At 39.0% G+C, this 70,377-nt stretch overlaps 6 protein-coding genes across 11 annotated transcripts in view; 4 read left to right on the top strand and 2 right to left on the bottom strand.

The window, feature by feature from the left end:
• Positions 1 to 18,889, top strand: part of cmtm8b (CKLF-like MARVEL transmembrane domain containing 8b) — a 19,962-nt gene extending 1,073 nt beyond the window's left edge. The window contains exons 2-6 of one of the 4 annotated variants that reach the window (XM_042424524.1): positions 6,942 to 7,006; positions 15,295 to 15,496; positions 16,961 to 17,134; positions 17,226 to 17,345; positions 18,051 to 18,889. In XM_042424524.1, coding sequence (XP_042280458.1) covers positions 15,365 to 15,496; positions 16,961 to 17,134; positions 17,226 to 17,345; positions 18,051 to 18,137 — 513 coding nt within the window. In that variant the 5' untranslated portion in view covers positions 6,942 to 7,006; positions 15,295 to 15,364 and the 3' untranslated portion in view covers positions 18,138 to 18,889. Of the gene's footprint in view, positions 1 to 6,941; positions 7,007 to 15,258; positions 15,497 to 16,960; positions 17,135 to 17,225; positions 17,346 to 18,050 lie in introns of all 4 variants that reach the window. The other 3 variants (XM_042424522.1, XM_042424525.1, XM_042424523.1) reach the window with 3 other exon arrangements.
• Positions 18,890 to 18,990: 101 nt separating this feature from the next.
• On the bottom strand, positions 18,991 to 20,640 carry LOC121906259 (zymogen granule membrane protein 16-like). The gene is made up of 6 exons (XM_042425016.1): positions 20,572 to 20,640; positions 20,258 to 20,329; positions 19,994 to 20,120; positions 19,720 to 19,819; positions 19,284 to 19,373; positions 18,991 to 19,198 (listed from the first exon to the last, which is right to left on the bottom strand). Exons 2-6 carry the CDS (start codon positions 20,307 to 20,309, stop codon positions 19,052 to 19,054), a joined length of 516 nt encoding a protein of 171 aa, XP_042280950.1. The 5' UTR covers positions 20,310 to 20,329; positions 20,572 to 20,640; the 3' UTR covers positions 18,991 to 19,051.
• A 19,660-nt stretch (positions 20,641 to 40,300) lies between these two features.
• LOC121905971 (nuclear receptor coactivator 7) lies at positions 40,301 to 43,150 on the top strand. Its single transcript, XM_042424587.1, has 6 exons — positions 40,301 to 40,421; positions 40,710 to 40,862; positions 41,002 to 41,154; positions 41,280 to 41,375; positions 41,527 to 41,600; positions 41,859 to 43,150. The coding sequence occupies exons 1-6, from the start codon at positions 40,308 to 40,310 to the stop codon at positions 41,995 to 41,997; spliced, it is 729 nt and encodes a 242-aa protein (XP_042280521.1). The 5' UTR covers positions 40,301 to 40,307; the 3' UTR covers positions 41,998 to 43,150.
• Positions 43,151 to 46,723: 3,573 nt separating this feature from the next.
• Positions 46,724 to 49,248, top strand: hint3 (histidine triad nucleotide binding protein 3). The gene is made up of 5 exons (XM_042424274.1): positions 46,724 to 46,910; positions 47,418 to 47,535; positions 47,833 to 47,902; positions 48,352 to 48,478; positions 48,994 to 49,248. Exons 1-5 carry the CDS (start codon positions 46,773 to 46,775, stop codon positions 49,039 to 49,041), a joined length of 501 nt encoding a protein of 166 aa, XP_042280208.1. The 5' UTR covers positions 46,724 to 46,772; the 3' UTR covers positions 49,042 to 49,248.
• Positions 49,249 to 50,133: 885 nt separating this feature from the next.
• si:dkey-29b11.3 (actin-binding Rho-activating protein-like) lies at positions 50,134 to 52,969 on the bottom strand. 3 transcript variants are annotated; one of them, XM_042424983.1, is made up of 3 exons: positions 52,900 to 52,969; positions 52,377 to 52,447; positions 50,134 to 51,912 (listed from the first exon to the last, which is right to left on the bottom strand). In XM_042424983.1, the coding sequence occupies exon 3, from the start codon at positions 51,872 to 51,874 to the stop codon at positions 51,347 to 51,349; it is 528 nt and encodes a 175-aa protein (XP_042280917.1). In that variant the 5' UTR covers positions 51,875 to 51,912; positions 52,377 to 52,447; positions 52,900 to 52,969; the 3' UTR covers positions 50,134 to 51,346. The 3 variants fall into 3 exon arrangements, with proteins under 3 accessions (XP_042280917.1, XP_042280915.1, XP_042280916.1); XM_042424981.1 differs by having other exon boundaries at positions 52,377 to 52,622; positions 52,900 to 52,941; XM_042424982.1 differs by lacking the exon at positions 52,900 to 52,969 and having other exon boundaries at positions 52,377 to 52,890.
• trmt11 (tRNA methyltransferase 11 homolog) lies at positions 52,966 to 63,406 on the top strand. Its single transcript, XM_042424980.1, has 13 exons — positions 52,966 to 53,079; positions 55,131 to 55,196; positions 55,301 to 55,374; positions 55,635 to 55,716; positions 55,843 to 55,935; positions 56,032 to 56,166; positions 56,350 to 56,506; positions 56,633 to 56,713; positions 56,877 to 57,041; positions 57,233 to 57,305; positions 57,498 to 57,632; positions 60,588 to 60,708; positions 62,989 to 63,406. The coding sequence occupies exons 1-13, from the start codon at positions 53,002 to 53,004 to the stop codon at positions 63,124 to 63,126; spliced, it is 1,398 nt and encodes a 465-aa protein (XP_042280914.1). The 5' UTR covers positions 52,966 to 53,001; the 3' UTR covers positions 63,127 to 63,406.
• The last annotated feature ends 6,971 nt before the right edge of the window (positions 63,407 to 70,377 follow it).

Below are 70,377 nucleotides of genomic sequence, written 5' to 3'. Positions count from 1 at the left end.
AAAGGCAATTTGCTCATTTTTCCCTAAGTAATATTATTAATATTAGTAACTTACACTCTATGTCTCATTAACTTTTCTTTTAGACACACAAGATTCACAAATGACACAGTAAAATGTTTAAGATGTGCTTAACATGCAACTTCGTTCCTAACTCAACTAGCAAAAACAGACCTGAGAAGCTAGTTTACTGCACTCCTGGTGTTCTTCTGTGTTGCTTCAATGCAGATTTTTTTCACTTGTATCTATTTATTTCTTGACTTCAGGACTGTTTTATTTCATTCTTCCAGTTTCTCTACTCTCAGCACTGTTACACAGAGCTGCTGTTTAGCTAAATGTGTTTTTTCCTCTTCGGCGATGCGCACACTTTCCCTATTAATCCAAGTTCGCCTCGGAGGCTGCACTGCAAGACTTCCTGTCAGATTTAGTAAGAGGTGAGACTCTTTGACTGGTTTATAACTGTGTAGTTTATGTTGTTGACCAATCAATAACCAGGTTTCTGTCTAAATGTAATGTAATTTTAACAAAATTTCTAGAAGATCAGCAAAAGAAAATGCAGTTTAATGCACATTTCCATCCTCTACAGTAAATATTAGGATTTAGTATTAGGTTTGATGAACCAAACAGCTAGTGGCGCTAATTTTCCAGTTGGGTGCCATTAAACCATTTCAGAGAAAGAGGGCGCAACAAGACGACATAATAGACCTTTTTCACAGCAGACATTTTGACTTGTCATTAGCAGGAAAAGCATAGGTGGAACTGATGACACTGATGATGGCCCAGATCCATTCAAGCGTCCAAGGAAGTCATACTGGTGAACCATGATCACGCACTATACCAGGGTCATGAATTGGAAACAACTAAATTGGATTCAGCCCTCGTGAATGTGATTAATTGCACCTGTGCTTTTCCTGCTTTGACATGTCAAAATGTCGGCTGTGGAAAAGGTCTGTTAAAAGAGCCCCAGTCAAACCTCAACCTGTGAAAAACAATGCAGAGAACACGATGGAAATATGATATTTATGTTAGTTACATGTATTAATGTTTGGAACATTACAGTCATTGATCGACGCAGTCATTGGTGAAGCATCATGATTTATTCCCTATGTATATTTCCATTGCACTTTGTCAAATTTTGCTTTTATTGATACACTAATTTTTCCACGTCAAAATCAATATTTCGAGATGTCGGTTCCTTTCAGGTTTTTTATTTGGAAGTTGAAAATTTGCATACAGACAGGTGGATGGAAACCTACCTAATGACTGCTGTCCTGCTTAAATTAAATCATTTGCGCCTGTACACACACACCTACCCAACACACACAAATGTACATTAAAGATGACTAACATCTGTTTATGTATCTGGTAAAGAAGTGAGTGTCTTGGCCTTGCTCAGCCTGGATGACTGAAAAAACAAGAGTTAATTTGATGGTGGTGTTTTGCCAACATGCTGTTAGTGCATGTTAGTATGTACTGTATATTATAATATGACTGAATTTATGTTCAATCATGTAGCAAATATCTGTATTTGCTTGATGTTCACTGATGTCTCCATGTTTGCATCCTTCCACTACCTGCATGTCTACATGTACTATAACACACAATGACATTATATTTCAGCTTCATCACAGTTCTGAATGTCAAAAACATAAATATTCCTTAAGATCTTACTGCTAACAAAATTTTTAAAACAAGACTAGGATAACTTTTTATTACTAGTGTTTGTATTATAGGCAGTAGGAGAGACGAGGGGGTGGGCGAGAGGGATTTGATCCTCAGGGCAGAACAAGAACACATGTGGTTGGAGAAGCAGGGGTCATAACCACTCATCTATCTTTTAGCACCCATGTCAGTAACTTTTACAATCACTTATTGAACATGTGCCAGCAAAAAGTAACATCTCAGTGGAAAATAAAATAAAACAAAATCTGTTCAGATCTCTTTCACCCATGAGTCTTTGCCCTGTAAAATAGAGGATGTAGATTTAGTCCTGTTTGATGTTTGGGATGTTTTTGGATCATATGTGGATATTTCATGGAGAAAAAGACTGTGTGCACCTTGGCCAAAGTCAAATAGAGCACCTTTAATTCAGAGACAATACAAATCAACCAGAAGGCCAGTGTTTGTACAGTCAGATAGTGCCTGCACCTTGCAGAAGGTTCATTGTTTGCTCACAACTACACTAAATTTGCAGCATATGTAAAATTAGTCTGTAAATTCTCAGGAAATCATCAAATGGTCTGAAAATATAGGTATGGTGCAACAGAGGCACACAAGAATACAAACCAACAGCACAAAGAAAATAGGAAAACAGAATGAAGGACAGCGGACCAGCGTATAGAAGAGAGAAAGCTTAGCAGGCATAGAGACAGAAAGACAGACAGATTTTCAGACAGGCGGGCAGACAGATAATCTGTGGACTCAAAGGAAGGGAATGTCATTGATCTCCCTGAGGACAATACAATACTGGGCCCTCTGTGCACTGTTACCATCAGCCCTACACACATACACACACACACACACACACTCACACACTCATACAGGGGTCAGACCTTTTGGGTGTGGTGGTGAATAGAGTCTAATTCCTATTCAGTCAGTTGGAAGCTAAGTCTATAGAGATTCATTGTCAGGAAGCATTACCCAGCATGCCACACACCACATCAGGCTACATAACCACTATACGTTCCTTTCATTCATCACATTCAGTACTTAAACTTCATGTACACATACTTCATCATCTATTCTCATGCAGTTTTTTAACAATTAATGATAGTAATTAATATATAAAGTGACATCAGAAAACAGACAAATCATCACCCTCATCCATCCATCAGCAGTTTAAATGGGAACCATTGAATATAAGTAAATTGGTAATATTTGGTGATTATACATGTATTTGTTTGATATGTGATTTCACCTTCGTACAATACCATATTACTAGCAGAAGTGACAAGGGAGGTCAGAATGAACATGAGCTATATCTTGATAGAGCACTACAGCTGACTCCATTGACACAAAGGAAATGCCAACCTGACTGCATATACCAAATGTATTGTAACCAATAAACTGACATACTATAATACAAACAACATTATAGACTTGATTAGCTGGTTAGTTTTCAAGTTTTCACTGTCATGTATACACACTGCTCTAAGTCTGTGCTTGACTCTTAACATCAAATTAATTCCCTGACACTCTGTAGGAATGGTATCTACATCTATCAACAGAATACAGATTACGTGAGAACATGGTGTATAAGACACTTGCTGTTGGTCTTTACAAACTTGTCATTTGTTTGATTAAAAGCTTTGTGAGTGGTGAAGGTCCGAGTATACATCTTGACACTTATGTGGGGGTGTGTTGCTGAATACAAATTGAAATATATTGTGGTTCTGCCAAGCGAGAAAGCCTCAAAGATGTCTTCTTTTAAGGAGACCCGAAGACCTTGTACCACACAATCAAAGCAAGACTCATACACACACAGTTTTAAATGTTTTATTTGTATGTTCAAGGATAATGACACATGTCAAGGCTTTATGATAAATGATTGAACAAAATCAAGTGGGCTCAAGTGAACAAAACCTCCAGACTGAAGTCTATGTGAATACATTTATTGTCTGGTACCAGACAAGTGAACATGCTTTATAGAATAGCCAAAATATATACAACTAGTAGGAAAAAAACATCTAAAACAGCTCAATATCGTAGAAATGTCTGCAGAAATCACTGGTTTTCAAATATACCCTAAAACAACAATGTTTTTCCTGAGAGGAAAAACTGAATTCTCTCTTGACAAGCATGTTCCCATGCATTATCAACGCTTTAGCTCGGCCCCATGGTGATTAAACATTTTCTGCACATAAGGGACAATGTTGGCTGTCAGTTACTTAAAAGAAATGTTAAAATTGGAGCTATGGTTCTTGGAGACGCAGATTATATAAATAATGAACAACGGCTGGAAAAAAAGAGCCAATTACAGAGAGAGCAGGGAATGTAACTGAGCCCTGTCAATGTGAGACAGAAATGGACAGAGATCGATTGATGGGGTTTCAGCACATGTAAATATTTACAGCCTGACTAGTCGATACAGAGGGAGGGAGACAGTGAATGTTGAAGAGAGAGTGGAAGACGAAAAGACAGACAGACACGCAGAGACAAAAAACAAGGACCGACCCGAGCAGAAAACAGGAAAGTAATTCAGTGTGCACTCACTGCTGCACACACACACACACACACACACACACACACACACACATGCTCATGCACAAATGCACTGTGATAATGGTGACATTTGCAGTGCGGCGGTGGTTGTGTGCGGCTGGCTGATGGCCTACAGCGATGGCCTTTAGAAGAGTGACGGGCCAAAATTACCATTAAGAAGCAGCAGTATTAACCCTCCTATTATATATACACCGCACACTCTCTCTCTCTCTCACACACACACACACACACGGTTCATTGCCATCTATTACTGCTCTATGTGAGTTCAATAGCTTAATAACCTCAGTGTTGGAAAGATGTGATTGCTCTCTTTTTCTCTTCTCACCCATCCATCCCTCTCTCATCTGCTCCTGCCTCCATTTTCTACTTCCAACAGCCGAGTACTCTCCACCTCCATCTCCACCTCCTCTTATCAATCAATTTTTCTTTCTTTCTTTCTTTCTTTCTTTCTTTCTTTCTTTCTTTCTTTCTTTCTTTCTTTCTATTTTTTCTGTCCGAGATAGATAAGAATGTGTGTAATGGTTGTTCTTTCTGTGATTTACCTGAGACTGTTGCACATGTGTTCACTGAATGTAACCATGTGTCACCAGTTCTTGCTCTGTTGAACGAGCTATGCGGGGTTCTTTTTTCTGTGGTGCTGTACATTCTGGGACTATTGTATTCAGTGAAAAACAAAACAAATAGTGTGCTGATTAATTTTCTGTTTGGGCAGGCTGAACTGGCTACTTAGCTCAAAATGAGGAATAAAGTGAAGGATTGTGGGCCAGTAGACCTGGTCTTACTGTTGAAGGGGCTGGTCTTTGCACACCTTAGGGCTGAATATGCTTATTACAGTCTGGTAAATGATATTGTTGGGTTTAAGAAGGTCTGGTTTGGTCTGGGCTGTTTGTACTGTTGGGGAGGAGGGTCTCTGTATATGTATCTGAATGTGTCGGCTTGATGTCATGTTTTTGTATTTTTGTTTATAATGGGGTATACTGGTACAGGGCTGTGTGTGAGTGTGTGTGTGTGTGTGTGTGTGTGTTTGAGGCATGATTGGTAGATGGTGTAAGAGGTGTCTTGCCCTGATCTTCCCTTATCTATCCACTACTACCTCTTCCTACATCTTTCTCTTTTTCTCTGCCCCAGCTATCTCCATGTTGTCCATGTTGTCTAACTAGATGGAGTTAATAAATTACAGTAAGATCTCTGCTATGACCATATGGACCATGCACACATTAGCCTGTACAACCAAGTTTCCTTTCCCTCCTTCTTAAGCAAGTACTTGAATTAAAACACCAAAATACAAACCAAATCATGGATAGACGGTTGTTGTTTCTCATTCACACCAATGGATACTTAATCATCCCTTTATCTTAGTGCAGTTGCTGGTTCCAGAAGTTATTGTACATGGCTTCCTCATGACTGGTCTTTCAACAGGTGTAAAGCGTACAACAGGCTCCAACTAGTACAAAATGTAACCGCTCAACCAGGAAAAGAGATCATATCACTCCAATTTGTTTTAGGATTGATTTCAAGATTATATTGATTACTTTTAAGGTTCTTTGTGGCCAGGCTCCACAGGCAGTTATAGTTCAGTTGACCTCTCCTTACCTGTCCATTATTATACCTGTCCAAATAACTTCTTAAAACTTATTTCTATCAATTAACCTTTCAATAATAATGTTATTTTGTATATCATATCTTTTTATCTTATGTCTGTCTTGCTGGATTCAGCCTTCTTTATTTTATTCCTGTATTTTTTGTTTTGTGTAAAGCACTTTGTAATTGTTTTGATAAGTGCTATAGAAGCTAATATATTTTCATTATCATTTGGATCAATAACTTACTTTTGTAAAAGAAATACTAATATGCCATGTCATATGTATGTATGTATTTGTCAGGTGAAGAATATAACAGCCTAACAGCTGGATTAAAGCTGGTTTGCCATGTTTTAGCCTTTACGTTATCCGTGCATAACCCAAACACCACTGCAGCACGGGGCTTCACTTGATAACAGAAGCGTTTCCTAACAATGCTGACCTTGGCAGCAGGAGAGAGACAGGCAGGCAGTAACCAGATAGACAGACAGACTGGTTGACTGGCTGATTACAGTATTTACTGGTCAAGCGACTGCACGTAGCCTTGATGCATGTGTGTGTGTGCGTGCATTCAAGAGTGTCTAAGCGAGTGTGAGAGAAAGCTTGTGCTCGTATGTGAGACTTTGTGTATGTGGTGTGTGTGTAGATGTGTGTGTTATCAGGGTAGTGCAGACTCTGCTGTCCAGCGGTGTGTGAGATGAGACAGAACGAACGATTTACCACCACGAAACACTAAGCAGACCATTAAACACACACGTACACACACACACACACACACGTATGCACATAGGCACAGAAACACACAACCATCCTTTCCAGCTACACAGTGTGTGTACATATACAGACACACACTTTCACTCTTATCTGTTATACCACACACATAACACACACACACATACCGTAGGCGTACACATACTCATATTTAGCTGTAGTGTTATCACAGTTCACTATTGGTCCATATCTTGGCCAGGGGCAAGTACTTGGGCCTGTATGATGACAGGCATATCTGCAGATGGAAAACTAACCAGCCACCACTCAACCTCACAGTACACACTCAAACACAACACTTTGCTAATACTGAGCTGGGACTCAATAATGGATCCCTGTGAAGAAGCTGTCTTTTAACTCATACTCTTTCAACAGGCAGGTCAGGAGCAGGGTCAACTGCAGACAGCACTCTGGAGCTGGAGTCAATGTCCAGCTGAAAAGTAAGGAATAAACCAATGAAAGAACAGAGATTTTTTCCCCCACTTTAAACAAACTCCACCCTTTGCTATTGTTCCTTCTTAATTTTGGAGCAGTTTCTATCAAAACCTAATTAATGCCTTTGCACTAATCAACTGAACCGAGCACGAATTCTGCAGCACATCTGCAGATTCCTTGAGTGTTTTTGTTCAGTATTAATGCAAGACGCAATGTGGGCCTTTTCATTTTGCATGATGCAAACTCAACATGTTATTAACTATGAATCAGAGAACTGCATTGGGAACGCGAGCAAGAACAGCCTGAACAATATTCATTAAAACTGGCATATGATTCAAACGAAAACAAGGCCAGCACAGCACAGCCACAAAAAGACTACCATGCTGTTGTAATCTGAAGTCATTTTGCCTCCATGCTGGTATATGTGCAAAATAGGCAGATAGAAAGCAAGGTGGGGTGTGTTTTTTGTAAATGCATGTTCGTAAAAATTTGAGGAAATGTGGTTTATCATTTCACTTTTATTGGAAAAGCTACATAAACTATTCTGTAGCTTCCAAGCACATCTCAATAAAAAATCACAACTTTCTCACCAAATTCCAATAAGTGAATATCAAACTGTCATAATTTAAAACTTTTAAAGTAAAATTCAACTCACTCTTGTAGCTCACTGGCCCATTTGCTCAGGACTAAAACTTCTCCTGCCTCAGAGTATATGAGAGGGTTTTCACTGAGCTTCCTACAATCACCTTCAGCAAGAAATTCTCCTTTGAGACCATAGATGACATCACTATATTATCACCACTTTTTCCTCAGTGTCTGACTTCAGCACATTCAGAGCTGTATATTTGTAAGAGGAACCGGTCTTGTGAAGAAACTTCAATCATTTTATGGGTATAATCTCTTTATTGGCCTATTTTCTTTTAAATGTTAATCTGTCACTTCTCATACCAGATTTGATCTATTGATATATTCAAGTAAAATACTTATATTATTGTAAATAGCAATCCAAATAGGCCTCAGCACAGACATTGATGGAGAAAAATAAACAAGCACAAATAATGAGGCTGTATGTGTACGTTTTGTCCAGGTTGGAGGCTGTTCAGCTGTTTATTTTGGCACTATCAGCAATGCTGCTCTTATAATCCCAATGGAACCAGACTGAATAAACCCATCTATTAGGCTGATATAACATCATTTATCAAATGCTGCTATGGCCTAAAGTAACATACATTTTCCCATTTACAGGTTCAAGGCACATAGGTATCATATCTCACCCAACTTCTCTTGTATGCGGCTCAAAGATGCGATAGATACATCATAAATTAAAACAGTTCCTCTTCGCATGTCAACCACACTGTAGACTCACAGAGGTCCCAAATGGGGATTTATTTTTTACCCTCCTAACAGGTTATCAGAAAGTAAATTGTTCACATTGCTTTTTTTGGGTGATGGCAAATCTCGTAAAAACTGAGAGAACAATGGCAGGAGCTGCTTAAATGGGATGCATGACACATATTAAATTCCCTATTCCCTCCAAGCTTCTGATGAGAAAATCCCAGCAACCCGAGGGTTTTGTTTATTTTGGGTATGATGCTAAAAATGTGAGCTACAGAGGTAAAATCTGAATATTATTCATATAAATTTCCCCGTATCTCGAGTGACTTGTTTTACTCAAGCTTAAAACATACGCTTTCTAGACAAAAGTACAACAGCACTTTATTTTTATTTTTTGCAAGAAAAAAAAAACAACAAAACAAAACAAGTTCAAATCACGCAGCTCCTCCAGGCACCTTTATTGCGTGCTCTACGTTCAGATTTTGTATCTTATCTGTATGCAATTATCAAAAACACAAGTTATTGCCAAACAAGGGAATTCTATTGATCAATCATTAGTCTTCATCATCGCCCCAATACACAGACCAGCACTGCAGACTCACATACATACTCTAAATTGAAAAGATAACACAATTGCTAAAAATAAACAGCAGATAAGGAAAGGAGTTGTTAAATTATTGAAAAAAAATAGCAGACTGTTAAAAATCTATTTAGGTCTCCTGAGAACCCCCCTGCCTGCCGATATTTGTTTTGTTCCATTCGTTCTGTTTTTATTGTCTAACTACCGCGGGCCAAACCATCACAAGTGTCTTAGCAAGGGGTGGGGGTGGCGGGGCGAAGGGGAGGGGGTGGGAGGGTGGGGGGTGTTGGGGAAGCAGCCAAGTTGAGGCAACACTCTGCTGCCGCTTTCCCAGATTTACATTCAGGAGCCATTTTCTGATACGGCTACCCAGAATTCAGTCTGTCTGTCTCTCGCTCTCTCACTCTTTCTCTCTCTCTCTCTGTCTGTCTGTCTTGCTGTCTCACTCTCTCCATCTCTATCACTCCGTTCATTATCACTGTCCACTCCACAAGAGAGTAAAGGGAGAGAAGCAAGGGGTAGGGGTGGGGGGTGGGTGGGGGTTTAAGAGGGAGGGAAGTGGAAAGAAGGAAAAGGTGAGAAACAGAGAGAGAGAGAGAGAGAGAGTGACAGATTGAGATAGCTAGAGAGAGAGGGAGAGAGAGAGAGAGAGAGAGAGAGAGAGGTACGGAGAGCTCGAGCTATCTGCTGAAATATTCATGTTGGTGCCAGCAGCTTTTCCATTCCCCGCTCAGCAGGGGGCTGCTGTTTGATACATCCATTGCTCCCTCTCTCTCTCTTTGCTCGGCCCCTCTCCCCTCCCTCTCTCGCTCCCTCCCTCCCCCTGTCTCTCTTAACTAGTAAGGTTAGCAGATAGTAAATGCTCATGGAGAGATGGAGGACCGGACAAAGCAGCCCTGCCTCTCAGGCTGAAAACATTCCACACTGGAAAAATAACTTCTAGCATTAAACACAGTTTTTTCTCTCTTTTGAACTGTGTTACAAAAACACATCTTCTATGTTTGCCATGTTCTATAATATTACCAAAACATAGGAGAAAATGAAAACCAAATAATAGCACAGTAAATGATTTTTATCAGGGAAAAGTATCAGCACATGACTAACATTTAGACTTTAATATAAAGGATTTAAACACTATTGTCAGATGCTACAGATATAACAATATATGTTAGGAGGTGATATACATGTATTTATACTGTGGTAACTATCACTTTAATATTCCTGGGTGTGTCCTGTCATTGTGGGCAATGCTGCCAATCAATAAGCAGGACTACTGTGAGGTAATATTGGCTTTTTATAAGATTTCTACATCAATGTGAGGACATTACTTGATTTGTCTGATACTTAATTCACTTAAATAAACACAAACACTGACATTTCTATCAGTTTATTTCATCTTTAATAAATTTTCCATTGATTTTCCAGTAAAGTAATGTAATATGTGTCATTATCATGACATAAAATTAAATATATTTCAAGAATATAAGGCATTACCCACATTAGAAGGTTAATATTGCTGAAATGTGGCATTTTAGACAATATCACCAAGAAATAGCTGCCAATCAATGATGTTTTGAACAATATATCCTCACCCTGTTACACTCTCTGCAGTAATTAACTCAGAGTTGACAAGGTGAACAGCAGCCACGGCTTCTCCTCAATGCTTCCCTAATTAGGGGCATGCATTTATTATTTTGCACTGAGCTCCAACCTCAAATAGCTACTGGCAAGTTTACCGTCATGTCACATTTTATTTAATGAAGAATTACTGTTACAGCATGTTGTGAACAGAAAATGAAAACTGAATGGCCCCTAATGTCTTACAGTCAGGGGTGTGACCTTTATTGATACTGTTATCAAGGTTGACAGTGAAGAGTGAATGAAAAGAGAAGAGGCAGGTGAGAAATTTAAAGATGTCATTTCATGTATTACAGAATATGACTGACTTAAGACTAAAAATATTGTTTAAATGACAATATTTGGTGTCCCAAAGTCTCATAGTTGTTGATTTCACATGACAAACAGACTTTTCTGAACAATTTCAATATGCTCAGGACAAGTTGAAATGGAAATGTCACATTATCCAAACACTGATCCAGAGGCCTTTCCACACAGCCAAGAAACTCTTCCAAGGGAAACACTGCGGAAGACAAAAAAACAGAAGTTGTAGTCTCAGAGGGCGAGGTTGTGCCTTTCAGTGAACAACCGCATCATTTTATTTAGAACTGATGTCAAAGCATTTAAACAGGGAGGGGCTGCCTGTACGGTTATTGTGGGTGCATGCATGATGTGTATGCGTGTGTGTGTGTTGTATGTGTGTGTGTGTGTGTGTGTGTGTGTGTGTGTATGTGTATGTGGTTGCATTTAACCAACACATGTGTTGGGGGATGCGGCAGATGTTGCAGAGGCAAGGATTAGTGTGTGTGTGTCTTTAAATGTGTGCATTAAAAATATCTTCACCACAGCAGGAAGCCACAGTGGCCAATTACAGTGCCGCATCTGGGCTAGCACACATTTATTAGTGTGTGTGTGTGTGTGAGTGTGTGTGTGTGTGTGTGTGTGTGTGTGTGTGTGTATAGAGGCGATGGGGAGGTTCAGGCAGAGTTCAGGTTATTTACATCTTAGCATGTAGAGTTTCAGTAAATGGTGCAGCGTGAGTGTGTGTGTGTGTGACAATGGTGAGGCTTTGTGTCACAGCAGCAGAATCTAAACACACACCACGAAGAAGAAGACAGAACAGGGGAGAGATAATTAGAGGGAGAGGAGAGTAAATACAGGGAAGCAACAGAGACAATGGTGAGAATGGAAAAGACACCTTAAGGAAGGGAGGTAGGAGAGAAAAAAACTAAATAAAAGCTCTGTCATTTCCAAGAGAGATATGATACCTCTCTCTCCTTCTCTAAACACTCAGAAAAAAAGGTACAGAGTGAAAGTACAACCCCAGCAACAAAAGGTACAACTCTGCACATTTTTAGTCTATTGCATAATTCCCTCTGGAGTCTGTGGAAAACTAATTCTGTTCATTTTATTTTCAATTAAATCTCTCTATGGTGATTACTTGGCTGACTGACTAACTGTTCTGGATACTTGTGAGCCACTGGAAGGCCTGGGTTCACTTTAAATTCATTCAAATGAGGAAGTGGAAGACAGCGCTGCACTTTTTTTCCTTTAAAAAGTCAAACAAATATCATGTTTTGTTTACTTTCTGTTATATCTTTCTCCGTCTTCATTATTGTTATCATCATCCGTTAAATGATCAAAAATCTCATGTAAGGCCAAGGGGATGAGCGTGTGTGTGTGTGTGTGTGTGTGGTGACTTACACTGGAAAACATAACAAAAGCAGAAAATAGAAATATATGCCCCCAGTTAAACCATTAATCACCTGTGTGCTTCCAAGCCTTTGTGGTATTTCAGGAAATTAAAGGAGAAGCCACTGAGACAATAGAGCAGAGCTCCATCAGTAATTACTTTGGAGAATCTAAGGAAGTGGCCATTAGGTTATTGATGAGTAGAAAAGCCGGCTGTATTGATATTAATTTTGATGAGGGCTATGCGAGATCATGCTGGCTGCATCTATCAGATATTCACTGATATAAAAGGAAAACCTTTCAATCTTCAGCATATCCTACATGGGATTACTTTTGGCTACAATTATGGGATTTCCTGGTATTACAGGTTTTCCTGTGTGCATGAATACATTTTGTTTATCTACTGTACACGTTCCAAAATATCCCATTCATGCAGCCTCTGCATATTAGTGAGTAGTTAAGAACATGCCACAAGTAATGAACAGGAAACTGTACTCTTAACATGTTGTTATGAAGGCTAGTGTGGACAAACAATAGCAAGCAACATGTTAAAATACTAATATAAACCATGATTTTGTGATAAAATATAATTAATTTACCAATTCAGAAAAACGATTGATTCTACGCGAGAATATTCCACATTGAAATGTGTAACAAAGCAGAATTTTCTCTAAAACCCCAAACTTTTTTAAAGTTGGTTACGTTCAGTCTGTCAAGAAACAATTAAGAATGTGCTCTGACATTAGTAAATGACATTGAGATTGTGTTTCCAGTTTTTAATTAATAAAATGAAAAGTGAAATGACCCCAGTCCTGCTGCGATAATTAGCTGTTAGACAGCTCGTATGGAAAATCTATTGGCCTCAAAGACAGACTAATGTGTCTGAGTTCAGGCTGCAAATCCCGTATACAGAAATGTATTGGTTGGCCATTTATTTTTTTTACCATATTGGCTACATGTAGCCGCTGACTAGCACAAGGAGGATGAGAAAAGCTGGCCCATTGCTTCAATAAATGTTGAGAGAGAGTAATGCAGAGTATAGATTGCTGCAGTGGATATATTGCTGTACAGAGCAGAATGTGCTCAGCGGGGCAGAATTAGTCCATCAAGTAGCATAAGATAAAGCATGTAAAATATCCGCTCAGATAATGTGTGGCTCGGGATATTGACTGCAGCAGAACACCACAAAGCATCAGTTGTTGGTCTTTTTGTTTGCATGTGCTGATGGGAAGGGAGAAAGTCAGGTTCACCCAGACATCATTTCTGTGTGCTTCACTGCCATTAGATTTTTTGTAATCAACAAGAGTGATTTTATAGTCATCTGGTTATTTCAATCACTCGGTCCACTCAGGGCTATGATTATATAGCCTCCTGGAGAACTGCTGCTAGAGCCCAGAACATCTAACTTCACTGATTAAATGCAAATACAAATGAAGTGAAAATCAGTTTTTCGTCATCTTTCAAAAAAAAAGCTTAAATTTGTATATTAATGTAAACATTTGATGATCTTTGTTCTCTCTGCTCTAAACTTTCTATTCTGTTCTGAGGGAGAAAAAACACCATCAGCAAAGACAGGAGCAGTTAAAAATGTTCATGTAGTTTGCAGTCAAACTGTCACGTCAGCATGAAACATTCAACTATCCAAGTTTTTGTTTTGTAAATCCAGGCAGGCCCCCTGCACGTCTGTAGGGAGGAAACATTCAGGTAATTAACTGAATCAACCATTATCATAGTGCTGCCACCTCCTTATTAACAACAAACAATACAGAATAAATGAGTGAAAACAACAATTTAGACGCCCTCAGTGCGAACAGTCTTATTGGCTTCTTTTGTCCCTGAACTGTGCTGTTTCCTGTAAAGTGTGATTTACTTTCTGTCCATGTGTAACTACTGCCCCCCAGTGATCAAAGTCACTCACTGCCACTCGTAGCTGCACTGCAGCACGGGCCAATCTTTTTTTTCTCTGGTAGTGGTCAGAATTCACTTAAGGTTCACAAGGTTTCAGTATGATTTTGGCCTTAGATTAATTTTTTTCACTGAAACCAATCAACTTGCACATTTGCAAAACTTGAGATATTTAATGCACCACAGTGTATATTTGTTACATTTATGTTGTTGTCAGAGTCACGTTACTGTTCATTCTAAAGCAGGAGTGGGTGGGATTTTTCTCTTGCTGGTGTGTTCAAGGATGACATCTGACTTCTTAGAGCAGGTTTCCTCTGATGTAATAAAAAGAACATATTCACATTGGCCATTGCTCATATCCATTTCCTTGTTTGTCTTCTGTTTTCTTTTTCCAATGATGCCAGTCTTTTTAGCAGCCCTAAATCAGTTCTTGGATATTGACAGATGCTGAAATGCACCACGAAAATAAACCACCTGACTCTCACCTGACTCAAAAGAGAGTGAATATTTGCAAATTGATTTTCATATTATTGCTGAAAACAATGACAGCCTGGGATGTAGCATAACAACCTAAATAATCAATAAATGTAGTCAAGGGGCTAAAACCTACACAAGTATCAGCAGCAGAACTGTCATCATCAGTGTGTCCTGACATAGACCCCCCCCCCCCCCCCCCCCCCTACACACACACACACACACACACACACACACACACACACACACACACACTCACACAAAGCTCCTCTTCTTGCCTCAAGCTGTGAATACCTCTCAGGGGACAGTCATCTCTATTTCTTTCACGACTCTGAAATCCACCTAATGGCATCCAGAGTATCCCTGATAATAAGAGACCTTCTCCAACTCCATATTATAGTAATTTAGATTCTGTTGTAAACATTTATTCCATATTTTTCCTGATTTTAAGCATCAAATTGATGCTACAACATAAATTGGTTAAATTGTGAAATGCCCAACAGAGAAAAATACGGTAAATTTACTTTTATACATCGTCACTGTCATTTATTTACTTGAGTCAGTTATTTTTAAATCAGGGCAAAGGAGGGCGGGCACTCCCAAATGTTTGTTTATGTAATGTTTATATGTGAGTTGAAATACTGTATTTATCAGATCACAGAGGGGTGTCCTTGTTGGATTCCGGGACAGGAACACAACTTCCTCTGCTGCAGCAACAACCTAACTGAAAGCACATACGGAAAGTCTGCGTCAGTGCACCATGGAGAGAGACGCTGTGGTGTTGGCCCGCAGAAGCCCCCCTATACCAGAGTACAACACCTCAACCTCCACCTTGGCCTTCGACCAGCATTTCACCATGACTGCCAAAGGAATACTTCTCATGGCTGAGATAGTAAGTGTGAATCGACTTGAAGTTTTAAGGTTTTTGAAATTGCAATTTGACTTAAAGACAACCAGAAGAGACTGTATGATTAAAAAATGCTCAGCAGTAATGAAATCACAATAGAAATGTTGACTGGAAATTACTGGAAAACTGATTCAACGTTTAATAATCATGTAAGGAAGCGGCAATAAGTTTGATATTTATAAGAAGCATTAATAGACAAGAAGAGTATGTTACTGTTATGTTAAAAGTTCACATTTTCTTACCATGCACTTATGAAGGCAGGCTTCGGGTTTGTAAAACTATGTATAAAACGTTTTTTTTCTATAACATCAACTGAAATTCATGGGAGTGACAAAAATGTATTTTTGTGGCATTCCTCAAGCCAAAGAAAAGCTAAATGGAGAGCATTTTTTTCTATGAAAATAGGAAGTTAATCAAAAACATCAAGTGAATCAACTCTTCCTCCCTTCGCTCCCTCATTGTCTCTCTTCCTCTCCAAATCAGATGAGGGAAGAAGTCAGGGCAGCCTTTCTCAAAATACAGTCTGGCTGGCTGCCATGCAGAGGCTGGGCAGGCCACAGTTGGTGTAATCTGATGGCAACAAGTAAAAAAAAGAAAAAAAAGTACAATGTAATGCAGACACACTGTAAAGCTGTTTATTTTGGAAATTACATAACATGGACAGATGTGTTCTCTTGAAATCAGAGATACATTATATGCTGTCAAAACTATGGAAATTACATCCTGAAAATACAGCATTTAACTGAAAATTCTAGGTTTTGGGTTAAATTAATGTGACAGATCGAAACGTTTCACTAATTCATCAGTTTACGTGATGTTCATTTGTAATCTGAGATCACATTTGGAGAAAAAAACCTGCTGCGCATGTGATATGAAACACGCAGCAAGAATCTTCTGTTGTGAGACAGGAAGGGTGGGTTTGGAATCGTGTTGGAAGCGGAAAGAGATTTAGTTGCTCACTACCACATCCCTTTGAATCAGAGGAGCTCCATTGAAATTTCTCTTGGCAAAGTCGCCTATCAAGTGCCTCAAAATGCTAATCTCAAGATATGCACTTTTCACCTGCACTTTGTGTCCCGTGTCTATCTCCTTTTCATGACCTCAAAACATTTAACTGGTGAAATCAGCGAAGGATCTTTTTGCTCAGTATTTCATAGAAAGAACAATATTTTCTCTACCCAGTCTAGTCTGTGAAAAAGTACACCAAAAAACAGTGTCATACCTCATTTGTCTCTAGTTTCACTTTTTATTACTTTCTTTTACTTTCATCTCTCAGTTAGTTTCATTCACAGTGTGATAATGTAACCCTGCACTTCCAAACACATGCGTGAACTCTGAGGTAAATCAAGAAGTGTTCAAATTGATCTCCTCTCCTCTCCTCTCCTTTCCTCTCCTCTCCTCTCCTCTCCTCTTCTCTCCTCTCCTCTCCTCTCCTCTCCTCTCCTACAGGTCTTTGGTATGTTGGTGTGGATTCTGGTAGGGGGCACAGAGTATTCGTCTCTGCCTGCTCTCTGCTGGGTGATGTTTGTTTCCATCTTGTGCTGGGTTCTGACCATTTGCCTGTTTATAATTTACCTCACTGGAGTCCACAACAGGATACCACAGGTCCCCTGGACTACAGTGGTAATAGACACACACATACTTGTCCTTGTATATTAACAGAGCGGTCTGACTCTTTATCTGTATTCACTATTTGTGTCTTTGTGTCCTCTAGTCACTGTGTGTGCACGGTGGTGCTACAGTTTTGTACCTGGTGACAGCAGTTATTGACGCTCTCTCAGTCACGCAGGCCATAAGGGGGCGACACAACTACAACTGCTGGGCAGCATCTGCAGTAAGAGCACCCCCGTCAACACAATCTGATGAGGGAGATGTTTTTGTCATGTGAAACAAAAAAAGTTTGAATATGAACATAACACACAACAAGAGTAGCTCGGTGTCAACAAAGTGCAGGCTGCTTCATGTTTTTTTTTTTTAAAAAAAGAGGAATATTACAGCAACCATGTGTACAGAATGACCTACAATTTCTGCAAAAAAGTGACTGCACTCACTGTGCAGTAGCAGGCAAGGAGGACACCATGGTCATGTCCTCTGTTTTGTTTGAGGAAGACTGTGTTTTGGCTTTTAAGGCTCATTCTTATATTTTTTCAGATTCAAAAAAGTTAAACTTAACTGTCATGGGGAATAAAATAAGTGAATGAATTAAAAAGAGATTCAGTATTTCTCCTCCAGAACTACAATATATTACTGGTGGTATGTAGAAGGCTTTGAAACAGCTTTGAAACCACCATGTAGGGATTTAAATATAAGATATAGTATAATTGCACTTTTAAATGAATAAAGAATTTTGTTATTTTTGACTAAAAGGTGTTGGCTATGTGACAGTTCATAGCCACATTTTGGACACACAAATTTGTATAAGAGATTTTCTTTTTAGTATTGAGTGAATTATGCTTCTAGGGTGTTCAAAAGCTATTCTTATTGTTTTGTTGTTTTCTCCCTCTCTTTTTCCTCAACTTTTCCTTTTCATTCTTCTCAGTTCTTTGCTTTTCTGACCACACTGTGCTATGCAGGAAGTAGCTGCCTGAGCTACCGTGACTGGAAAACCACAGAGGAGGAGCAGTAATCTCATTACTTCTCGTTTGAAGGCAACATTGCTCACACTTTCTCTGAGGAGCATGTCCGTCAGAGAGATCCATCCTGATTCTCTTGAAGTCAAATTAAAACTTGTACAGCATTATAATCAGTTTGTCGTGGTCATAATGAAAAACCTTTGTTGTATGTCACATGGAAGCAGAGGGGGACACTTGCTCTCAAATTGTGCAATGATGAAAAATGATCATGAGCATGGTTGTTGTTGTATGTTTCAGGCCGTATGTACTATAGTAGTGTCTTGCATGAGACTCAGAAACATGGATAAGTTTTGTGATACAAACCTTTTCATATTCTTTGTCTTAAATCTTTGTTAAATTATTTTCTTCATGATTATTAAAGCTGAAGATGCTTTTGTTCAGGTGTTTTATGGATTTTATTTGATTTCCACAACATTGTTATCACAAAGGGAAAAGAAATACAGAAGTATGTTACATGCAAGAAAATTATATATTGCTGTATGTATAACATAGCACAGACTGAGCATTTGACACATTTCTCCAACATTAGAAATAAAATCATGTGTATATAATCTCATCCCTATAATAGGCATTCCTAAAAATACATGTTAATTTTATTTAATTTTAAAAGTGCAAAATGTGCAAAATGCTTTTCACTTAATGGCCCTTCATGTGATATATGATAAAGTTTTGGCTGTCATACATGACCTGCAATTTTATTTTTTATAAACCATTGTCATAGACACAATTTTCCAGTGATTTTGATTCAAAAACTGGCACAATATTACCCAGCGTACATATGTTAACACACACTTCTGCATTAATCTAGTTAAGTAAATAATTCCTTCATGTAATCATATACGGTGTATTCACGGTTTTTAATTATTAATCAGTATTGGAATATTAATCCTTTCTTCAGTTTTTCCCATTAATGGCTGGTGCCAGTGCTGTTGCCTTGATCCATGAAGACCACTCCCCAATGAGCCCCCAGTGAAGTAATCCCATTGCTATTGAAGCGGCCGCTCAGCAGTCTGAGCTCTGCGTCCGGGTGGATCGGGTAGAAGTTAAAGGAGGTCTGTAACACAACATCAAATTTTAATACACAGTATGACCATGACTACTAGTATTGATAGATGTAATAGAAAGGGCAGAAGATTGACCTGCGTTGGCTGTCCAACAATCAGAGAGCGTCCTCTGGAGGTCACAAATATTAGCTGATAGATGTAGTTGGAGTGGTATTTACCAGAGATCTGAAACATGTGAGATTATGTGAGCACATCAACACAGTTGGTAGATGTAGTAAGGCCTTGATAAGAATGAATAAATGAATAAAATAATACATTTTACACATAATGATAGATGGATGCTGTGTAGTATAACAGTTCATTTATCAGTTAAAAGAAAAATGTTGCTACAACTAATATTTCTGGACTGATATAATAAAATGGACAATAAGTTATAAAGATATCTAATTGATATCTTAGATGTTGATTAGAGAAAATTATATTGTATTAAAAGAAAACAAAACTGAAGCACTATAGAGCAGACTCCACCTGGGATTATACCAAATATTTCAGCATCAATGAAATCTCTCACCTGAACGATGACCTCATCGTCAAATAGGGCCAGTTCATTTGCAGTGCCAACACTGTGACCAACCCTGGAAGACCAAATGTAATCATAGCGCAGCTGGATCCTGCAAGGGCAGAGACAGTAGAGAGAAAACACACTGTTAAACACTCATAATGTAGATATTGTAATGAATCCAGCAAGAACACGTAAACAATAGAGAAAATGCATAAAGAGCAGAGTTAAACACTGACTGTTGAGAAAAGAGGTGGAGGTGTACAAGATTAGAGGAAAGACTGACCCAGCAATGTAAGCGCTTGTTCTCTCCCAGACCCTGACCCCTGTGATCCGTCCCTGCCCCTCTGTGGAGAAGGAAGTGCCACTACCACCTCCAATAGCTCGGGAGTAGGAGAAGTGCACCAAAGCAGCTGGAGCGTTAAAAAAAAACAAAAACATTCAATCAACATCATAGGTTAACATCATTTTTATACAAATATCTCAGTAGAAGCTAGATGCTTGTGCAAAAAGTACAGAAATGGTGTAGAAAGATGGTTTCAATTCTTACGTTTTGCCAGGCAGCTGGCACAGAGCACAGCAAAGAAAAGGAGGGAAAACATTCTGGTGTGAGAAGGCGACACTGAAACAGACACCAAATCATTAAACATCATCATTATCATCATCATCTATAGAAAATGTTTCACATCTTAAACCAATTTGGCATTTTAGAAGCAGTGACTCAACAATCTCTACATGAGTTTAAGTCAGTGTAAATAATAATAAAATAATTACAATTTAAATAATCAGTTTCCTGAGCCACACGATAAAGTTAGTCCACTGTAAAAAGAGTTACAACTTCCAGATACAAATGTTGAAACTCACCTGCAGTCGTGATCACCTGAGACGAGCTTGAGTCGAGAACAATTGGTGAACTTCCCTATGACACTGGCACTTATATCTCCCTCCCTCCCTCCCTCCCTCCCTCACACAAACAAACGAACAAGGCATTCTTTATGGAAAACCTTTGACGAATGAATAATTGCACAGCTATTGTTTCATTTTGTTAACAATCAGTTCTGGGAATTTGAAATTGAACCAGGAAGAAAAGATGTTAATGAAGTTGAGTTCATTAATGTGTTCAGCAACATATTTTTCATCAGACTTACGGGAAAGGCATCATGTTTATTGCATTTGCACGTTATTTTTGCCACCTCTTATGAATTTGTACCCCATTAAGTTAAAATGAGGGTAATAAATTAATAGTTTGCTTCTAATATTAGTGTAACTTTGTCTTTATTCAGTTTAGGGTCAATAAAATAGAAATTTTAACTGAGTTTCAAAGTTCATTCTTGACCTTGGAAACAGCAGTTGACAAAACAACATGGATGATGAAGATCATGCAATGTGATCAAAAGCTCCAGAATAGCTGGTAAATTGATCTTGATGTGATTTTTATTTTCATGTTCTCTTGGTGCTTATTTGTGTGGTGGAAAACCACACCACACCCTACTGAAATTCAATTTTACAAAAAAAACAAAAAAAGAACAAAGAAGCTAATTTACAAACTGCAAATGTGCCGGTGTGTGTCAGAAAGATGACATATTTGTTTTTTATATTGTTTTTGCACAAATTGATTTTCAGTTCTGTGGGAGATGATATTTCTTGCTTTCATAAATGGCATTTAAAATAGGTTAAAACTTGTAATGTGAAATTTTGTCTTTTCCTGTTTAAAATCATTTGAAATTTGCTGTCAAATATGTATGACTTTATGACTTATGTATGACTTTTGTTCAAGACAGTTCTGGATTCACTTTAATGTCATTTAGATTTATTCAAAACAGAAATTCATCAATAGTTTAACAACCTTTGTCAACCTTTGACAAAAGTGATTATCATCCTCCTGAATCAATGGAACGAGACTTGACCTGAACACGCGACATGCTTCAGTGTCACTTAAAACCAGAAATTACGTAAGAGGAAAGTTCTGCAGCATTGTTTTAACTGGTTTTACTGGAATAACTATTCTTATAGCACATCCTGATACTCATCTATTCTTTTAAACGTCCTGTTTGTGAACTCGGCTATGAATGGTGTGTATGTAAAGAAAAAGATAATAGAACACATTCAAAATAGAAAAAAGTATATATTTACCTTCAGAAAGATTTACTTTCTTTTTTGCTTCCATCTTGACAATTTTGTTTTTGTTTTTATTGTAAGTTTGTATTGTTTGTATTTTCATATGTATGAGTTATTTCACTTATTTTTCTGATCTTTATATTTGGCTTGCTTTGCTTTTTCTTGTTTTATTGATCAATGTAATTTTAAATTGTTGTTTGTTTTATTGTCAATGTTTTTGTGTGGACTCCAGGAAGACTAGTGATCACTTTGTGGAAGCTAATGAAGCTAATGAAGCTAATGAAGCTAATGAGGATCCAAATAAAGAATGAAGAATAAACATACGTATAGCTACAGCATGAGCTGATATATTGAAGCCAGCCATCATCACTATGCACAGTAATTTTTCAAGATGGAAATTTCTTTGCCCAAGATGTTTGATCCATATTGAGATAACAGTGAACATATTAAAGTAAAATATATAAACCAAAAATGAATGGGGAAAAAAGAAGTAAAAGCTGAGAAAAAAGAGAGGTGCCGTCATGGACTCGTGGTTTTGGACTCTTTGTGTTACACTTCTGTCCAGTCCTTTTGGTCATATGGTTTTGCTCATTTGATATGATTTGGATTGTGGGTTTAAAGGACTGTCTTCCATTATTAGTTAGCTCATAATGTTGTGTACCTAAGTTTATATCCATGTTTATTCTTTGACGGGTTAATGTATGCTGGTTTGTGTATTTTTGTATTTTCTGGGTTTTGGTTTTCAGTTTCCCTGCATCAAGCTTGTTAGCCCTGCCCTGCTCTCAGTGTTTTTCCCAGCCTGCTGTTACCTTCACAACTGTATCAGTTTCGTCAGCCCTGCCCTGCTCCCTGTGTTTCCCTCAGCCTATCAGCTCCCAACCTGCCCTTGTGTCTTGCCACCTGTTCCTTGTTATTTGATTAGTTCAGTTTGTATTTTAGTCCTGGTTTTCAGTTCAGTTTTGTTGGATCCTCTGGTCTGTTCTCTTCAGTCTTGTCCGGTGTTCAGTTTTGCCGAGCTCAGCCAGCTTTTTGTTTTGCCTGCACAGTTCTGAAATAAAGAACTTTTTCATCAGCCTCGATCAGCCTGCAGCCTCCGCATTTGAGTCCACCTGCTCCGCTACTCATAACAGGTGCAAGGCATTAATGAGTGTGAGGGACAATGTTCTTAATTACAAGCAATGAAAAAACTGTACAGAATGGTGCATCTATGTTACTTTATTATTATTATTATTAAAACAGATATTGATTTTGTAAATATGGATGATGCACAAAGACTGAATTGGCTGTTCACATATGAAAAAAAAGAAGTGCTGAAATAAGCTGTGGATATGTAATAGTTCTTTGCTATGAACAGTTCATTTGGGATTTTGCGTTTGTTTGTGTTTTTTTTCTTTTCTTTTTCCACATGCTTCTGTATGGTGTGTATTACCAGAAGATGTATGTTTTATAAATATTGGTGTCTTGTAATCCCATGTTGGATGGGCCAGATGTTTGACATGACACAGAAAATAAACTTTTTTCATTGTATTGATAACTTGTTGGCTTTGTGTTTTCTGTAGCTTCTCTGTCGCATAAAAAATGACACCCTTGAATATTCCAGTGTTATTCTCTTATGTTGTTGTTCCATTGTTATTCTCACATACATGACTGTGCAACTGAACAAGACAAGGAAGAGATCCCTGATTGAAAAGATACCACAGCTAGCAGCTCACTGCCAGACACTCCAAAGTTGACCTAAATACTGGCCTGCCATCATGACACAGTCTCTGTTAGTCATAAAGAAAGAGAAGTTCAAGGGTTATTTTAGAAATGGTCCAAAGGGAAGGCTGTAGATCATTGTGACAGAACAGTTGTGTTGACATGTGCATCGTCTATTCACACATGGACCATGACAGTGATGTATAACAGAATTTAGCATTGGCATCTTCCTACGTCTGAAATATTTTAAACTCACATGTCTTGGAGAGACACCTCACATTATCAGCATCTCAGTCAAAAGCCAAAGTTGTGAAGGCATTTGCCCCACTGGAGGGTACTGCCTGTACAAATAAAGCTCAGGCAGGAAGCCAGGAATACCCTTTAAATCACTGTTTTCTAAAACCTACCAGAACTTATCAATAATAGTCATTGGGAAAAAAAACACACCCTGTCTTCACTTGTCTTTGTTTCAGTGGCCAGACTTTGGTCAATGAGTCTGTACATTGGGATGGTAAGATACAGGGCTATTTTATAGGTGTGTTTTAGGCCCAAATCACAATTGGGTTTGCATTGTCTGTGTGTAATTTAACTCCAATTCTCCAAGTAGTTTTATTTATCATTGTGTATAATGTGGATGGGTTGGATTTTTGTGCTAATTCCATGTTGTCCTGATGCTCCTTAGTGTTTGTAATTATACTGAGGTGACTGCTTTCTGTTTGTGTCCCTGCTGGCTTAGGTAGTGAAGTGAGGGTCACTTTTTAAAGCAGCATAGTTTTGCAGTATTCTCTCTCTCTCTCTCTGCCTCGTTGACCTTGCTCTACTCACTTTACACCCATGCAGGAACGAGCAGCACACTCACACGCATGTAAAATCATGGCAATACCAAGTGGAAATGCTCTTTGATAAATAATAAAAGACACTGACACATTACCATGTCAAAAAAATTCTCACTCAACTCAAATATGCAACAGTCAAACAGTGAAGAAGTGAGTACTTAAGTGTTGAGTAAACAAAGAGGAGATTTCCCAAAAACGTTGGCCCTCACTGTGAGTTGATTCCCGTAAGTAAGTGAATTAGAACTGAACTTTCTTGTTTGTCTGCATATAGCTGAAGACTGAGCCAAACACACACACACACACACACACACACACACACACACACACACACACACACACACACACATGCCGATGCCTCCACATCAGTTAATGACACTGTGATAGACATGTGACAGATTCATTTCTCCTGATTTATGAATGGGAACATTTTGAGAGGTACTGCATTCAAGTCAAGATGTCACTGAGTGCAAAAAATTGTAGAAAAAAAGATGTCAAAGCATCTGCACACACATTTATATTCCAACCACTCAGTTTGTAAATGAAAAGTGAAGTATCATAAACTGGGTGTTTGCGGTGGAGATGAATATGTGGACGTGTTGACTTTTTTTCTGACTTATGACTGAAGCAGCTCTTACCCGAGGTGACAATTACATGTAGCAATGAGTTAGGTCCGACTGCCCCAGAAGTTTAAAGAGAAGTTAACTTAAATCATGTGATAACAGATAATAACAAAAGAACAGGACAAAAAGCATTCCCAATACTCCCAAATACAATATAAAACCCAGATATGCAATGTACATTTAAAATATATGTCTCATTATATGGGAGCACTGCCCAGTTTAAGGTTGAACTGGTAAGCAAATGAGATGCATTTCTTGAGTTTAAGACATTTGACTGAAGATCCAGGCCCCAACTTCATTTATTTACAGTATGTAACATCTGTATCCATCTCCTCTATGAGGTCTAGGAAGCGCCAATGACAGTATTTCTGGGAGAAGGATAAGGAGCAGTGTTGAATTCTGAATGGCATTATAGGCTGCAGATGGTGATGGTGCTGTATTTTGAAAATTATCAATTTTTATATGTACTAAGTAACTATAATTTGGTTGCACAAGTGGTAGAAAAATAAACATACGATTATTTTAAAGTCATCAGGAAGGAAATGTAAAAAAAAAAAAAAAGGAGAATCCCTCTTCCTCTTCCTCTCTATGGGCCTCTTCTGGACATGTTGGTGCCCTCTGCCAGACATCCACTACGACCCCAAAGGGCTTTTATATTTTCACAGCAATAACTTCATAATATTTTAATTACATTGAACTTCATTTGTTTCCACACATTTTTGCTCTGTATCATGCCATCAATGACATTCTTCTGATTGACTGTGCAGACATGATGACTATTCAGCATCCTAGACACACACTTTTTCAGGTTTTACACTTTCACCTAAGGATGCCCAGATCACGTTTATCCCCAATGTGTTATTTATTTAAAATTTCCCCCAATAATACAAATACTTCACATTTACTGCTAAAAGAAGGCAAAGATGGATTTAGAGAGCTAAAAAATAAAACTTGCAGCATTGTTTTCTACAAAATCTTGTAGATGGTGTACCACAGTATTTTGTTTAATATCTGTAAATGAACCCCACATACATTGTTCGTTTACTGAATTATCTGTCAGTAAAGTAAGAAAAAATATAAGGCGGCAACATAATCAGTGACGACGTACATATCAAACATTACACAGGCAACAAACCATGCAGGCCGCAGGAACGACACCATTTGACACCATTTCAAACCAACCACATTTATTTGGCATTTGAAGAAGTATTCTAGTGTGTTTGTGTTTGTACGATGAGACAGAGACCACAAGCGCTCAGTCCTGTAGTCTGCAGATGATTGAACAAATGGTACAGTACACCAAAGTGAATCAAAAATGACTTGCAGTATAAGGGAATTAATCCCCCCCCCATAACAGTAGAAAGGTCACAGTGGACATGAGAAAATACTGTACATTAAAAAAACAAGAGAAGTGTTGAAAACTGCCTACTTGTTTGATGAGTCTTGGTTTAATGAAAAAGTTGAAAAAGTCAGTCTGAAATAAACTAAAATGGTTGTAATAAGAAACCAATTAAACTCAGAATGTGGAAGCTGTCCAGACAGTGAAATACGCAGCAGTGACAGTTTCCACTGTGAGAAGAGGCATGTATGAACTGAGAGACCCCATCAGGAAACGGCTTGTCTTCTCAGAAGTGATGAGAAAATGTGAAAAACCAAACTGTTATCTGGGACAGTTTGAAACCTCAGACTTGAAACAATGTCTGACGTGGGCAAATGAAGCCACATCAGGTGGCAGCAGAGAGAAAGAATCATGTTAATTGGTTTGTATTTCACTTCAGGCTCTGTGTTTTTGTCGTGTCATGCACCATCTGCCCAATGGATGCCCTCATTGAGCTTCTGAAGTCCACTCAACCATGCTGTACACTGTATATATGACAGCAGAGACCTTGTGTTTTGTCAAATCCAAATTAACTCAATTTTTTAACATTGCTTGCTGATGTCTTGTTGCATTGGATTTTTTTTACATGATAGCAGCTTTAAGACTAAATGACAAAAATAAACTGTCTTTCCAGATACTTCACAGTGACATTAGCACCCTCTGTGTTCAATTGAATTCTCAAATCTGAAAAAAATAAATGATTTCCTCCATATGTATTTCTTAATGACCGCTCAACACCAGTTTTAACAGTTTTACAAAAAGAGATCTGTAACTGTAATGTAAACACTAACAGAAAGAGCAAAGACTAAGTTTTGATTTTATATTACAAAAAAATTACAAAAACATTCTACTCAATCATTGTTAGTACTATTTAAGAAAAAATCATTATAAAAAAAACAAACAAACAAAAAATAGAGCACAATGCAACAGAGACCACAGTGTCTATTTATGCTGTGAATGTTCAAAACTTGAGCAAATCATCATAATAAACAATATCATTCATATAGAATTAAAAATAGCTTGCAATTACATGTGATCTCTGAAAGACTAATACTACTTTCAATATTTTAAAGAAAAATCAAGTCAAATCACCCAACTAGTTGTTTTGAATATAATTAAAGAAACGCTCATCCAATGTTGCTTTATCTTCATTCTCAGTTAATTTTTCCCCATTAGGTACTTCTCTCAGTTGTGTCCTTCCTAAAAACTTATTTCCCTGCTGTCACTCAGTGCTCTCCAGGTGTTGCTGTCTGATCAGTTTAATCAAACAGGCAAATACAGGCAAACTAATGCAGATGCTGGAACTTCAGCGGAAGCTGGGAGTGAATTCTGCCATTCATAGCTGTGGCTCAACATCATTGTACAATATATTTTCAGAAACTTTTTTTTTTTTTTGCATAGAAATTCCATTCAATCGCCTTGCTGAGCTGCTGAGGAATGATGGTAACACAAAAAAGGGAATTTAAATAACTTTTTTTGCACAGGATAAGGACAGCGACTAATATCTCTTTCATTGTACACAAGGCCATATGAATATTTATTCAAGACTGACTTGAAAATGTGAACCTGTCCTTTTTTGACCCACGTAGACACAGGAACTGCTAGGTTGCACTATATCTTCCTTGAGAGATGAAGCAGAGGCACCAGAACATTTTCGTGTAGCAGTTTCAGCTCTCTACAGGAGCTGGAGCTCATTTCCTCTTGAAGGTCTTATACCTCCACAGCAGATGAAGCAAAATGGAGATGGGAGGGACTGGGATAAAACCATAGTGGCCTTCAAATGTTAAAGAGAAGCAATATGTCACTTGGTGTGTGCATATGGTATGTTAGGTGTCCAGTAGTGAAATTATAGATACAAACAAAATACCTTTGGTCACTTACAACATCACATTTTTTAATGTAATATTTTCAAATTATAGATGCCATGTTTTGAATGGCTGCTTCAACCAACAGATGGATTATTCTTGTGTTATGTATTGTTGTACACATTTCCTTATAAGTCAAGATGACAATTAGTGACTTTGAAAACGTATCTTTTCTTTTTTGATGATTTTCATTCATGCATTTCATCAACCATTGGCTTATTTTATTGCATTGGTGTGTAGCTTACATAAAAAAAGTTCATGTGAATAATTGGCTGGTACTTTGTTTGGCTGTTTAACATTCTGCTGATATGTCAAAAATCATTTCAACATGAGAATATTTACTCCTAACACTGAAATAGCTGTTTCAAACCACTTTGTATCTATTTTTTTCATCTAGATTGAAACTCTTGGGCAATATCATCAATTCAGAAACACCATAAATACACAGTACTGATACATATCTGCTCTGTAATTCACTTGTGCTCTCGTGTGAGAAAAAATCAAAAACCAAAGGTGAAAAAATTACATTTTTATGTTTTCGATTAAATGCCATTCTGCCATCTGCTTATATAGCTGGAGTCCTTATTTTAATATAGTGATAATGTAAAGGCGAAGCAGATGGTCACACTGAGCCTGATAGCATCCTGTTACGCAACACAAGAGCCACAGACTCTGAACAACAAGCCACATTAGCTTTCCTGCTAAAGTCTCCTTCTTATCTAACGTACAAACATGAACACACATCTTGTCCTGCACCTTAGCTCGTTGAACTAGCCACCAAATAAAGATTCAACAGGGAAAAGTGCACCGCTAATGTCAGTTAGTAAGCTAGATAGCCAATCAGCTGCATTAAACAGCACTCAAACATACTTGAAAATGTCACTTCAGATCTGTTAGATGCTGGTTTGGTAATTGCTCTTCAAAATCCATGTTAGCGACACACTGTCTGTCTATGACATGTAGCTACAGGAGTTTGTTTATAGTGAAAAGTAGCGGTGCGCACAGCTCCAAATCTTAAGCAAAGTATTGGGTGCACGATTGTGGCAAGGATCAATACAAACAAAACAAAAGCAAGAAACCATCATCAGCCATCATCAGCTATCATCAGCGTAAAGATGTGTGATTGCACCGATGATGATGACTCCTGACTGAAACATGTTCGTTTTTGTCCACAATAAATAAGAAGACTATAGATCTTGAATGCTGGTGTTTTGTTTGTTTTCAGGAGTTTGTTTACTTTGTTTCCATCCTGTATAGTGTAACACCATTAGCCTGTCAGCTAATATCAATCAAACAAACAGTTCTGATTTTTCCTCAAAGACCTTTTTTCTTCATTGTAATAATACAAAACTATTAACAGTGCATTTAAAAACACTTGTTTGCAAACACATGACATTATTTTTGACTGCAAAGAGGGTTAATTAAATGTGATTCCAGTTGGTCTTTAAGTGACTATGGTATGGAAAAACTATGATTTTCACAACTTTACACTGTACCTTAAATGTTTATTTGTGGTACTACTGAGAAAATCAAGCATTAAATATATATATATATATATATATATATATATATATATATATATATATATATATATATATATATATAGACAATTTGAGTTATTCACATTTAAATTCATTTTTTTGTTGTTGTTGTTTGTTCACACATTGCAATGCAGGACTTTAATTGCAAAGCACCACAGTAATAACATTACCAAACTTGCTGATACACCCTCAGTGTGCAGCTCAGTTATGAAACAGCACTACTCCTCTGCAAAGTTGCCTTAATCTCAGTGAGTCTGTGAGTACGATTCATAACACAGAGAAAGTGTTCTTGCTTTGTATAGATGTTTGCTTAACTCTTACTGATTGTATATCTGTTTCTATTCTATATCTGTTAAGACAGTGACAAATGTATTTATATATTTATATAGCACTTTTAAACATTTAAACGTCATTTAAGTAACTTTTTCAGACTCCACTTGAGTCACAGAGGATATTGTACATCTATTTTTAAACAGGCTGAGTACTTCCCATGACAGTAAACTGACCTTTATCTGTATGTAATGCGTAATCAGTGGAATTCCCCTTAATCTGGCATTATGTTTTTACGTTCTATCAACATTAGAAATGAAATATTCACTGAGACGCTGAAAGAGAGACTGAAATATGCAATGCTTATCATGTGTTTGGTCTAATAACAACAAGGATGACCCAGACTGAGCTATGCATTGCAAGAGGACTTCTGTAGATTAGTAGATCAGCAATGATGTGACTATACTGCCAAGTTCCTGTAAATGTTTCCTATACTATACCTCTCGTAAACATTTATGAGTTTAAAAGGAGAATGTGCACTGCAGCCTGAATACCCGCCATACAACCGCTGCCAAGTTAAGCATCATTCTTTGTGTGTGCACCACAAATAGGTCACTGTCACTGAACTCTGATTTGGACTGAAATCATGCCTTGTACCTGAACAACATGAGATGGCAGAAGAGCAGGCAGAACTGGCAGGGCACTGAGAACACTAACTTTTAACCTCAAGTGTGGAATTAAATTTAATTGAATGAACTTTTTAGATACATGTTTTCTCATGCCTGGCTGGAAAAATAAATGAGCAATGCCTTTTATAAATTCAATTTACAAATATAGAGATTATGGGTCTTTAATGTAATCTCCCACACAAAGACATCCATAGCGCTGAGGATGATTCATTTACAAAGTTTAAGGGTTAACTGTCCTGCTTAAATTATGAGCTACAAAAGCTTATGACTTGCATAGACAGATGTAATATTTATGTTGTAGATACATAAACAAACGTAAAACACCTCTTCACTGCTTATTGTTCTAATTTACTGTATTCAGTGATGGGATTCGACTCACATTTAAATGCCCTCCTACTCTTTTTCCAAACAAATTACTAATAAATGCACCCACACGTCTGCTATCATAAGAAAAAAAAAACATTCCACTTTCCTTTTGAGTTATTACTGATTGTTTTATCTGTTTTATCTATGCTGCACTGAGTGAATGAGTTGGACAGGTAAAAAAAGAGTTGTTCGTCACTTAAAGGGAAAAAGTTATAGATTTACCTCAACTTCATGTAACAATGTAAATTAATCCAAAATTGCACAAGTGGGCCATTTATTCATAGTCTAGTTTTATGGAAATCCATAAAAGATTGCACAGCTACAAAAAAATGGAGATGGAGTATAAGACTGGCCTTGGTTGTTGCTATGTAAAGGCCGATGTGGTCTAAAGTGCAGAAGTGACGTTTGTTCAGTTTGCTGAGAGCGTTAGGTTGGTTTTGGCAGGCCACCAGAGGCTGTAAATCTAACATTTTGACAAAGGTACAGCATACTTTTTTTTTTTTTAAACCAAGATTGTAATACAGGATTGATTGTAACAGTCAGAAGAGAGAAGAGGTGATGATGGTGATGAATATTATTGGTCTTAAATGCTCTGACTGCTCCTTGTACAAAGGTTCTGGAGACAAAAAGAAAAAGTGCTGTGACTGTATCTTGTCAGCACGTTTGAGCCACTGATCTCTTGTCTAAGTAAACTAGATGAACAAACATTTAAACCACGTGAAATAAGCCACACACTGTCACTAAAATATGTTAGTGAATGCTAAGAGTCTGCAGCTATGCTAGCAACTCTGTGAGGCTATACTGAAGGCACATTAGTGCTCTGAGCTGAATGCTTGAAATTTTGACCTGGTGACGGCACTTTGAAAAGTTAAGGGATCGCCACAATTTATCCTGAGGGGAAAATTTCATGGCAAGCCATCAGATAGTTGTGGTGGCATTTCACTAAAAAACACAAATGTCAACCTCATGGTGGCGCTAGAGGAAAAGTCAGGGGTTCACCAAAGTCAGTAGGCTTCCTCCTCTGGGGACAATGAATATGTGTACAAAATATCAAGGCATCCATCCAGTAGTTGTTGAGATTTTTCAGTGGACCGATAGACCGACATCCACAGAACATTGTAGCAAACGTGGCTTAAAAGTAAGAGTTACGAAAGTGTCTCCTGCTGATTTTGTCCACTGTTAAGATTAAATATCAGTCATCATCATGATGATTCTAAGTAATATGATTTGTCATGAAGGCCTACACGACTGCATTGGTAATTTAAGTGAGGCGAGATATACGTCACGCTCTTCTATAAACATGAGGTTTGACTTAAATTTTTTTAAGGACGGAAATATTTTGCAGCGGTTGCATTTAGAAGTGACAAAAATTTCCTTGGTTAAACCCTTCTTTCATCTTGTACACTTGAATTTAAACTGAAAGAAAGCTCTCGTTTCAGAGGAAATTCCGGTTTGGTTTCTTCCTGAACATGTTGAGAAGTGCTCACTTGTGGTCTTTCTAAACCGGTATGCCCCAAAATACACCTTGTGCTGTATCTGGGTCAATGGAAACCTCACTCCCTCAGAAACATCACTGATTAACTCTGACTGACACAGCAATGTCAGGGCTATTACACTGCCATCAGGCCTAAATCGGTCCTTTACTGCTGCTGCACATGGTATTCAAAGTTAAATATCTGTGAACAAAATGCCAAGTAAGCAGTTTACCTCAGGGGGAGTTAGAAGGGTCAGAGAATTAGACATAAAGAGAGGGAAAGAATATTGGTGCCATATATAGTAATTTAGGTTTACAATTCAGGTGTGATGTATACTGCATGTACTGTATGCTAACATTTTGTATTGCTGCTTTATTTTCTTGTCCTAAAACATAGGACAGTAACACACACACACACACACACACACACACACACACACACACACACACACACACACAGGGAATGAAAGCCATGCTTTGTCCAGTCCAAACCAGCTCTGAGATTTGGCTTCTCAGCATGCAGACAAAAAAAGAACAAAAGTACAATTGCATTAACCTGGTTTTGTGCACTAATACGTCCCAACATGCAGCCATGGGGAAAAAAACACCATGATTATACACAACCAAAGAGGGGAAGGAAAAATGGGGGGTGGACAAAATAATGGAAACATTTACACACAGTTACCGTCCTTAGACTCAAGGAGTCCTCCTTAGAATTAAAGCTTGAGGTGGGATACTACAACTCTGTATTTTAACATTCCCCCTTTTTCAGTGCAAAGTCAACAGTTTGGTGGATGAAAGGGGGGTGGAAGTTTACTTTGCACTTTGCCTCTCACAACTTCGAACATTCAGTGATGTGTTTGAAAGCAGGTACCACAGAGAAGTGTCTGAAACATTCGTTTTTTTAAGCATTATGTCTGCATGTTGAAATATAACATGGATATCTTTGGGGTAATGAAATAGCCGTAATGAAATAAAATTAATATGAATCCATCTGATTGATCTTAATTAAGATCACAGGTTCATATAATAAAAATATTCACATGTGAAAATGACCCAGCGGGATAACTGAGCTGACACACTTTCACCTGTAACCTCTGAGTGAACTCCTGTGCTCACTGACTGTGGAAATGGATTGACAAATGTTCAGTCCTGATTTATTATCATTAAGACACGTACACTGTTGACTTGTATACATGTACGTCTGCACACAAACAGATGTTGGATAACTTATGAATACACATTCATACAATATATAGATAAAATCTGAACAGGCATGCCTCCGCAACACACATACGAACAGACACACACACACACACACACACACACACACACACACACACACACACACACACACACACACACACACACACACACACACACACACACACAAACATGTCCTGTACCTATCCGCATGCATATACTTAGTGAGTTTTAGCAATAACCCTTACTGGACTTTAGGATAGTAGAAAATCAATGGCCCTCCAGGGTTCAGCTCGTGGTCATGCGACCTCTGCACTACTTCATTTTAACTCTATGTGGACTCCAAAAACACTTGCTAAATATTACAGTAAAGGTGGAAACTCATATGATCAAATATCATTCAAGTACAAGCTCATTTTTCTAGGTTCATACAAAATAGTAATCAAAAAAACTTATTTTCCCATTGTAGTTTTTGATGATGGTATTACTGCCACTGGGTAAAAGAGATATTTTTTCTAATTATAAGATACTGAATTGTTATAATGATACTTATGAGTATTATAATATCCTGATTTATTTTGTAACAAAAAACAAGAAGGTTAGTATGTCATCATGACGAAACATGATACTTTATTTATCTTGTACAGTTAAGAGTTGTAATGGAAAAAAACATTTTTATAACAAGTTATAAAGAAAAACTGAGTAAATGTATTTTCATGATTAAGAGAAACAGGATGACGACGGAGTTTTGGTCACAGATTTTGTATATCAGTCAAACACTATCTACATTTGCCTCCCATGTCGAGGGGAGTTACAGTATTATCTCCTACAGCACAAGATGTGTTCAGCCAGCCAAATATAATTAGTGATTTAGACAATTGTTGCACTTTTTTATACTGATGGATTCTTGCTCTCTAGTTGGCTCAGTAAGCTCTGCTGCTGTACAGACTAATCTAATGTGCTCAGTTTGAAAAGAGTTTCCACAGCAATAAAACTACATGCTGGCAAAATAAATTTCACAATGAATTAGAGCTAAATATGTTCCGTCTCAGGCCTCAATTTGGCTATTGTGTAATTTTCTACAATAAACAGAATCAAACAAGTAACAGCTTGATGAAGGATTGTTTTTTGCCGCCTGACTGAGTTGCATTTGAGTAGGTTGCTAAGAATGCGAGGTATGTAATCTTCACTGTGATCTCAAAAATTATCTTGTTAAATAATCCTGACATTTTTAAAAACAATAACAGATTGGACTTGTGTGTGAAGAAGATGGTTTTTCACATAGAGACCCATGAGGCTTTAATCGAAGCTGATCTTAAATCAGTCACTATAAAACAAAACAATGGCATCAATCTTTGTCTTTATCTGTCAGTAATAGTCACTCCAGTTAGAGATTTTTGAAAAGCCAAACAGTGCATAAATAAGTTATTCAAGCTTATATGAGCATAGACACACATGTGAGCCTGCATGCCTCTGTGTTTTCGCCCCTGTCTTCGCAGTTCTGTGTTTATGTGTGGACTGAACCCAGAGCAATGCGTGTGCAGACCCATAGAAGTTTTTCCCATGTCAGGCTGGAAGCATGCATGCGGGGTAGAGAGGATTTATGGCTACTGGGGGAGAAGTGATGCAAGAATTACTCAAGAATTACGCAAGAACAGCTCTGCAACAATTGATGCCACAACCAGCTGCCAAGAAAATGATAAAGGCATGTCGTGTGTGTCTACATTCTCTTTCATTTTCTTGGAAAAAGTTGTTTGCAGTTACAGAAAAAGTAATCCACCACATTTATCAAAATGACCTTCAATATTATCTCCAAATCACTTTGTCTCACTATCTTACCTTAAAAAGACAGAATATTATTTGTCTTTTCCTCACACAAACAGTTTCATCTGAATCCCACCATGGTTTGCATCAATATTTAGTAATGTGAAAGCTTTTTTGAAATATGAAGCGGTGCAGATAAACTGTGTTAGGCCTCACGGTGATGAGTTAAAAATCATTTTTTTAATGATTAATTTTTGTATTCCCCTCTTTCAAACAAATTCTAAATAAAATGAGAAAAAGATGCCTTGCACAGCTATAATCAAAAATTCAAACGCACAGCAAAAACAAAAAATACAATCAAACATCAAGATATAGATGGTTTACATCTTTGATGAAAGGAAGTACTGCAAACCGTGCATGTCTGTTGCAAGTTAAATGTGAAAACATTCCAAGTGGCAACCAAAACAGACATCTGCTGTCACTGCAAGCCAGAGCCAGAATTCAAAGAATTCAAAGCGAGAGTTAAAAGCACTGAGTGTGAACTAGTAGGTGTTATTTGCTGCTGTGAACATGTAGCATGTATTCTGACTTGAATGGGTGACAAAAGCTTCAACTAAAAGCTCCCGGATCAACCTCACAACATCACCCGCCATATTATAGGTCACATAATAAAAAAAAAGACGTAGTTACAGTGGAGTTTTTCTGCATGTGCACATGTATACTGCTGACACGTACGTGTGCATCATGTGTGCATGTATGACGCATGCATGTCTATTGGTGTTTGCACATACAGTATGCATGTATATCCCTGCGTCCACTTAAGCATGTGTATCTGTATATCTGTATGCTTGTGTGTTTGCCTATCGATCTTGTCTGTGTGTCAGACCGGACACTGTCTCAAATTGATCTTCTCGATCCTATTTCTCTTGTGTAAGAACATCATGGCTGACTCTTGACCCCAGAGTGTCCCCATTGTAATCTCCTGACCTGATATCTTAACATGAACAAACCTGTGTTTATGCGCTGGAATCACTATCATAGACAATCATTTTGTAATATAGCTGAATGCAGTCTTGCCATCGTAGCAGAAGACTGTTGAAAGATCCAGTTATAAAAGCAAAGATTTCTGGAAATAACACCCTCTCACAAATAGGATTACTGCTTCAACAGCTCAGAGCGTTCAAATAAACCCATTGAGAGGCCTGTGTATTTGTGTTTACCAATTAATCCTAATGAACACAGATAGCAGAAACAGACAACTCTGTGATTATGTCTGAGCATTAGCGTAGACAGATAATAGTAAACACTGGAAGTTGATAAGTCTGAATGGGTTGTATTGAACATTGATAATTTATGAATGGTCAACACTGATATCAAGGTTTTCTGCCTTGATTAAATCTTGACATTTAGGCACAAGCCTGAGATTAATCCTGATAGAGGGCAGACTGTTAAAATAAAGGAGATACATTGCATCTGAGTCAATGCAACTGTTTGTTTCATCTTGAGTACAGACGCCAGAGGAATCTGAAAAACACCCTCCAATAAAACCTCAATGAATAGAAAAACAGTAAACACATACTATCATACAGACACACACACACACACACACACACACACACACACACTATGAACATCACACTCTTGTAAAAACCATCTATCCTCTTAAATTCTCAGATGTTGTCATCCTAAAGTATTCCAACTGCTACAGACCACATGCATGCACTTTTTTTTGCCACTCAGAAAAATGTGAATCACTCTCCCTTTTGCCTTATTCAAAGGGAACCTATGAGACAGGTTTGACTAACAGGCTGCAAGAAATACATTTGATGAGATGAGTATTATCCACATCTTTTACTTAAGTAAAGGGAGCAATACCACAGTGTAAAATTCTCAATTAAAAGTAAATGTATTATCAATAAAAATGTATTTAAAGTATCAAAAGTCATCCAGAATAGCTCCTGGTGCATTTATGAGTTAGGAGAATTTTGATGTATCTAGTAGAAGTCTAATTAATTTATACACTGTAGTTTAATGTATTGTATTACAATGTACAATTGTATTTTATATGCTCATCATAGGTTTTTAAAATCTTAATCTGCAAAGCAGTAACTGTAGTTGTAAAATGAATGTAGTGGAGTGCATTTTTTACCTCTTAAATGCAGTGAAATAGAAATAGAAAGTAGCAGAAAAATGGAGATTCTCAAATCAAGTACAGTTTAAGTAACTTTAAATGTAAGTGTAAATTAAAGTGGCAGTCCAACAATTTTACATATAACTTTATACACACAATGAGAAGTACTACTCTACAAAAGCCTAACCCTGATGATGATGATGATGATTAATGTTGGAATGTCCGTTTCAGAAAGATACAAAAAAATGTTTGGCGGCCATACCTACTCTGGTATTGGAAGAGAGTGGGGGGAGGTGGTTTTACAAACTGTTTCACCATCTGACAAACACTTCTGTTGAAGTACACTGGTTAATTTAAGTGGTTGGGGTTTTCTAAGGAAACACACTATCCGGTTGCATTTCGGTAAATTCCAATAGGATCCAGTGTTTTTTGGAACTTGGCCCTGCATACAAAATGCTAAAAGTCAGGATATACTGGACTCTGCTGATTCGATTTTGACCATTGTTTTTTAAAAATCTGTCTCTTGTGAATCCCCTAACTTTATGAAAGTACAATACTAAATTGAGTACTTCACTGATGGGATGGGAAGAGAGACCAGACAGACATCTGGGTTGACTGAGAGACAGAGAGGTAAAATGAAAAGACAATCAAAGAGACAGACAGACAGACAGACAGACAGACAGACAGACCCTTATCTCTCTGTGAAGCCACCTCACTCAGTCACTGAGCCACTACCTTGACACAGTAACTGCTTGGACACCAGCCAAAACCTAAGGACAGGGACCCAGAGCAGGTCAAGTTAATATGTCACCAACTCTGCTTTCAGGCACTGTTGTGAAATCCTGGTGTGAATACGTGCAGGCCATGCAGAGCTGTCGAGGGAGAAAGGGAGAGGGGGTAATGGTCAAAGGGGCTTATCTCAGCGATTGATCCGATGGTATAAAATGCCGGCGATGGCAGAGACTCAGAGTGGACATGCTGCTTCAGCACTGAGCCTCCATACCATCTCCTGTCTCCTTCTCCTTCCAGTTTACCATCAACGCTTCCTCCTCAGTCAGCCATGGGAGTTGCCTACAGTGTTGGAGAGTAAGTGAAAGGAATCTGTGGACATTGTTATGCTGTGATTCTGAATATGCTGATGTTATCTAGAGTTTAATCAAACTGTATTTTGGTTTGCTTGTTTCAACTAATTTAGGCAAGAAAATGTGAGTTTAGAATTGCATAGAATATTGAATTACAAAATGTTGATTCCAATTTTCTAAATTTATTTAACTTCAAATCAGATGAAATGCATGGGAAATAAACCTTTTTCAAAATCATATTGAAGTGACTAGTGTTCTTGGTTTCTGGTGCTTTATTATTATATATGTGCAAAAGAGGCAAGGTGTAGTTACTTTTGTCATTACATAGTAGAAAGAGGTTGTTGCAGTTCAGATGGACTACATATGTGTGACAGAAAGAGAGAGTTAGGTAGGGGAAAAGGCTGAATTGAGGTTAAACAAATTAAAAGTTGTTTTTTGATTATAAATTGCAGCATTACTGCTTTAGCTAAGACTAAATAGACTTCCAGGATTTCAACACATCCTGGGGGAAAGCAGGAAAATCTAACATAAATAACTCCAAATAAGGGTTACTTAATGTCACTATTGTTTAAAATTCCCCTAACCCGGCATGACTAATGCATAATTTGTTCAAAGTATGCCTCACTTTCCTACAATTCATGTCCAGGCACATCTCAACAGATTTTCTTGTCACCTTCATGGGAAATATAGGTTGGGCCAACTGTCATGAAGACTTCAAAGTTGCTGCTTACATGAATGTTCAGTGGAAGACTTGTTTTCTGTGTTCTAGTATAGATGAGGTGACATGCATCGATTCTGTTGAATTATTTTCTGTTAACATTATGTCAGTGTAACATAATGTAGATGAATTTGTAGTGGTGTTTGAGGGTTGAAGCCCTGCATGCTTTGCTTTTCATATTAAAATCTATGCATTTTCATTTTCATATCTGCTATTTAGCTACAATATATGATGAGTTTCTGCTGTAGAAATAAAAAAAATGCACTTTGTCCTTTTGCCTCTACAGGGTTGACCACCTCTACACCTTCTTTGTGCAGTGGTCACCAGATATCTATACTAAAGGCAACAAGAAGCACCGCCAACCCCGCTACCTCATTAGGGAGAAACATCAGAACCGCTATCTGGTGGTGGAGAAGAACAAAGTGGCTGTGATCAACAAACTACTCAGCAACCCTGTCAACCCCACAGCAAAAAACTGGGAGGTAAGAGCCACACGAGAACACAGACATGAATAAAGCTAAGATTAGGTCAATGCTTGATTATTTCATGAGTAATATATAAAAACTACCAAGACTTACAGGAAATTGAAGTGCTTGGCAGTTATCCCAGAGTGGGCAATCCCACTTTCTCTATATATGGACTTCCACTCTTTAACTTTCATCCTGAATTCCCAGTATTGCACTTCACTCTCCGGTTTAGAGGAAAAAGAAACTGTTCAGTATCAGATCTAACCAATGGAATGACAGTCTTGTCTTGTATCCAACCAATAGTGTTTCAGCACAGAAAGTGAAAGTGATCTAGTTGGTACAAAAGCAGAGCCGCATACTGGCTGGTTTGGTTGACAGACATGTGGTACAGCAGAGTGCAAAGCTTGACAGAGAAATCGGGAGCTATGAAGCTACTGCCAGAAAATATCAAAGTGCTTTATTTTGCCAGTGACTGTGTGGAGCCATATGTTGAGGTAGGACTACTATGCAGCATATAATCATGTGAGGGGATGATCTGCATTTAAGGGGTAAAAGATACTTTAATTCTGGCTGTTAAAAGTATTTGTCATTATCCATCAATTCTCTCTTGTCATCCAGCAAGTCTAGTTATGCTATAACCATAACTTGTCCCTCTATCTTGCAGCTTACTGGTGCAATAACATGTTTATTCTTTAGATATACAATTTCAATAGTGAGAGTATGAAAATGTCTGATAATATGTGCTTTCTAACTAACTTCTTTCATCTTGTGCCCTATTCCAGATCATCACAGTGAAAGACTCTAAGCGGCGCCTGAGTCTCAGTAGCTCAGAGGAGTCTGAAGCAGAGGAACCTGAGTACCAGGAGGAGGCTGACGAAATTCTCCCTGTCCTGAGTGACTACAGCCAGCTGCTCGATGACCACCACCTGGAGAGGGTAAGTTATATCAGGCAACTGGGCAATTTTTAGGATGATTTTACAGCTATCAACAACACATTTCTTTTGACGAATTGTAATAATTATTAGTACATCTATCAATACGGTGTCTTTTGATTAACATCTCTTTTTCCAACAGCTTGCTGCTCACATGCCAGCAAGGACTCAAGGTTATCCATGGCAACTAGTTTACAGCACCGCCATCCACGGCAGCAGCCTGAAGACACTGTACAGGAACATGGCCGGTCTGGACAGTCCGGTGCTGCTGGTCATTAAAGACATGCACAAAAAGGTTTGCATCTTGCTTACACTCTCCAAAATTTGCCAATACAAAAAAATATGTGGCCAAACTGATACTTTGATGAACTGTTTATATTTAAGTACTCCTTTAATGACCTGGTGTCTTGCACTTTTCAGGTGTTTGGAGCTTTTTCTTCTGATCCATTCAGAGTCAGTAAATACTGCTACGGCACAGGAGAAACCTTCCTGTTCAGCTTCAACCCAGACTTCCAGGTAAGACTGGAAAAGATTGTGTATTTCTACCGTTTAAGAGAACATGTTTTACCTCATTATGTAACATAACTAGAATTTGACATATATTTTAGATTGGTGTACCAGGTTTTAGTGGAAGTTTCTTATGTCTTGTATTTTGGCATTTATCCAGGCGTACAGGTGGAGCGGGGAGAACTCCTACTTTGTGGGCGGCAACTTGGAATCTTTGCAGATTGGTGGAGGCGGGTAAGTTATATGGTTATCGATTGCCCCTATAAAATACAGACATGCACACTGACGGAAAATAGCGATTACATCTAACAGCGGCATGCATCTAATGCGGATGCAATGACGAGCAAGACCATAAAAATACTTAATACTTAATACTTTAACTGCTCTCTGTGAGATATGCAAGATTACAACATCAGCTATATGTAATCATAAAACATCAATAGCTTCAAAAAAATTTAACTCTAAAGCTCCATTTTTCCTTGGTTTGTATAGGGGCGGCTTTGGCCTGTGGCTGGATGCTGATCTGTACCATGGTTCCAGCTTTTCCTGTCCCACCTTCCGCAACGCGCCTCTCTCCACACAGGAGGACTTCATTGTACAAGACCTCGAGGTCTGGACTGTGCAGAACTGAAGGAGAACATCTGAAAAGATGAGAGAAAAACAAAGTAGAAGCCACTGTCCTGTCTGGAGTGAGAGAACTTCAAGACTTCAAGGAGTGCATGTGCTTCAGCCACCACTGCTATACGTAACCCGATAGAACAGTGGCTATCATCTGTGTACCTGGCTCAGATTAGCCCACATATGAAGCCTGTTCTAGTGGTTCTCAGGCTGGATTTCCTGTTAATGCTGGTTTGATCTGTGCCTGTTTCTACTTAGAGATGAGTGGCTAGATGAAATCCTGCGATTCAGGGCCCAGCCACTTTAAACTACCGGCTATTCATCAGTAGCCTTGTTCTAAGTCCAGTAAGTAACTGGCATCTGAAGCTTTAAGCCCTCCATGCCCTCCTTTGGTTGTGGAGAGCATTATAATACAAAGTTCACATTAACATTGTTGAACAAAAAGTTTGTAACCACTGTAAGCACATTCAGGATTAAAGGAAAATGTTTTTTATTTCATTTTAACAGGGCCATGTGCATTTGTGACATTTTAAAATGTGTTTACAGTATGTGCACATGGTGGCTATATGCTATTTGCATATGCATATGCACATAAATCACCATAAACCTTAAAGACAAAAATGTCAAGTAATTAATTTATGGTAAAAACACTGTAACATTATACAACCCTCAGTGGCCTCTTAACTGTAATTGTACTTTTGAGTTTTTCTCATAAGAGATCCAGTTTTAATGTTCTCTATTTGAAAACTGCTGTACAGCTGCTGGTATAGACCTAACCACTCAGGTTCATTAATAGAAATATAGAGTTGCACTAATAAAAATGTTTTATCTGTGATGAGTGCCGTTTGAGGAGGAAGGGATCTCAACTGTTAACTATCACTTCTTCTTCTGTCAATGAAACACCTGCCTGTCTGTTTGTACAAATGGATTTTACTGTTGCTTCTCTAAACTGAAAAGACAAAAGGAAACATTTTACATCGTTTTCATGTTTTTATTATCTATATATTTGAATGCATTTTTAAGAAAAATTAAACAGGAAAGCAAAGCAAAAGTCCATGTTGTTCCTGTTTGTCTGTTTGTTTTACATTTCTTTATCTTTGTGTGTAAATCTAAATCAGGCGGTGCTGGCGCTGCCAATGTTGTGTGGAACCACAATAAAATTTTGTCTTTCCCGGTGACACTGAGTAAAGCAGTCGTGTTTTATCATAAATAAACACTTTAAACAGCTTCACCTTTTTTCAATGAGGAAGATGTTTGAAAGGTGCCATTGGAATAAAATGTACTATTAGCAGTTCAAAAGCTCCAAGATATCCTCAGATTAGAGTGCAGTAAGATGCTCTAAGGGCAGGAAGCTGCAGCTAGATGTAGCATGGCTGAAGCATGACGAAAGCTTCAAGATGCTCTCAGACCAGATCACACTAAGATGCCCTAAGAGCTGGATGGTGCAGCTAGATGTAGCATGACTGAAAGGAATAAATGTGCAAATGGAAGTTCAAAAGCTTCAAGATGCTCTTAAAACAGAATGTGGTGCCCCAGGAGTAGAATGAAATTAGATACTGTATGACTGAAAAATGTGCTTGTAATAAAACTTTTTAGTGGCAGTTCAAAAGTTTCAGGGTGCCCTCAAACTAGTAAGGTGCAGGAAGCTTTTTTACTAAAAATTAGGCCTATCATGGCAGATAATTTGACTTATTAAAGCAGGAAAAGCAAATCAACTAATAAAGAATTTGTCATGGTGTCGTTTGTTTCGGTGTTTGGTTTTGTGTTTGGGGTATTTTGTGTTTTCTTTTTTCCCCTTCCCTTTCTGTTTCTCTCCCTGGCAGTGTGTGTGCAGCTGAGGGTGTGGCTGGCTGAGTGGGGCCTTCTCTAAGAGGCACACTTAGTGCTCATCCAGTAATCACTCCTGCCATAAAAGCCTGCTCCTGTGCCAGATTGTCCTGTTGCAGTCGGTAACTATGAGTCCCGGATGTTCCCTTGTTCTCCAGAGCTTCTTGTGACTTACTTGAGCTTCTTTGAGTTTTCCTTTCTTGTTATTTAGAGAATGGACTGACCTGAGTTTTTTCCCTGTGTATAGTTTTCCGGCATGCCTCGCCTGCAGTCTCCAGTGCTACTGTTTTTCTGGTGCTCAGCCTCGGTGGATCTCCTGGTCTATTTGCCACCTCACCTGCAATGCCAGCCAGCCCTCAGCCACCACCACCAGCCTCTTGCCTTTTTTTTCATTGAGACATTATTCTCTCAATAAACACCCCAAAAACTGTCCTTGCCTCTGTCTCTGCGTTTTGGGTTCCAAACACCAAAACTTAAAACATAACAGAACTTACAACTATGTACTATTTCGTTGCATCCTGGTGGCAATGATGACTGTCCAATACAGGCAAAAATGCAGCAGATGTCCTTGTAACAGAACTGGAGGTTGTGGTCAAAGCAAATTTTGATACAAATTGTATGCTGACACGTTTCATAGGTGGAGATCAACATGTGCAACCTGCAATTGGACAATATAGACCAGGAACTGTGTGTATTTCAGTTTTTTATGTTAGTCACAAAAACAGTAAATCTGGCAAATCAACAACTATCCTGCTGAAAATTGATACCTTAAGCATTGGTCTAAGCAGATTTATGCTGATGAGTCTGGTCTGGTGCTGGTTTTGCTGTTGACCATCATATATCAGCTGAACAGCATCACAGTCTGTTAGCCAGCAAACACAGACATTATGACATCCCTGTAGTTTTTGGCCAGCATTTACTTACCAGACATAAAATACTATAAGATAGAGATGGATGTATTTGTCTAAATGAAAATAGAAATAACTAACTATAGTACTATTAGAGTGCTCTGTTACCACATCAAGGAGCTAAAGTAGCTAGCCACAGCCCATAGCTGCCATTAGCTTAAGGCATTTTGTAGTAAAATGATAAATGTATGTTTTTCACATCAGCTTGTCTTTTAAATTCACAGTATAAGTACAAACAGAATAAATGATTAGAGGGATTACAAAGTAGAACATTTCCTATTGAATATTCACACAGAGAGAGGGACCCATTGAGTAAAAGCAGAAGTAAATAGATAAATGTACTAATTCAAATTTGCTTGTCTCCCAGACAATAGGCCACAGCACATTTAGGAACTTGAGGCATCTGAAAAAGAGCTTCCCGTCCATGAAAGGTAATGAAGTTTGCATTGCAACAAGCTTACAGAACACCGTACATGAAAATGATCCCGTTGTACTGAAGACATGCACTCAGTCGTCAGCACCAAACTACACATCGGTGTTCAGTCATCCATAACAGTATGCACTGAGTTAGAGATAGGCCACCAGTCTATCAAAGGCCTGACATAAACAGACAGCCTAACACATTCACACCTATGAGCAATTTAATGTTTTCATTTTACCTGACTTGCATGGCTTTGAACCACCATGCCACAGGAAACACATGTAGACACAGGCATGGAGAGATTACTAAGGGACCCAAGGGGCCACTAAGCAATAGCCTCTGTTTGAGGTGACAAGTCTTGTTGTAAAGCTACAGAGTCATGAGTCAAAAGTAGAGATGTCCCAATATTTTTTTTTATCATGATCCTTTAGTACCCACTGATACACAATCTAATCTGATGTTTATCTTTTTATATTTGTGCTAATTTTCCAGTAATAGGCCACAATAAGCCCACATTCAATTAGTAAAGAAAGTTACTTAATGATTCAGACATCCTCTGATCATTTCCTGTTGGAACAAAATAGTTTCAGTCAGCACCAGAGCTTTAGAGTTTAGAGTTTAACATGCACATTACCTGGGAAAAACACATAAAACCACAACGCCACAAACCACATATGACGCAGGGCTGGCGGTTTACTGGTACGTAGGCTGCTTACTGTACTTGGATGCCTATGCATATAGTTCACACAGAAATGTCCAAAATAACTAACATAATTTGCATGCTTCTAGTTTTCATCCTCAAAGGACAGGTTCACAATTTTTCAAGTGTCTTAAAACAGTCGGGTGTCCATATGACCACTGAAAGAGGTTTTCCTCGCTGTAATAATTCCTCTTGTTCATACTTACTATTAAAAGATCCCCTTCAAATGCATTTTCAATGTAAGTGATGAGGGCCAAAATCCACACTGTGTTCACACAGTCATCTTGTGCAATTAAAAGTTTATCTGTAGCTTATATGAGACTTCAGCACTCTGAGTTAGTCTTATCAAGTTGATATCTGCCACATTTACAGTCTTTTTATCACACAATTCCCTCTTTGTGTTTCCTTGGACAATGTTTCCCTATTGAGCAGTGGAAGTGTAATGACAAAAAGAGGGACTTTGGCACTAAAAAGACTGTAAAGTTGAAAGAAATCTTCTTGATTTGACTCACCTCAGCAGGGTTTTTTGTTTGTTTTCAAATTCAACAAAAATTAAACTGCTGTTGGCTCAAATCCAGGTCCTTTAGGGTGGCTCAAGTGTAGGTCCTTTGCTTTAAGGCAACAGTGGCCTACTATCTACCCTCCATCAACCCTCCTTCAATCATATTCAGTTGAAAAATCATTACAGTTAATTTTGAAGAAAAAGTAAAAAAAAGTTAGAAAAAGATTTTGGAGGATTTTGTTTATTTGACATAGAGGTTAAGCTTGTAAAACGAATCCAATATAATATGTATTGATGTGAGTCGCATCGCTCTCTGGTGGCAGTGTTGTTCTTCTGCACTGCCAATCTAGATCTGCAATCTATCTGTTTCCCCTGTGAGCTCGATGACCTTCGGGATCGACTGTGTTGGTCTGACTTTAGAAAAACAGCAATGGCAGGGGTCGAGACTACACAACCTGCTCAGGTTGATATTTCCAAAACTAGCAGCGGTCCATCAGAAGGATATGACAAGAAATGTATTTTCTGCAAGATTGTAAACAATGAAATGGGCACGGAGCTTCTTCATTGTGTGAGAATATTGTCATAATTAAATAATATAGTGCCTAGCCAGCTAGCGTTAGCAAGTTGTTATTAACTCCTGTGTTTTCCAGTTATCTCGACACTGGCTTTGCGAAGATGATGCTAATGTTTGATTTTCGTTGAGACTGTCAAGTTTTAATTAATCTTTACAGCTGTAAGGTGTGCCTCGTTTTTTTCACTTCACATATTGTATATGCAACGAGGTTGTTGTACATACAGTATGTGTACATTTTGTGTCCATCCCGTTCACGTATGTGCTAGCTGTGTCCTCTTTTACAAAGCTCAGACTTGTCTCGCTTTTTTTTTACGCTGAAGGATCATAAACACAGTCAGTTACATTTATTTTACTAATTAAAATCTCCTGAAACACTCACTCACTTGAGGGGCCACTGGGGAGAGGAGAAAGAGCAGCAAACTGCAGTTAAAAATGAAGTTGTACTGAAGTGAACAGTATAGTGTAGTCCAAGTATAAATTTATGTTTAATTTCCACTGCAGGATGAGGACATCTCATGTTTCAGAGACATCAAACCTGGAGCTCCACACCATTACCTGGTTGTCCCAACCAAACATGTTGGAAACTGTAAATCTCTCAGCAAAGAACACGTGCCTTTGGGTAAAGTGAACATTACAAGCTTTATTACTGATACCTGTGGAAAAGCTCACACTTTGTGGTAGTTTTTAAACTACTGCATGTTACTGTCAGCTAATGCATTGCTAACTCATCCTGTGGACTTGAACTTGTATTTTTTTGTCAACTATACAGAAATGGCATAAGGTACAGTGGCTGCTATTTTGTGTTAATATGTTAGAATTAAAAGTGTTACTCTTTATATGAAAAAAGTCTTATTTTTAAATGGCAGTTTGCATTATGCTCAAAAAGTATTTTTTATATTTTTGTTGTCATACCCAGTGAAGCGCATGGTCGAGACAGGGAAGGAGATCCTGCAGAAAAACAACATAACAGATCTCAGTGATGTCAGGTGGGCTACACAGTGGTACACAGCTCTTCACTCTACTAGTTAATCTCATGAATGTAGGTGCTACAATATGACTACTGCAAGGTGAACATCCCCAAACATTTTCAATTAAGCAGGTCAAAGGTCAGTTCAGGTTGCGGTTGACAAATAGTAACTGTTTTGAGGTGAACTGTCCCTTAAATAACAATCAGTGCCAATAATCAACACTATGCCTAGAAGAACAAACAACCCACAGTGATACCAGGCACTGATGAACATTATCCCTGTCAGTAGTACTTAATCTGATGGAAATCTTATAAACTGCTTTCTAATTGTTAATGATTATTTAACTCTGGTAACATATGTGTTGTTTTGTTGATATAACAGTTGACTGATAAACATCCTTGCTGTAAACTCATCATATCTTAAAAGAGTGAGCCGGTGTGCAGTAAAGCCTTTTCCTTTGCCTGCAGGTTCGGTTTCCATTGGCCCCCATTCTGTTCTGTCACACACCTACACCTTCATGTCCTGGCACCTGCCAGTCAGATGAGCTTCATGTCCCGCCTCTTCTACAGACTCAACTCCTATTGGTTTATCACAGTAAGCCTCCTCTCCGCAATTTACACTGTGTTCCAGTAAAATTGTAATTGTACATGTGAGAATCAGTAAGGATGAATTTATTGGTTCTCAATCCCAAAATCTTGTACCATCAGGGAGACAAAAAAAGTCAAAGACTTACTATTTTAAAATGGAGGTGCAGAAAATGCATCTTCCTCCTCATCATAAAGTGTCATATATTATTGCAGTGTGTTCAGTTTCTCTAAACAAGTATATAAAACATATAGTAATAATGTTTTGGTTTATATTTCATATGCACAAGGGAATGCACAAGGGAATGCAGTGTGAAAGCCAGTGTTGTTAACCTGGAAGACAGTGTGCTGCATATCCACATAGTCAACACATCATCACAGATTAGTTTGGTAATTCTCTCAGTGACACTAAACCAGTGCTTCCACCATACTTAAGTGTATCCAGTTGAAGTTTGAAGGTCAAGCAGCAGCAGTGCTATCTGCAGTCTGATTTCTGTTCTGTCCACATGTGCTAATGTTTTGCAGGCAGATCAGCTGATTGAGCTTCTCAACTCTAAAGCAGAGACTAACTGATCGCGTGCTGTGGATCCACTACTTTCAACTTTGATGAGGTGACTAAAACATCCATGGTTCCATCTCCTTGCAGATGCCATGTTGGATGGTACACACTCATATAAAGTTGCTGTCTGTTTGCCAATCGCACTATTTTAAACCTGTGAAATATTTGTAATGAAACAACACTAGATGTTTTTTCAGACATGAAGTAAAAGCTTGAATGAAGCCAAATTGTGTCTCTTGCTACTGTACTTGAGCCGTGTCATAGAAAGGTTCTAGGATCACAAGTCAACAGTTTTTAATGTTTTTACAGAAAAAGTGAATTTAATCCGCATTAGTTCTCCACAATAAAAACGTTAATTTACTTTATGGACCAAGTGTCATACAGTGCCATTCAGATCTCTTGACTGACTGATGACTGTATGACTTAGTATTTCCATCATTTTACAATCAACAATGCCTATAAGATTCACAGGCTGTTTGATTTCCTGACATGCAGCACTGCTTTAGTGCTTTGCAGATCTGATTGTATGCATGTAACAAAAGGAACTTTAATTAAGAGGTATAAGAAAATACATTTGTATAATTCCTATGCTGACATGATATAATAGACCTCTACAGTGATTACCTCAGCTACGTTGAATCTTTACTGATGGGCATTTTGCAGTGTAGCTGACGTGGGTCAAAGCACTGAGTCACATCCTCATTAACTATTAACAAGGCTTATTCATAGTGGAAGCAACTGAGTAATCTGCTGACACTGAAAGTTAAGTATGCAGAGTATTGATACATGCCTATCTCATATTTGATTTGATCTACTGTCTAAAACTCAATAAAAAATAACTGGATGGTGCGTGAAGCAGGTACTTACTATATATTAATGGAATGTAAGGATGGGAAATCATACTGTATCTGATGTATAAAAGTGTTTGCACTGTAAGAAATGTTAATTCAGAATAAATAATATATTGCTGCTATGATTTTCTCAGCTATGTGGACTTACCAGTATCATTTTACACACACTCTCTCTCTCAGTCATTAGTTTAACTACACCAGTTGGTGCTTACAGTTAAGAAAGCATCTGCAGTAACATAATAACAGACAGGATGCTGACTCTTCTCTTTCTTTTTTATTCAAGCATAAACATCCATAATATCATCAACAATACTTGTTAATATATGAATCTACTTGTGCTGATGTTTAAGTGGGTCAGTAGTTTACCTTGCCATTACAGAAGCAGCAAATGCTCTCTCTCACACATATGTTAAAGCAGCATTTTTAGTTTATTGTACTCCTATCTCAGTGTCTTTCAGGTACAACCAAGTTCAAACTCTAATGATGTTACCTAAATTACAAAGCACACGTGTAATAAATACATGTGCCGAAACATCCAAGCCACGTCGGATCAAGTTCATCCTATAGCACCATATTGTCTGTCACAGGCAGCCTCATGTTCTCTTTGGCTGTGGTTCAGTCTCGTTTCAGCGGCTCACTTCTCTACTTTCCCTACATTGAAAAGCTGGTAGGGACATATGGAAAAAGGGTTTGCTCAGAAGAGAACAATAGGGTCGTAATAATGTATATACATGAACATTTTTCAAGCAACCAAATCACTCCAGAAAACACTGCAATGGAGGTGGGCAATATTAGATTGAACCCCACCTATGCATGATATCTGCTGTATCCCTGCAGTTCAATTTCAACTTGTGACCACCACTACTATTTTTTGATGAAGTTTAGCATATCTGCCATATTTCATCACTTGAAATATGATTCTATTGATGAAGCTGCATTTTAGTTTCACATGATCTGGCCTATTTAGAGTACTAAATGTGTTTTGAGAACTCACATATCAACATGCTGATGATGGCCAGACCTCTTATTGCTGAGAAATGGTGCTAATTGGAAATTCTCCTGATATGACCCACATTTGTAACAGTATTTTTAATTGTGACTAACCTACTTCACTCCATTTCTTTCTGATATTTTACATTATTTTATCTCCCTCCTGCACTCTGGGCTGTAGATATTTCTTCAATTTGTTTTTAGCATAAAGAAAAAATGCACTTGTACGCCTACTGTACTTTCCTCAGAGCGGAGGTCTAAATTATCTGCCACTGTGGCTTTTACATGCATGAGCAAAATAAAAGCTTATTCTGCTTAACAAAGGTGTCATTAAGTGAGTAAAGCAAAATTAGCGTAGTGTAATCCCCATGCTATCTGTTCACTATAGTGAGCACTGCTGTGCTGTTGCTCAATGCAGGCCTCTGCATGTGCTGCATGCCACATGAATTGAGGGATAAACACTTGTCCAAGTTTCTGGTCACTGCAACAAAGTGATCAGTACATGATCATCCTTCCCCTGCCACAGCATCTCCCCCTCAAAGTCAACCAGCCTCTGCTTTCGCGCTCGGAGAAGAATCCCCACCAGTTTATTAGAGATGGTCACATAATGCTCAAACAGTTTCCCAAATTCTACTGTGATCACTTTCCCATCGCTGCTGCTTCCGGCCCCACCTTTGTCTCTTTGCACTCCGATGTTCCTTATCACCTCGCACAGCTCCTGAACCTCCCTGCTGATGTGTGTGTGAGCATCCTTCCCCCGCTGCTCCGTCATGGAGCCCTGCAGGGGCCTTCCATAGTCATCCTGCCCCTTCTGAGGGACTACTACATTGGGCCTGGTGTCATGACTGAAGGGGTTGTGCTTCTGGTATTCCTGGTGCTCACTGGACCACTTCTGCCAGTTATCCTTCATGCCTTTTACAGAAACGATGCACACCGCAGTGTCGTCGCTGAGCTGAGCAGGAGTGGGAGCAGGAGCAGGAGCAGGGACGTTATTTTCAGTTTCCATGATGGTTTCGCTCTGGCTGTTTGTTCCAATCACTGGCTCTGTTAAGGAAAAGATAACAAAGCTGTAATTGGTAAATTATACCCTCAGAAACCGTTTTGTACTCACTGCATAATAAACCTTTACTGCTTTTGATTTACTTTGTTATTTAAAAACAACTGCCTGAATGATCTGAATAGTTGAGTAGATTTTGAGCTAAATTATTTTTGTCATTATTGTAATGTTGTTATGTATTTGATATGTTCTTGAGATTGAGCTGTATAGATCTCTATATGAATCTGTGGTAAATAATGACTGAGAGTTCAATGATGACCAGCAGTTGTAACCCACAGTCCAAACAACAAACTCTATTGATTAAAACTAAATAAAAGCTATATTATTATTATTCTACAAATGAGTAATTCATCCAAACTACAGTAGAGGAACTGGACATCCTTCTTTGTAAAGTAAGTCTAACCTGTCAGAGATTTGTCAGTAAACAGTTGTCAAACATGATCCAACTTACATGACAACCTCTGGTTCGGTGGTCACTTCACTTGCAGTAATGCTTCATTGTAGCCGAATGAACAAAGTATCCTGTGATACCAAGAACAAATTCAGAATACGGCAACACTGCTGACAGCAACAAGAGTATGGATGCTTTTCTGTCCCGACTGAGACGAAACCAGTCTGATTGACATCTGTCTCGGCCAGTGGGCTGTAAGGGGACAGCCAATCACAGTCAAGAGAAGGTGGACATGACAAGGTGTCTCTGAAGTAAAGCAGATTACAGATAGCAGAGGAGAGAGGAGTTTATCCACACGCAAATACAGAATAGTAATCTATCGATGACAAATAGTTGCTAATACATGACATATTAATTAATACACTAAACAAACTACAAACATCGACAACGTAACCAACGATATTAAAATTCTCAAAATAACAGCCACTTGTGTGAACACTTGTATAAAAAGGGCACATAAAAACCAAAACATTGCACAATTAAATTTCAGGTAATTTACTATATTAAACTGGAAGAGAAATACCTCATTCTTCTGCCATTTATGGTGATTTGTCCCCGCAAGCGGAACTTGTCTCAGTTTCACAGCCCGGTTTCTAGCCGGACGTGTTTTGAATCTGCAACAAACATGGCGACTTCCAAAAATCGATCATGCCTCAAGTATTTATTTCATCTTGCCCAAGATAATCTGGACTTCAGGTTACCGGTAACCTTTCACAGACTGCTCTAAATTCTGTGTAGCTCTTTTTGTGAATGTTAGTGTGATTATTGCGAGGAAACTGATGAACTCTGCATGTTACATCCAAGCTCATGTTGGTGTGCTGTGTTAGCTGAATGCTAAGTCGAGCTGTGGAAAGAAACTGGTTGTCATAACTGTTAGTGTAGTGGTGGTATTTAATGTAGGCTTTGTTTTACTATAATAATCTCATATGAACACATTTCTCTATCGGACTCCCTTCTGTAAATGGTATTTACACCATGATAAACTGGTAGTGCAAAGTAACATTAAAGGACCAGTATGTAGGATTTAGTGGCATCTTGTGGTGAAGTTGTAGATTGCAACCAGAGACTGCAGAAAAATAATGGACGTAACCACCGTGACATCACTCACTGGTTTGTGGACTTGCATTTTGAAGCCTCAAGTTTGGGATTTTGACTGTCGCCATCTTGGATTTTTGGAGCCAGAAGTGATGAGAAATGACAATATTTGACGAGATGGTGGAGCTGACCTTAAGGCTAGCTGCTAGCTTGGTTAGCACGGTGCATGTACAGTCTATGGTTAACTGTGATAATGCTAATCCTAATTTTCACTCGCAAAAAACAGGTTTAAACCATTAACATAAAATATACTTACTGGAAAAACTGAACAGCCGAGTCCTTAGAGGGTATTTTAGTAAAGACCAAATGCTTAACAAGACCCTTTTAGGTGACCAAAATGTTACAATTAACTTTCATTAACTGACAACACACTGAAATAGCGACCTCTGCGGCTACGCCTATGCTCTGTGAATCTGGGGTTATGTTACCTAACCAACGTTATCGCCATGGTAGCGACCTCTCAATCACAATGTAGCCACACTCTAAAGAGCACCCCGCTTTATCATCAAATTTAAATTAAACTGGACCATAATTTCCAAAATGAACATCATGCTGTATTGAAGAAGACTTGAAACTAGCGATTGAGAGCACAAACTAATTTGGAAACTGTTCACTGGTGTAATAAATTAAGTGAGAAGTATGGTTATTTTCTCATAGACAGGAGTCGCCCCCTGCTGGCTGTTGGAGAGAATACAGGTTTAAGGCACTTCTGCATTGACTTCACTTTTCAGACCTGTAACCACCAGCTTGATTGCAACCCACTGACAACCCCTCCCCCTCCCTTCCAAGCATGTAGGAGAACCTAAAGTGGCAGCTAAACTTGTGAAAAACACAAAAGGCCCTTTTAGAGCCAGTGTTTAGTTTGTCTGTTCTGGGCTACTGTAGAAACGTGGAGGTGCAACATGGCGGTCTGTGGAGGTTTGGAGTTTGAAAGACGTGGTTGTATACCAGGCAGGGAGTTGTTCATCTTGTTCTCTGCTGCATTAATTTTGACTATTCTTTCTTTTAGTGCTGCAACTAACGATTATTTTTATTACTGTTGGTTTATCAAATAATTAAGTAGTTGTTTGGTCTGTAAAATAGTGAAAATGAAAGAAAATAAATACTGTAGATAATTTATTAATCCCAAAATTAAAATGTTACAGCAGCCAACAATGGGGTAAAAAAGGTAAAATCAAATATAAATGAAAATTAATAGAACAGAAAGAATTTAATGGTCAGGTGGATATTGCTATGGTAGTAAGGTGCATGATTGTCCATGGATGTCAATATTGAGTGTACTAAATATTGATAAAATGAAAAATGTTAATCATTTTTTCAAAGCCCATGGTGACATCATCATATGTCATTTTTTTCCTGAGTGACAGCCCACAACCCAAAGATATTCAATTCACTATCATAGAAGACTTAAGAAACAAGAAAATATTCACATTTGAGAAGTTGGAATCAGAGAATTGGGACATTTTTTTTTATTAAAAGATGACTCAAAATGATGAATCGATGATCAAAATAATTGGCTTTTAATTTTCTGGCAATTGACTAATCAATTAATCGACAAATCATTGAAGCTCTACTTTCTTTATCTTGCGTCAAGTGTAAAGCACATGTCAGTGAAACCTGTGAAATCTGTATTTGTTGTTTCTGCTCTCATTCTTCCAGGAGATTAAGGCTCTGCTGGCTCTCAGAGGAAAACCCTTCTGTCCTGGGGAGAACTTCAAAGAAAAGGTTTCCAATCCTAACATAAGTTGTACCTGTATATCAGAAAGTGTCTGTCATTTAGATTTCTTTTTCCCACAGTCACATCCCTTCTCATCACTTTTTCTCCCTAGTCTCCTTTCTGGTGTCTGGATGGTTTGTCTGAAGAGGATGTCCGTGGCATCATGGCCAGATCTGTTTGTGCAAAGTAAGTGTTTTAACTTTGTGGGAAGGAAAGCGATGACTCAGGATGAACTTATATCTCCTTTTATATGCTGATCATGCTGCACAAATTGCATTTTGGGATATAAACACCCTCACAGTCTTGTCCTGATTTATGAGCTCTTGTGAATGTTCAAACTGTACACACTTAAATTCCATTGATCATCCAATATGGGGCCTTGTCAGTATTTTCTGTATTACAGTGGCTGTGATGTAGGTGTTGTTCATGCTGCATTATTCTTCCAGGTCTGCTTTTGAACTATGGGGCCACGGACAAACACACAGCGAGCTCAGAACATCCCTCTTGAACTACCCATCAGAGAACATGGTTGGTGATACTGCCATCATATTGAACAGACGAGTCTTTACTATTTTACTCAAACTCACTGATATATCACATGAAAACTATTGTGTTTACTTTCTGCTCACGCTCTTTCTCCACATTCCCTCACAGACACCGTTCATGCACAAAGATTCAACATACAGAATCAATGTGTACACCTTCAACAAAACTCTGGAGTTTGCGGACAGAATCAAAAAAATTGATGTGAGTATAAAGATATGTTTGTGTTCACTGTACTTCCATCTTTTTTATTTGCCTGTGTATATGTTGAAAATATCATGTTGCGTGTTTTATCACCAGGCTATGGAGTATCTTCCGTTTGAGGGCACAGTGAGCCTTAAGAGCCCTCAGCACATCTTCTGTCTGCTGGAAGATTATGGCACTGACCCCAACAACATCCCAGAGCATCCAGATTACATCTATTTTGGCCGATGGGTGAGAGACGTTTGACTGCAAATGAGAGTACAATGTTTATATATAGTATAATGGTAATAAAAAATCCCCCAGAGTAATAAATTCATTTAAGAGATGTTTCTTTTACAGCGGAGAAACGTTCTTTAATTTGTGAAAACCTTCTGTAACAACACTTTTCATCTGTGTACACTGATCCTGCACCAGGTGGCAGATGGACAGCGTGAACTGATTCGCTCCCACAGTGTGAAGAACAGACACTTCATAGGAAACACCAGTATGGATGCAGGCCTTTCATTCATCATGGCCAACCACGCTAGAGTCAAAGAGAACGACGTCGTCTTTGACCCGTTTGTCGGCACCGGTGAGTTAAGTCTAACTCTCTCTCATTCTCACACACAAACACACACACTCACACAGGCGGACACACACTCGGGTAAAAGTACATCAGGAGATGCTTTTAAGTAGTTTGTCTATTGATCTGTTTTAGGGAGCCTGTTGGTTGCGTGTTCTCATTTTGGAGCCTATGTCTGTGGAACAGATATTGATTACAACACTATTCACGGCAAAGGTACGTTTTGTCTACACGGCTCTTCATCTGTAATCTCTTAATATTTTATATGGCTTTATTTCACTGCTTAAATTGCATTTTAATTCAAGCTTGCAAATATTCCTCCAGGTCATTTCAGGGACAGGACAGTTAAAGTGTCCTAAAAGTAACCTTTTTCTTCCAGGTAGGTCAAGCCGTAAAAACCAGAAGTGGCGAGGACCTGATGAGAACATCAGAGCCAACCTGCGGCAGTATGGAACAGAGAAGATGTACTTGGATGTGATGGTGTCTGATGCATCCAAGCCTGTGTGGAGGGACACTGCTCTGTTTGATGCCATCATCACTGATCGTAAGCCCTGAGTTCATTCTTAGTCAGACCACTGCTGAGTATGAAAATATGTGATTCATGCTGAAAGTCTCGGTGTAATCCTACTGTTTATTGTCTTTTAAGATGGGGGTCTCTTGAGTTCCTCTCATAACAGGTTAAACTCTGTCTTTTTTTTCTTGTTTGTGATTCCTGCGTGGCCCTTTTGATGTCAGCCCCATATGGTATCCGTGAGTCCACAAGGAGAACAGGCTCCCACAAAGACAATAATAAAACCCCTGATGGCATGTAAGGTCACATGATACTCTACCAACACCTACACCAACACTTTAGACCTTTCATAGGCCATGATTTTACTTCAAAAAGGTTTATTCTCAGTAACGCTTCCCTATTGAATGCAGCAGGTGAATGCAAGAAAAACTGGATCAATTAAAATCTTTAAACATGTCTAAACCTGTTCAATTGTATTCTTCTGTCCAGCTATGCAGAGTCTCATGTCCCTGTCTCACAGTCGTACCACCTGAGCGACATCTTCACAGACCTGTTGAACTTCTCTGCCCATCACCTGTCCATAGGTGGGAGGCTGGTCTACTGGCTGCCCATCTACAGGCCAGAGTGAGTATACAGACTTATGGTATCACCAGTCAAAAACATGAAGTGCTTCAGAATAATGCACTCATCATTTTCTGTAGTTTCCTTCTGGACTGTTTAAATTTGCTTGCTTCAAGAGAAAATGTAGCCTCTCACAGTAATCATCCAGGCCTATTAAAGCAAATTGATTTCACCATCATTTGAACAGTCAAAGTGGGCCTGTGTCAAAGTATTGATTTATATGATATGATTTGATATTGATACTAGATTTAAAGGGGACTTAATGTTTACAGGCCATAGAAATGGTGCTTTTTCTCCAAATCATAATGTATCAATAGGGGGCAGGCTTATACCAAGAACCAAAACTGCAAACTTGTTGCGAACATATCCCATAAAATGTATCTATTGTTGGCCTAATTAATTCCATAAATAATCAAACAACATGAAGCAAACAAGGATCTTAATGAAAAAATGTTTAAATGTTCAAAAAATCTAATTACTGCTACTGTAATTAATTGGCTATGTAAAACTGTTAGAGGAAATGTAAACATGACACAAACAGTAGTGAATAACTGTTAATGACCAGTCTTGACTAATTAGTGGGTTGCTACATGCTTTATGGACTCCTGGTGTGTATTAGCAGCTCTTTCAGTTTGAGTCCATTCGACTGGCACACAGAGAACGTTCCGCCACACTTTCCCACTTCTGTTTTCTACCTTCCGGGGTTTCCCTTTAGCTCCCTCCCATTCCCGCTCCTATAAAAGACTGTCCAGCGTTTGTAACCACCTGTGTGAATGACACAGGTTTATACAGAATAGTATACAGGTGTGTTGAGGTTTTCCTGCTCACAGTAAACCACAACTGACAGTGGTGAGCTCCTTTTATAATCTGGCCCTATAAGTCAGAAGCTCTGAAACAGAGTTGTGCATTGTTAAATGTTCTGTGCATTAGCAGAAACTGAAGTGCTGACTGGAAGTGCAGGTGTTTGACTGTAAAGGTGTGAACCACAACACACAGTAGCAGCAATGGACGGTTGGGGAAGAAAACCCCTGCAGGGCTTGGACTCCTTCTGGTCACTGATTATAAGACCAAGAAAGAGATGAGATAATCATGAATCCTCTGAGTTCTAGTGTGAGTGTATGTGTGTATGAGAGAGAAAGAGCACATGCACAAACCTGTGGACCTTTGTTTATGTCCCCTGTGCGTTTGTGTGCGTATGCATGAATGTGTGTGGTCTTGTGTATGAGCACATGCATACATGTGTGTCATCATGTTCACACATTTGTCTTTGCTACTCATCTACCGATGCTTGACTCTGTGCCTGTCAGAGCACCGTGCCAAAATAAACGTCTGAGGCCAGGCAAGTCAGAGACGTGAACTATCTGTCTCTGTGGTCTACATGCTGACCTGTGTGTGTGTGTGTGTGTGTGTGTGTGTGTTTTTGTGCACAATCGCATGTGCGTTTTTGAATGTGTGTGTCCGTGTGTGTGTGTAAGCCCAGACGTAGCCTGTCTCCTGGGCCTAATCTGGGGCTCTACAGGGGAGATATCGGGTTTCTGTCACCCCCACATATGTGTGTATCTGCGGCCATGGCTGTGATAGAAACAGTGGGGATTGTGTGCGTCTGCCTGTTTCATGAGAACGGGGAGGCTATGTGTGTGTGTGTGTGTGTGTGTGTGTGTGATGACAGGTGACACAAAGTCCTGTCAGCAAGGGACGGCGTCTAGACCAGGTCAGACCCCTTGAACTCTCTTCCCTTTCTCCTCTAAAAAAAAAAAAAAATAAATGAAGAAAAAGAATCAAGACAGATGACTGAATATCAGTCATCACAGCATTAAAGTGACCTAATTACAACATAAACAAGTGAAGCAAAGAAATGAAGTGGCTGTATTGTCCGAAGTAAGGCGATACTTGTGTCATTGATAGAGTATGAATGAGCCATGTTTTCTTTCCAAGTTTCTGGACGTTTTGGCAAATCTCTCATTTAGTGGCACTTTTACTGCGGGTCACGGTCTGAAATTAAGAGTGTACATATATTAGGCTGAGGTTTTAATATTATGGGACAGATAAAATAATTTATTTTGTCTTTTATGCATTTTAAATAGCTTTTTTGTTTAAATGAATGTATTGAAATGTATAATCTTGTGTCCTAGTGTGATAATCGCCAAGCTGTTTTACGAAGTGTCATATGAAATAATGAGATTTCTAAAACAATAGTTCTTAGTTCCTAGCTAAACAAAACAAAAATGTAAACTCATCCTCATGGTTAAAAAGAAAAATATAGTTTCAACTAGAGTGATACAGAAAGAGCTTGTGAGAAGTAGAGTTTTGTGTGAAAGTACCCTTTACGAAGACGAAATGGAAAAAGAAGCTCCGAAGGCGGAGGACATCCCCTGTCTCCGCTTAGAAGTTTACACCAGCTCAACAGGTCCGGTTCTCCTCTAACTCTCCACCTGATTGGCAGGAGGGAATTATCGCCTGGCTGCATCGCCGCTAGTCACCGTGACGACCAAACATCCCGTGGCTGCAGAGGCCCACATGCAGCCATGGCAACGGGGCAGACAAACAGTGACGTGCAAATCTGGCTTTGACTTGGGACTGTTGCTACTGTGATGGTGGTTAGGAGAAAGTGCCACTGACACAAATATGCAAACACATACTGTACATCATCTGCTGTTAATAGGCCCTAACCTGGCCTGGCTGGCGATGACAGAGTCTGCAGTCGACCTGTCAGGTCAGAGTCACTTTTTCCACCTTCATCTTTGTGCAAAATGAGCTACCTCCAGACATGGTTACACTACATTGATCGAATAGTGTTTGATTGGTGAAAGAGAAACAGAAAGAAGCATTGATGGAGTGAGCAGTACAGAGAGTTAGGATGACAGCCTCGTCCAGATGAATTATTGTCTACCTGGCTTTTTGTCTCTTTCTGCTCTTTCCGTTTAGAGACTGATTAATTACTATGCATGTCCTTCCCAGGTACTGTGAGGAGATGGTTCCCCTTCATCCATGTCTCCGGCTCATCAGCAACTGTGAACAGACTCTCTCCAGCCACACGTCACGACGCCTGATCACTATGGAGAAGATCAAGGAGCCAGAGGTGTGTGCTGAAGTCTGAGTGTGTTTGAATTAGATCTGAAACAAAGTTTAGGAACAGAAAATTAATTGGCAACTATCGATTCATCATTTCAGTCAGTTTCTCCCATGTGAGGACTTTTCTTTGTCATATGTTAGTAAATAGAATATTTTTGAACAGGCTTGGTTTTGGAATGTTGCTCAGATAAAACAAGCAATTTGGGAAATTATAATAAACATTTTCATTATTTTCAGACATTTTATACACAAAATGATTGAGAAAATAATCAGCAGGTTAAACCATAATAAAAAAAAAGTTTGAGGCCGCAAAGGTTTGAGCATGTGTGGAAATGCATTTGCATGCATACTTGATTTTTGTCATGTGCCTCATTAACAAACGCTGCATTTCCTAATTTCTTTTAACAAAACATTTACTCAGATTGTTGTATGGTTAATGTGCAGAGAAAAAAGTTATTTTATGAGATTTAAACCATTCATTTTTCTTCTGATGTGTGTCTGACTGTTCAGTTTACCATATAATCAAATTTTATTTGTCCTTTGATTGGAAGCATGATTTCCTAAATATATTGTTTTCAGTTACAGTATGTATTGTGGTTACATTGTTCTAGATGACATGAACGTGTCTGCACAGTATCAACCTGAAGTTTGTTTACTATTTTTATATGTGTGAGCATGACCAGCAACACAGATATGAGTTTATGTAAAATGAGAGCATGTGTTTGCATGTTCTTTCATGTTTTTTTATGTGTAGTTCATAGACTTATAAAAGTGTATATGTAACCACATAAGTATATGTCATGTCCGTGTATGTAGGGTGTGTGTATGTGTGTGTTTTTTTATATGTCATCCCAGTGGAAGTGATGGTGTCTCTCTGTCTGTCTGGGGTAAATCCTCACCATCTGGCTGTGATTGGCTCATTTCTTTTATACTGGAACCCTAAATGGCTTAATCACACATCGTATGAAAACAATCCATCTTTGGATCTGACATCCATTCCACTTCAAAACCGCAAATTGCTCCCATAAAGGGCCCTGTATGACACGCACAAGCAAACACACAGTTGTTTGATCTTATCTGACTGGTATCTATCTCAGGTCGCAGAGTTTTTCCTTTCCAAATAGGCCTCAATCCGCCCCTACCTCCACTCGTTCACCAGGGTTCACAGCTTGGTGTGTGTATATGACTGCTTGTGTGCTTATGATACATGTGCTTGTGTCTACACCATTTCGGTGTTTTGATGATAAAGGGGCCGGTCTAATTGCTGTAAACGTTTCCTGTTAAACTAGTATACCTCTCTCATTTATAGGGTGTGACATAATGTACTTGGTGGCCATAAACTACTTGTTATTTGCCTCATTTAACACTAAATGTACATAACCCTCCATCTGTATGGTTGTTGGCAAAGGTCGAGTGGTTATTTCCACTGTTCTCAGTTGTTTGTAGTTTTGTCTCTTCATCCTTATTAATTGTAAGGTCATGGTCAGGTTGTCAGCCTTGTTACCCGGAGTTTTCCCTCCGAGTGGAAACTGTTTCCAGGTTGCTTGGCAGCATCAGCAAGCAAAAGAGAGGTGTTGCTGACAAATTACAGGCCCCAGCATTGGAGTCATCACTTTCGACTCAGCTCACCTCATTATTCCTCTTCCCAGCATCTCTCTTCCTCCCTTTCATCCCTCAACTGACCAGCGACTACCTTACAGCCAAGACAAACTGTTTAACTGTAGAGATTCATAACAGTTCATATACATTGCTAAAATACAAGAGCACAGTCCTGTTCCTACATGCAAACATGGAAAAAGTATGCAAACCTTGTGATACCAGTTTGGGCTGACCTGCTGTGGATGTTGCTTCACTGACTGGAAATGGGAGATAAAAAGAGCTGTTTCCATTTTTACATCTAATTGACCTTTATATTAATGTAGTAATATCAATTTTTTAGTGTCAACACCTAGCATAACTTGCAGCTCCCTTTTATGTAGGTTTATTTGTATTTATTTGTATTTTTTCATTACTTTCTTTGCTGTAAACAAAGTGTAAATTTGAATAACAAGGTGTGTCAGGATAAAGTCTTAATTTTTTACCATTTAAACAGTGGAGGGACAAAAATGCATGTATTCTAGTTTGAATATATTAGCAAAGCAACCAGCTGTAAAGTATAATGTCGCTAAATGCTGAATGAAATTGTTTCTTTTTGTTTTAACTCATTGGGGAAACACTTAATCATGTTAAACAGTTAATCATGTTAAACATGTTTAGCAATGTAACCTCTAAATTTGTCTCTCCGCAGGAGTCAGACAGCCTGGCTCATCTAGCAGACTCACGCTTCAGCCCCTACCAGGGACACAACGCCTTCAGAGAGAAGTATTTCAGTGGACAAAATAAGAGGATTGGCAAAGACAACAAATCTGATGTCAATGGAGAGTGAACGAATCAATGCCCTAAGATGAAGATCAGTGGATGTCTCCTGAAAGCCTCAATAAAATAGAGAAAACATATGACCGGCCAGACCATGTCCGGACATGGTCAGTGGACTCAAAAGGAACTGATAGTTAATTTTTTAAAAATCTTTAACACAATTTTAAGTGTCATTTTTTTATGCCTGTTGCCATTGTTTTGCAAATAAATGTGTAAGATGCTAGTGCCTTCTCCTGAGTGGTGACCATTAAACCTGTCTGAAGTCACAGAATTGACTACCTGCATGTTAAGTGTAGCGCTTGTTTATATTTCATAAAAGCACTTTTACATGTGCTCATGCTCCCCCCAAACTTGGTTCAAGATATAAAAATTCTGCTTTGAATAATTTGCATCTGATGTTTTTCCTTTCTTTTTTCTTAAAATTACATCTAGTCCTTCCCCCTCATTGAAAAATCCAGAATCAATAATAATGCTAGCTAAATGTGCTAGCTTTTGTATAGCAATTGGACACTAAGTGCGTCCTATTTCACTAAAAAGTCTATTTTCAGTGTATGTGCTTTGCAGGCTTCAAGTTTCCACATCACACTTGGTCATGATTGGCTCCAAACTAGTTGTGATGTCACAAAACAAGCTTGTAGGTACACGTCTTAAACCCAGATTTAAGGTGAGCACAGAGAAAGTTCCCCCCTTCAGCACATAAATAACTTCTAATGTCAAACTCTGCACAAACATCATTCTGCACAGTGAAGCTCAAACATCCAACCGAAGGAAAAATAAGCAAAAAAAAATTTTGAGAGGAGGGTGGCTTGAAAAATTTACACTCCCTCCTATTTACTAAAAGATAATAGCAATACAACAGTGCCTTTCATGTACTTCGTGTAACTAAAGGCTTTATTGTACAGGCTGACATCTGTATTTATTGATTTAATTGATAGGAGGATACTATTCAGCTTCAGTGTTTAAACACTCTGTGGTCTAAGACTACATTTAGAGCTATGGCGGTCCTGCTTTATTCAGACAAAGGGAGCATGTTTAGGCGAGAGAGGCCTCCCTGCGCAGGCAAGGGCCCAGATGCCAGGGCGTCCCCACCTTGCCACACACCACTACAGTTAGTCAGCAGCTTTTGTTGTTTTCCAACCACAGTTTACATGCAGCCTGACTCATTTTTCATCTCCTGAGAGCGACGCAGCAGGCCTTTATGTACATTACCCCATCGCTCTGTTTATCAGTTGGGCCTCTGCCTTTCCACCACACTTCCCCGTTCGCTCAGCTTCCCAGGAAGAGAGTTTCAGGCACCATCACATGATACCCGGCTCACCATCGTTTGTGGTGCGTGTTGTTTACAGTTCCCACAGTGGCCTTTTGTTGTCTATCATCATCAAGGAAAATCAAATGATTGCACAAGACAGTTAGAGACTCTGCCTTTCTTTACTTATCACTTCAGTCGTTTCTGTCTCAGCATTTTTTCACTCGTCACATGTAAATGAGTAACATATTTGCCACAACAGAAGACCCCTCTACGTTGAAGTTGGTAGTTTTAATACAGCCACTGTCTATTTCTGTTTGAGGAGCACTGTGTGTGTGTGTGCGTGTGTGTGCGTGTGTGTGTTTGTGCTGCCACAATACAGTGATAAAACGTGTTCTTGAGAGCCCTCAGTCTCCAATAATGCAGACTATAATTAGGAGGGGGGTGGGGTAGAGGGGGTTCCTCTCTACACCACGTAATGCTGTCCAGACGTTGAGGAAATTCTGTTTGTATGTTTGTGTGTGTGTGGGAGATCTGGTTTTATTTTATGCTGGATTGTAACTGCAGCAGAGTAGTTTCCAGGTGTAATTCAGTGACAATAAAATGATTTGAGACCTAACCTGTAAATAATAATCATATCTCAATCGGTTAGGTTACGTAATAATTTCATCACTACCAGATTAGGTCCTTTACGTCATTCTCTGTTCATTACTTTTGCTTTTCTCGGATTCCCTGCTTCTTTCATTTCCCGTGTGTAAAAATGTGTTTATATTTTTTCAGTTTAATCAGTGTTCTCAATAAGAATGGAGGCTCTGTTCCTCCTCCATTTTCCCTTTCTCCCAAATCCTTCATTGCTCTCCACCTCACCTCCACCAGTTCTCCCAGCCTCCTCTTCACCTCCTCACCCGCTTCACCTCTGCCCTTTCCTCCTTTCTCCTCTGTCATCCTCAGGCCTCTCCTTTTCTCAAAGGGGAACTCCCTTTAGGAGTAGACGGCCCGCTGTCTTGGAACGATGGCTTCTGATTAAACTCCCCTCTGTCTGAAAGTGACCTTCACACTGCTGAATCAGCTGTTACACCGGGTGGCTTAGGGCACACACATATACATACATATAACCTAAATCTAATTTAAGCTTAAACTAAAACACCTTAAAGGATCAGTCAAAATGTCTGCAATTTGTGTAAATCGGCTCTGAAGATCTCAAACTGTTGTTTTTGATTGAAGCACAAGAACACACACACACACACAGTAGTGTTTACATCGCTTCAATGGAGATTACGTTAATTTCCCTAACCCTAACCACTACATACCTTACCCTAACCCTTACCGTCAGGGCTTGCAATTAATTTTCCTGATCACCAGCCAACTGGATTTTAAAGTTACCAGCCAATCAGAATTTCCACCAGCCAAAATCTTTTTCTTGAAATAAACCAGATTATGTAGATCCGGCAATCCTGACAGTACATTATATTTTTTTGTGGATCAAATACAAGCCACTCACGACTGATCGCCATTTGGTATCACATGTCCTAATTTTCTTATGTTCCTCTCCTTCATTTTAATTTTTATCCTCAGCCTTCCTCTTCTGCTCATTTGGGTTTTTTGCCCCAGTCATAAATCTCCACACTATTAGCTAATACTTGTGGTCTCGCACAGTCAATTCTACCACATGCTATATCCAAGCCAATGGTTGTATCACAAGCAAGGGGTAGTTCCGGGTCTGAAATGTGAAGCCAATGCAGAAATGCCTTAAACCTGCATTCTCTCTAATGGCCAGCAGGGGGCGACTCCACTGGCTCCAAAAAGAAGTTCGATTGTACGGAAGTTTATGAGAAAATGACCCTACTTCTCACTTGTTTATTACCCCAGTAAACACTTTCCTGGCGTAACCATGGTGTAACCCCAGATTCACAGAGTATAGGCGTAGCTGTAACCATCATTATTTCAGTATTTTCAGTTCATTAAAGTTAATTGTAAAATTTTAGTGGCCTAAAAAGTCTTGTTCAGTGTTTGGTTGTACTAAAAGACCTTCTAAGGAGCCAGATGTTCAGTTTTTCTGGAAAGTATGTTTTGTTTTAATGGTCTTAAGCCCATTTTTTGATAGCAAAAATTAGCATTAACATTATTACAGTTAACCATAGGCTGTAAATGCACCGTGCTAACCAAGCATTAGAGTCAGCTCCACCCTCTTGTCCAAATATGGTCACTTCTCATCACTTCTGGCCAAGATGGTGACAGTCAAAATCCGAAACTTGAAGCTTTAAAACGCGAGTCCATAAACCAATGGGTGACATCATGCTGGCTACGTCCATTATTTTTATACAGTCTGTGAACATGACATAGTGTTCATAGGAAATGTACGATTAGGACTTGAAGGACTGTTTCTGCAGCGTGTTTTAAACATATATGAATATTTAGAGCTTGATTCATCACAAGCCAAATTGGCTAGTAACTTTACAATGTTACCCACCACAGTTAATTTTTACCCACATTTGGTGGGTTGGCGTGTGTTGATTTCAAGCCCTGTTTACCCTAACCTGCCCTTAGCCTTACGCCAAGTCTTCACCCTAAAATTTATGATTTACTTTGTGGGGACTTTTTGTCCCCATTAAGGAGGCGAGTCCCCCAAAGTCCCCCAAAAACATGAACAATACTTGGAAAACATGGCACACACACACACAAAGACAGGACAAGTGGAGAATCACTCTCATGTCTGTACTGTTAAAGCTAGAGCCAACCACCCGTTAGCTTAGCATAAAGACTGGAAACAGGAGGAAACTGCTAGCTTGGCTCTGTCCAAAGCTCACTAATTAACAAGTTATACCTTGTTTATTTAATCTGTACCACAGTATAAAAACAACATTTTGTGGTTTTACTCGGGGTTATGGTCAGAGCTATTTCTTCCTGTAGTCCTGTCGCCACCGTAGGTCACTGCGCCTGGCCAAGAAATAGTCAGGCACATGACCCAAACCACAACATGTTCTTACACTTTGGTTTTGTATGTATTAAATAAACAAGATATATTCATTTTTGAGCTTTAGAGGTACCAGTAAATGGATTTTGTTACTTTTGGACAGAGTTAGGCTAGCTGTTTCCCCCTTCTTTCAGGTTTTAGACTAAGCTAAGCTTACTGCTGGCTGTATCTTCATATTTACCATGAGAGTGGTATCAATCTACTCATCTAACTCTTGGAGAGAAAGTAAATAAACAAATACTTTCACCACCAGAAGAAGAAAGCAACATGTGCACAACACACACTCTCTTCAAATCTTTAGGGAGGATCCCTGCAGACAGAGAGAAAGGTATATCCATCATGTCATTATCAGTCTTGGTTAGATGATGACGGATAGATGCTCCACACATCTGTTAGCCACTGATGGATAGCAAGTTGTAACACTAGCTAACACATTGATCTCTCTTCATAGAAGCATGTGGGCCGTATGATGGAATTTTTAAGAGTGCAGGGGGACTGCATGTGAAAAGGTACATGTATTCCATTTGTGCAGGGTGGTAAGTGTGTGAAGGCAAGAGAGAGAAACTTCATAGCGCACAGCTGGTATTCAGGAGTGTTTGAGCTTCACACACACACACACACACGAGCGACTGAACACATGTGGCACAGGTGCACTGCACCTGTCCGTAGCCAGGGGAGTTTGGACACCTGCAAGTCATCCACCCCTTCTCGCCTTGCCTCCCCCGCCCTCAGGTCACCCCGATGCCCTCATCAACCCCAGGAAGCCGTCTGCAGCTCCTCAGTGGTTGATTGAGGTAAGGTGAGAGCTGTTATCTCAATGTCTGGGAGGAGAAGTGTGGCAGAGGAAGAGCCATTATAGTGCTACAAATCACCACAAGAGTCCTATCTCACACAGCTGTGTGAAACTCAAACCATGCTCAGAATAAAGCAGGAGAGGAATTGTAAAAGTGAGAAGAAAGGTTAGACAAGGGGTGAAGAGCTAGGCAAGAGCATAGAGTACCTTGAGATTATACTGTTCTTCGATTATTTTAGCAGAAACTTCAGTGCATCATGTTCCAGCACTATTGAATTCAGTGCCACTAGATGACAGACTTGAGCAGAGAAAATGTTCAAAGTATCCCCTGAAGTGATAACCAGAGTTTCCGTCTGTGCTGTATGTACTGTACTCCAGCCTACAGACTGTTTGCCATACAATCAATGCTGTGCAGCTTGTAAACAAACAGTTCAGGGGCTAAGCTTTTGAAGTGATAGAGCTGTGGTTGAGAAAGTGCAGAGCAGCTCTGAACACACAACATCCTTTTTAAGATACTCGCCTGGAAGTGGTGAGGGTTGTTGGCCCAGGAAGGAAAAGGGGTGACTGAACGACTTGTCACACAACTTCCTCATCCTTCTTTCACCTATTCACGGCCCATTCTCAATGACCATTTTTGACTGTTATATCACCATGCTGGGTTTTATTCCAGGGTAAAGCTCTGCTACAACCACTCAGGCTTTACTTAAAATAAACCACCAGATATCTGACTTTGTGGTTTTATGCGGCTCCTTATTTTCCTGTTATTTTCTAGCATGCGAACCTAAACTCCTCCACATCCATTGTTGTTTTTGTAAAATGACATGTTTGTCTGTGTGTGTGTTGTGTGTGTGCATGTATTTGTGTTTATGGGGTCATCACACTTAATATGACCGGAAAGAAGGAAAAAAAAAAAGTGTTTGTAGCAGAGAGCCAAGAGCCAAAGACAAACAGTCAATGGGTGTATTTGGACGTGTGCATATGTGCTTCATTTTGTGTTTACAATGTTTGTGTGTATATGTGGGTTCCTGCGGTTGTCAGCGCTGTTCTTCATTAATGACAAGAAACCGCTGGATGGCTCCCTCACGCCCTTTTTTAATGACTCTTAACTGCCAAGTGGGTACACACACATATACACACACACACAGACATAGACACAGACACACACACACACACATATGCACACACATGCACACACAGCCAAGATGGCAAACACGGTGGCTGTGACACATTTCCTCTTCCACTCTTGCAAGGATCATAAAGCACTAAATGCCTCCATAATATAAGACACCAGTGAGGACGCAGTCATTATGAGAGCATTTTTCATTCATTCATAACAACCTGGACAGGTCACCGGTCTGCACAGAGGCACACCCTCACGCTGACATTCACACTAATGAGCAAATTTGAGTCTCCAGTCTCACCAGACTTGCATGTATTTGCAAAGTGGGAGGAAACTGGAGCTGCCAAAGGAAATACTGTGAACACAGGAGGAGGAACACCACAGAAAGGAAATATCTGTATATTTTCTGTGCTTTATGTGATATATTTGTGGCCGTTTTAAAAATGACTTTAATGAACTTCATGGCAAGCACCTCTTTCTAGAAACTCCCTTCTCCGTTATATCATCCACACTTTCTATGCAAAAGCACTGGCAGATGCCCATTCCGCCATTTATTTTAATCCTGAAGCTCCTTCTTTATCTCTTCCACCTCTACCCCACATTGCATGGTCTCTGCATCCCTCTCCCAGAGAAATTACATCTTTCAGGATGAGCTGCTCTGCCTCTCAGCAGTGAAGAGTGCTGGTGTGTGCAGGGTTTGAATTTCAGCGATGCACCTCAGTGCCTCTTGGGAGGGTCTGATTGAGGTGTAGGGGTACTGTGTGTGCGTGCACTAAAGGCGTTTGTGTGTCTGTATGAGCATCCCTTGCTGCACAGATATGTACTTTGCCGATTTGTTGGCCATCACACCGACCGGCTCTCACGGCTGTTTAGCTGAGTGGAATGTGTTATCCATGGGGGTGTGCGTTAGTCAGGGCCAGGATACACGCATGACGCTCAAATGTTTTCTCCTCCCAGACACCATGGAGGCTATCACCCCTATCTCTGCAGGGTGGAACTGTGAGGTGCCTCCTGGCTACCAACACACTCACACCTGTCCTTTCTGTACAGGTGAGCCTGCTGAGGACTGGCTGAGCCCAGCTCACCTGCATGCTTGCCTGCGTCTGGCTGTGTTTCTCTGTGTGTCAG

This window comes from Thunnus maccoyii, chromosome 10 (genome assembly GCF_910596095.1).
Source record: "Thunnus maccoyii chromosome 10, fThuMac1.1, whole genome shotgun sequence".
Lineage (NCBI taxonomy): Eukaryota > Metazoa > Chordata > Actinopteri > Scombriformes > Scombridae > Thunnus > Thunnus maccoyii.
The sequence above is the reverse complement of the archived record's forward strand: the minus strand, read 5'-3'. Positions and strand labels throughout refer to the sequence as shown.

What these genes read in the sequence shown, in the direction of transcription:
- LOC121906259 (XM_042425016.1), bottom strand. Translation starts at nt 20,309, where the DNA reads ATGTTTTCCCTCCTTTTCTTTGCTGTGCTCTGTGCCAGCTGCCTGGCA. An exon ending in TGCCAGCTGCCTGGCAAAAC is followed by an intron (nt 20,121 to 20,257) that starts GTAAGAATTGAA and finishes TTAACGCTCCAG; the next exon opens with CTGCTTTGGTGCACTTCTCC. An exon ending in ACAAGCGCTTACATTGCTGG is followed by an intron (nt 19,820 to 19,993) that starts GTCAGTCTTTCC and finishes CTGCCCTTGCAG; the next exon opens with GATCCAGCTGCGCTATGATT.
- LOC121905971 (XM_042424587.1), top strand. Translation starts at nt 40,308, where the DNA reads ATGTGGTACAGCAGAGTGCAAAGCTTGACAGAGAAATCGGGAGCTATG. An exon ending in GTGTGGAGCCATATGTTGAG is followed by an intron (nt 40,422 to 40,709) that starts GTAGGACTACTA and finishes GCCCTATTCCAG; the next exon opens with ATCATCACAGTGAAAGACTC. An exon ending in ATGACCACCACCTGGAGAGG is followed by an intron (nt 40,863 to 41,001) that starts GTAAGTTATATC and finishes TTTTTCCAACAG; the next exon opens with CTTGCTGCTCACATGCCAGC.
- hint3 (XM_042424274.1), top strand. Translation starts at nt 46,773, where the DNA reads ATGGCAGGGGTCGAGACTACACAACCTGCTCAGGTTGATATTTCCAAA. An exon ending in ACAGATCTCAGTGATGTCAG is followed by an intron (nt 47,903 to 48,351) that starts GTGGGCTACACA and finishes CTTTGCCTGCAG; the next exon opens with GTTCGGTTTCCATTGGCCCC. An exon ending in ACTCCTATTGGTTTATCACA is followed by an intron (nt 48,479 to 48,993) that starts GTAAGCCTCCTC and finishes AATGTTTTGCAG; the next exon opens with GCAGATCAGCTGATTGAGCT.
- si:dkey-29b11.3 (XM_042424983.1), bottom strand. Translation starts at nt 51,874, where the DNA reads ATGGAAACTGAAAATAACGTCCCTGCTCCTGCTCCTGCTCCCACTCCT.
- trmt11 (XM_042424980.1), top strand. Translation starts at nt 53,002, where the DNA reads ATGGCGACTTCCAAAAATCGATCATGCCTCAAGTATTTATTTCATCTT. An exon ending in TGACCCGTTTGTCGGCACCG is followed by an intron (nt 56,507 to 56,632) that starts GTGAGTTAAGTC and finishes GATCTGTTTTAG; the next exon opens with GGAGCCTGTTGGTTGCGTGT. An exon ending in CAACACTATTCACGGCAAAG is followed by an intron (nt 56,714 to 56,876) that starts GTACGTTTTGTC and finishes TTTTTCTTCCAG; the next exon opens with GTAGGTCAAGCCGTAAAAAC.